We start from the raw sequence: 61552 nt of genomic DNA, 5'->3' as shown, positions 1-61552 counted from the left end.
CGGGGACACACACGGCGGGACGGGGACACACGCACCGGGAGCACGGCCACAGGTGCACGGAGCCGCAGGTGCACACGCGAGCGCACCCACGTAGGCACACGCGTGTGCACCCACTCACACGCACGCACACGCGTGTCCCCCCCCCCCCCCCCCCCCCGCACGCCCGGTCCCGCTCCGCCCCCAGCCCCGGGGGTACCGGTGCCCCCGGCCCCAGCCCGCCCCCCCCCCGGCCCGGAGCAACCGGTGCTGCCGGTGCCGCTCCCGGTGCCGCTCCCCGCCCGCAGGGGCTCGGTCCCGCGGAACGGCCCCGGAGCCCCCGGTCCGGTGCCGGTGCCGGTTCCGTCCCTTACCGGTGGCGGCGAGGAGGAGGAGGAGGAGGAAGACGAGAACGGGCGTCCCGGGCCGCATCCCGCGGGGGGCCATGCGGACACCTGCGGGCTCACGGCGCTGCTCGGCTCCCGGCCAGCACCATCCGGGCCGAACCGAGCGGAACGGGGCCGAACCGGACCGCGCCGGGCCGGGCCGGGCCGGGCCGGGCCGAACCGGGCTGCACCGGGCCGAACCGGGCGGCTCCGGGCCGTGCGCGGCGTTGGGGCCGGTGCTGCGCCGCTCGGAGCCGGGACGGGGCGGGGCGGGGCCGCCGGGGCGGGGCGGGGCCGGGGGGCGGGGCCTGAGGGGGCGGGGGCCCCGGGCGGGGCCGGGCGGGGCGGACCGGTCCGGCAGGTCGGGGCAGGGGCGGGGCCAAGGGCGCGGTCTTAAAGGGGCAACGGCGCCCGGCGGGGGCTGTGGGGCCCACCGGCAGAGCCCCCGCCCGCCCCGCCGGTACCGCCCCCCCGCCAGCCCATGGTCATCGGCGGGGTCCCCTTCGCCCCCCTCCGGTGTCCCCGTGGTGTCCCCGGCGGCTTCTCCCATCGCCACAGCCCTCCCGGACAACCCCCGTGCCCCCCCCAGCGTGTCCCAGTGACCCCCCAGGGTCTCGAGTGCCCCCCAGCCCATTCCCCCCATTCCCCCGGGTGGGACCCCCCAAAAGCCCCTGTTTCTACCCAAATCGCGGGGAGGCGGACGGGGGAGGGCAGGGGGCTGGCACCGACCCCCCCCCAAATGTGGGGTCCCCAAATCCCACCGGACCCACAAGCACGGGGGGGGCGGGGGGGGGCAGAACAGGCACTTTATTGGCACAGCAAGACTGGGAGGGGTGGGGAAGGGGCAAGGGGGCAAAATGGGGGGGGGCGGGGGGGCTCAGCCTGCAGGGACCGAGCACCCCGGGGCGCCCCCTCCCGGCTCTGCTGGGACGGGGGGGGCAGGAGCAGGGCCCCGGGACCCCCTCAGGCCCCCCCAGCTTCGGAGCTCTCCGGGGACGGGTCCTTGGTGGCAGCGCAGAGGTGGAAGAGCCCTGGGGGGGGGGAAAAGGGGGGGCGGTGGGGTGAGAGGTGGGCACGGGGGTGCCCGGAGCTGCCCCCACCCATGGGTGCCCGGGCCCAGCCGGAGCAGCAGCGGCCGTGCCCAGCCGGGCCCGGTACCTGCCGAGCCGGTGAGGACGACGGCGACCCAGGCGAGGAGGTAGGACCAGGAGAGGCGCCAGGCGCTGGGTGCTGGGCCCAGCAGGCTCCGAGCGCCGGCCGTGCACACCGCCAGCCCCAGCAGCGCCAGGAGACCTGCGGGACACGGGGGGGGGGGGGGAGTGTACGGGGTGAGAGCCCTGGGGAACTGCGGGGACGCAGCACGGTGCATGGCTGCAGGGACCGGGCACAGCTCATCACAGCAGTGACCTGGCACAGCTCATGGCAGCAGAGACCGGGCACAACTCATCACAGCAATGACAGCTCATGGCAGCAGAGACCGGGCACAACTCATCACAGCAGTGACCGCTCAGCCCCGATGCCCCCTCCCTGACCCCAGCCCCCGAGCCCACTGTGCCCCCCCCCGTCCCCCGTCCCCACGTACCCGCCAGCAGCAGGGTGACGCCGGCCGCACGGGCACGCACCCTCCGGGCAGCACCGGCGGCGGCAGCCGAGAGCCCCAGGGCGAAGCCGGCGGCGGCGGCCAGCACCGCGAGCAGCATCAGCACCCGCGTGGCGTCCCAGAAAGCTGTGGGGACACGCGCGTTGGGGACACCGGGCACGCGGGGACCCCGGCGCCCTGCCCGCAGAGCCGGTGCCTACCCGGGGGGCCGGGGGGGGGCCGGCAGTGCCCCCCCAGGCAGAGGTGCCACAGCCCGATGGCCGCGGTGCCGCCGGGCGCCCGGTGCTGCAGCCAGAAGTCGGTGGCGGTGGCGGTGACGAGCAGGGCCAGGCCGCTGGCAGCGCACAGCAGCCCCCCCCCGACCGGCATTGTCCCCTGTGCACAGCGGGGGGGGCTGGGGGGGGGCTGCTGTGCCCCCCCCCCCCAACCACCCCCACAGGCCTGGGGACCCTGCGCCGCCACCCGTGGGGAGGGGACACAGGGATGGATGGGGCACTGCTGGGGACGGGGGACACCCGGGGGTGGCGTCTCCAGGGAACGGTGGGGACAAGCGTGGGGACATCTCCAGGGACATGGGGGCACCCAGGGGTGGCAGCTCCAGGGGACGCTTTGAACAACCATGGGGACATCTCCTGGGGATGGGGGGGCACCCAGGGGTGGCACCTGCAGGGGACACCGGGGACAACCCCAGGGACATCTTTGGGGTGCCAGTGAAACCCAGGGGTGGCATCTTCAGGGGACACTGGGGACAGCTGTGGGGACATTTCCAGGGGCAGGGGGGTTCCCGGGGAGGGGGACACCTGGGGACACCAGGGGTACCCAAGGTGGCATCTCCAGGGGACACCGTGGGGGACCCAGGGGGTGTCACCTCCGGGAGGCAGGTGACGGGGTGGGGACAGGGGCTTGGTGGCCACTCACCCTCCTTCAGCACCCGCCAGCGGGGTGCCCCATGGCCGTCCCTCCGTCCGCCCCGCCGTCCGTCCGTCCCGGCCGATGGGTGATGGGGATGTGGCGGGGGGGGGGGGGGGGGGGTTAGGGCCCCCGGGTGCACGTGGCACTGCCATTGTCCAGGGACACAAAGGCTGGGAAGGCTCTGGGTGTCGCGGCCCCCCCCCCCCCCCGGGGGCTGACACTGCAAAATCCCGTCCCCGTGTGTCGACCGCCTGCGGGGACGCTGGGGACAGCGGGGCGGGGAGGGATGGGACACAAGAGGGATGGTGCCGGGGTCCCCCCCCCCGCCCACGTCCCCAGGGCAGGGTGGCAGCACCTTGGGGACAGCGGGTCCTGGCCCCGTGGGCAGGATCAGTCCCGGCCAAGGCCAGGCTTGTCCCCAGCGCCCCGGGGACACGGCTGCAGCTGGGGAGGGCAGGGGACAGCGGGGACAGCTGGGGGCACTGCGGGGGGGGGGGGCACCAGGGAACAGGGACACCGGGGAAGGTGCCACCGGGGGCACAGACACCAGGGGCACGGGGGACGCTGGGGACAGGCGCCACCATTCGGGGCAAGCACCACGCCCCAAATCTCCCCACATTCTGCCCAGCCCAGCAGCGCTCCCGTTTCCACCGCTTTTTGACCCAAAAAGCGCTGTGGCTGAGGGGGTGGCACCGGGTGACACCAGGGGAGGGGCAAGGAGGTGGTGGTCCCCTGGTGACACCTGGGGGGACGTGCCACACGCGTGTGCCCTGGCAGGGGGATACGCATGGCCCCACCTGCAAGTGGGGACACACGGGGGGGGGGGGGACACGTCCAGGACAAGCAGGCACAGGGACACACCCACGTGTGCACACCCCCCCCATGTGTGCACATATTTGCACACTCACACATGCATACGCACGTGCACACTCGGACGTGTGCACAGCCACAGATGCACGCCCACACGTGCACACCCACCCACACGCACACACATTTGCACGCTCACATTTGCACACCCACACTTGCACACCCACACTTGCACACCCACTCCCGCCCGCCCGTCACAGCCGCAGGGTGAGGGCCGGCAGCAGCAGCAGCAGCAGCAGCAGGAGGAGGCTGAAGGCACCGCGAGGGGGGGCGCTGGAGCAGGGCTGGCTGCAGGGGACACCTGCGGGGAGGGGGGGGACACGGGGGGGCACTCGGGGGCTGCCCCTGTCCCCACAGACTGAGGCCGGGGCGAAGGGCTCCCACGACCCCATGTCCCCACTGACCCAACGCCACGGGGAGGGGCACCCACCCCCCGACCCCACAGACCCGATACCAGGGTGGGGGGCTCCTTCCCCACCCCCAGCCCCACAGACCCAGTACCGGGGGGGGGGGGGGCTCCCACGTTCCCATCCCACAGACCCCCCCCAACCCCCCCCAAACCCACAGACCTTATACCAGGGTGGGGGGGCTCCCATGTTCCCATTCCACAGACCCCCCCCAACCCCCCCAATCCCAATACCAGGGTGGGGGCTCCCACATTCCCATCCCCATAGCCCCTCCCCAACCCCCCAGACCCAACCCCACGGTTGGGGGCTCCCACCTCCCACTCCCCCACCCCATCCCCTCCATCCCGATGCGGTGCTGGGCGGCTGCCCCCCGCCGTGCCCCCCCCCCGTGCTCGCACCGCCGAGCTCCAGCGTCACCTCCCCGCAGGCGCAGTCGTCGCTGCCCAGCAGCAGGCACCTGTAGGTGCCCCCGTCCCCAGCCTGCAGCCCCCCCAGCAGCAGCAGCGCTCCGCTGGGCCCCCCCAGCCCGGCCCGCTCACGGTACGGGGGGGTGCAGCTGGGGGGGCCCAGGCGGCCCCGGCTGCACACCAGGCTCCCCCCGAAGTGCCAGCGCACGGCCAGCAGCGAGCCCAGGTGGCCGCCCCCCCCCGGGCACCCCAGGGTGACGGCGGCCCCCAAGGTGCCGTTGGCCTGGGCATGGCCCTGGTGGGGGCTGCGGCACGCGCTGCACCCCCCCGCCGCCTCGGTGGGGCCGCCTGGGGACAAGGGGGGGCTGTCACCTGCACGGCCACCCCCTGGGGGGGGGGGGGGTGCACGTCGGTGGGGGACGGGGGTGCTGGCACTGTGCCATGGTGGGAGCGAGGGGGGGGACAACGCGGTGGGACACGGGGGGGTGGCACTGGGCCACGGTGCGGTTATGGGGGGGGGACACAGTGTGGGGAGACACGGGGCTGGCACTGCCCGCGGGGGGGTGACACGGGGCTGTCACTGTCCCACGGTGTGGCTGGCGGGGGGACAATGCAGCGGGATGGTGGGGACTGTCACCGTGCCACGGTGTGGGCGCGGGGGGGGGGGGGGGGAAACGCACAGTGTGGTGGGACACGGAGCTGGCACTGCCTGTGGGAGGGGGACACGGGGGTGTCACTGCCCGTGGGGGGGACACGGGGCTGGCACTGTCCCCAGCCCGCAGCGTGGCCATGGCAGGGACTCGCCGCTGTGGGACACTCGGGGACCATCGGCAGCACACGGAGGGGACAGGGATGGGGGGGCCGAGAAGGGGCAGGGAGGGGGACAAGGCTGGGACCCCCCCACAACCCCCCCGGGCTTCCCCGGACTCCCCCGCCCCGCCGCGTGTCCCCCGCAGCCACCCCCCCCCCCGGGTGCCACCACCCCCAGGTGTCCCCGGGTCCCCCGCGCCCCCCGGGTCTCGCCGCCCCCCCCGCGCCCCCCCCGGCGCCGGGACCCACCGGGGGGCAGCAGGGCCGGGCCCAGCCCGAGGGGCAGCAGCAGGACCCACATCTGCGGGCGGCTCCGGCGCGGCGGGGACGGGCGGGGGCGGCCCGGGACGGGGGTGGGGGACGGGGGGGGAGCGGCCTCTGGGCGGGACCCGGGGGGGGGGAAACGGGGCCGAGGGGACACGGGGAGAACCGGGGGGGAGGGGCAAATACAGGCGGGGGAGGACGGGGAGGGGGCACGCAGGGACCTAAATTAAGGATGTGCGCCCCCCCCCCCGCCCCGGGGACACCCAGCGCTTGTAGGGCTGGGGCCCGATCCTGGGGGGGGGCGAAGCGTCCTGCGGACAAATCCTGACCCCAGGGGGACAAATCCTGACCCGGGGGGATAAATCCTGCCCCGGGGGCACGCTGTGTATGCCCCCCCCCCCAGCCCCGGGGGCCGCATCCAGCCCGGCTACGTGGCGGGCGGCTCCCCCCCCCCCCCCCCCGTTATTTTTGCCATAGCAGCCCGCAAACAAACCCAGCGCCGCTGGATCCAGCCCCAGCACCGACGTCCGGCCTGGCTGCACGTAGGGCCAGGCCCCCCCGGCCCCCCCCCCGGCCCCGCTTGGGGCCACCCCAGCCCCGCGCTGTCCCCTCCCTTGTCCCCACAGCCCCCAGCGGGGCGTTCCCCAGCCTGGGGGGGCAGCGCTGCCCCCCCCCGCCCTGCTGCCACCCCACTGCCAGGGGGTGCTGGGGGGGGTGGCTCTGTCACCCTGCGTCCCACCGCTGTCCCCACTGGGGACACTGGTGGCCGGCTCATCCTTTCCCCCCCCCCCATGCACCGAACCTACCCGGGTTCAGCGGGGGGCTTCTCGTGGGTGGCTGAATGCCAAAATCCCTGCATTTTGCCCCAAAAAAGCACCCCCCAACCCAAAGGCGATACACCCCCCACCCAGCTTCCCAGCCCCATTTTTACACCAAAACAGGAAAAGGAGCCACGCACCCGCCCCCCCCCCCCCCCCTCAGCCCCCAAGGGAGGGTCCGGTGCCAGCGCTGCAGGGGGGGGCCGGACGCTGCCATCCACCGGGGGGGGGAAACCACACCTGGACGTGAGGCGACGCCGTGGCGCTTTTATTGGCGGGGGGGGGGGGGGGGGGCTAGGGGGGCCCCATGCCCCTCCCTCAGTCCTCCAGGTTGCGGAAAGCCGCCTGCATCTCCTCGTTGAGCTGCGCGAAGGCTGCCGTGATGTTGGCCTCGCCGTCCTTCACCGGGTCCTGGGGACAGGCGGGGGGGGGGGGGGGCACGGGGTGACACGATGGCAGCGTGACCCTCTCCCCCCCCCATCCGTCCGTGTGTCCCCCCCCTCCCCCACACCTTGAACTTCATGGCGCTCAGCTTGTAGAGGATGTCCCCCAGGTTCTCGCGGATGGTGGCCCAGGTGACGCGGCGCTCGCCCGTGCCGGTGGCCTCCACGGCGTGCCGCGCCAGGTCGTAGAAGGTGATCATGTTGTGCAGCATCCCCACCGTCTTGTAGAAGGGGCAAAACCTGGGGGGAGGGCAGGCACGGGGTCGGGGGGGGGCTCTGGGGGGGGCTGCGGGGCTGGGGGCCGCGGTACCTGTCGTAGGATGAGTAGCCGTTCTGCTGCAGGAAGTCGTCCTTGAGGAGCTTCGCCACCTCCAGCGTCACCTTGTCGGCCTCGGCGAGGGACGCCTGCGGGGGACGGGTCCTGGGTGGCCCCAAGGGCTCTGTCCCCGCTCGGCACCTCGCCGAGCTCTCCCCAGCTCCGTGTGTCCCCCTCCCCATCCCCGTAGCCCCCTGTCCCAGACTCTCTGTCCCTTCCCATCCCCTCTCCCAGCCCGTTTCCTCTTTCCATTCCTGCTCTTCCCCTATTCCCCATCCCTGCCCCACTCCATCATATCCTGTATCTGTCATCCCATACCTCCCATCCAATCCCATCTGCGTCCCATCCCATCCCCATCCCAATCTCTGTCCCCTCCCGGTCCCCGTCCTAATCCCCATCCCCACCCCATCCCCATCCCTGTCCCCTTCCCCATCCACCTTCCCACCCTCTCCCTGTCCCCATCTCCATCCCCGTCCCATTCCCATTCTTATCCCCATCCCCCCCCGACCCCCCCACCTTGCCCACGAGCTGCACGATCTCGGCCAGGTCCTCCTCCTCCTGCAGGATCTCCTTGGCACGGGTGCGCAGGGCGGGGAAGTCGGGGTGCAGCCGCTCGTAGTGGGGCTCCAGCGCCCGCAGGTACTTGCTGTAGCTGATCAGCCAGTTGACGGAGGGGAAGTGCTTGCGCTGCGCCAGCTTCTTGTCCAGCCCCCAGAACACCTGCGGGGAGTTTGGGGGGGCTGGAATCAGGGGGGGAGCCACGCCTGGGCCAGGAGACCCCCACCGCCACCCCGCTCACCTGCACGATGCCCAGGGTGGCCGAGGTGACGGGGTCCGAGAAGTCCCCTCCCGGCGGAGACACGCTGCAGGGGACAGTGGGCTCGGTGCTGTGGAGGGGGTCCCCGTGCCCCCACCATGTCCCCCCCCATCACAGCACCCTCGGACTCACGCGCCGACGATGCTGACGCTGCCCTCGCGCCCGGGGGAGCCCAGGCAGCGCGCCCGCCCCGCGCGCTCGTAGAAGGAAGCCAGGCGGGCGCCCAGGTACGCGGGGTACCCGCTGTCTGCAAGGAGCCGGCCTCAGCGGGGCGCCGCGGGCACCGCAGCCCCTCACCGGGGCCTCGGGGCTGCCCGGGACCAAGGGGACAACCGGGACCGGTGCTCACCCGCCGGCATCTCGGCCAGGCGCCCCGAGATCTCACGCAGCGCCTCAGGCCCAGCGCGAGGTGGAGTCGGCCATCATGCTGACGTGGCGGCCCATGTCACGGAAGTACTCGGACAGCGTGATGCCTGCGCCGGCAGGCATGCGGCTGGCACCGGCGGCACGGCCCCGGCGTGCCGGCACCCGCCCCCGCGGGCACCCGTGGCCACCCACAGCCCCGCCGTCCCCGGCCCACCGGTGTAGATGGAGGCCTCGCGGGCGGCCACCGGCATGTTGGAGGTGTTGGCCACCAGCGTGGTGCGCTTCATGATGCTCTCCGTCCTGCCGTCCACCTCCATGGTCAGCTGGGGACGGCGACGCCGTCACTGCGCAGCTTGGGGATGAGCCCCCGGCACGGCGCCCCCGCGCCCCGCAGCCTCACCTCGGGGAAGTCCCGCAGCACCTCGGACATCTCGTTGCCCCGCTCGCCGCAGCCCACATAGACGATGATGTCGCTGTTGGAGTACTTGGACAGGGACTGCGAGATGACCGTCTTGCCGCAGCCGAAGGCACCCGGGATGGCCGTGGTGCCACCCTGCACGCACCTGGGGACAGGGCGGTCCCCAATGCAGCCCCGCTGTGGCCCCATGGAGGCAGGATGGGCCCCGCCACCCCCTGTCCCCATCCCTGTCCCCGTCCCCAGTCGCTCACCAGCACCCCCGTGCTGTTCCCTTCCTCCCCAGCAGGACTGTCCCCATCCCTGTCCCTTTCCCCAATCCCATCCCCTGTACTCACCCCATTCCCTGACCCCGGCCCCATCCCCATTCCTGTCCCTCAGCCCCGTTCCCCGCGCCCATCCACGTCCCCTCTCCCTGTCCCCCGTTCCCACGCCCTATCCACATCCCCGTCACCTGCCCCCCGTTCCCACCCCACCCCATATTCCTGTCCCCACCCTTGTCACCCATCCCCACCCCACCCCTTTATGCCCATCCCTTCCATGTCGCCTCTCCCTGTCCCTGCCCCTCTCTTCATCCTTGTCCCCTCTCCCCATCCCTGACCCCTGTCCCCATCCCTGTCCCTCTCCCCAGCCCCGTCCCCGTCCCTACGGGAAGAGGGCGTCCAGCACGCGCTGCCCGGTCAGCAGTGGGTGGTTCGCCGTCAGCTTCTCAGCCACGGGCCGGGTCTGCCTGACGGGCCAGACCTGCATCATGGTCAGCTTCTCCGTGCTGCCCTCGAAGTCCAGCTCCAGCACCACGTCCTGTGGGGACAACGGGGGACAGCGGGGATGTGGGACCCCGCGGCTCCCCCCGCCCTGCGCCGCCAGCCCTTACGGAGACGCTGTAGTGGCCCAGGGGCGCGATGTGGGTGACGGTGCCGCGGCTGCGGGGGGGCACCATGATCTGGTGCTGGATGAGCGAGTTCTCGGTGACCGTGCCGTAGATGTCACCGCCGGTGACGTGGCTCCCGACCTGGCACGGGGCGGCCGTGAGGACGTGGGACTCCCCGCCACGAGGGGAGGGGTCTCCTCGTCCCCGGGGGGCTCACCCGGACGTTTTTGCTGGGGACGAAGTCCCAGGTGAGGTGGCGCGGCAGCGCGGGGACGTTGACGCCGCGCGGGATGTAGATGTTGCGGGTGAGCTGGGCGATGTCCTTCAGCGGGCGCTGGATCCCGTCGAAGATGGAGCCCAGGATGCCGGGGCCCAGCTCCACCGAGAGCGGCTGCCCCGTGCGCAGCACCGGGTCCCCCACCCGCACCCCCGCTGCGCCCGCGCTCAGGAAAAGCCACGCTGGGGGGGACGGGACAGGGACAGGAGGGGGGACCGGGGGGGGACAGGGGACCGGGGGTGGGGGACAGGGTGGGAAAGGGCAGGGAGGGAACAGAGCAGGACGGGGGGACAGGGAGGGGACAGGAGGCAGGGGAGCGGGGCAGGACAGGGGAGGGACAAAAGGGAGGGGACAGGGACAGAGGGGAGGGGGACAGGGGAGGAAGGGAAGGGCAGACCGAGGGGGTGGGAGGACGACCGGGCGACAAGGAAGGATGGAGGGGACAGAGAAGGTCAGGAGGGACAGGGAAGGACAGGGGGACGGCGGGGGAGACAGGACAGGAGGGCAGGAGGCTGGAGGGGACGGGGAAGGGACAAGACGGGGTGGGAGGACAGGAGGAAGGGGAGGAGAGGGAAGGACGGGGGACAGGGACAGGCAGTGCCACAAGGATACAGGTCTCCTCGTAGACCTGCAGGGTGGCCATGTCCCCCTCCAGCCGGATGATCTCCCCCACCAGCTCCGCGTGCCCCACGCGCACCAGCTCGTACATGGCCGCCCCCGCCATGCGGGTGGCCGTCACCACTGCGGGGACACCACGCCGTCACCGCCCCGTCCCCAGCACCAGCCCACCCCCCCTTACACCCCCCTTGGCCCCCCTCAGGACCCCAAAACGCGGCCGTACCGGGCCCCGAGACGCCGTGCACGGCGCCCAGCAGGCTCTCCCGCTCGGCCTCGGCCAGCCGCGGCACCGCGCTCCCCTCCATGGTGGCACCCGCTGGCCCCGGTGGCCCCCGCTTTATATGGGGACAGGCACCGCGGGGAGCCGGCGGGGCCCGGGGGAACCGGCTGGGCCCGGTGTCCCCGCGGGCGCGGGCTGTGTACAGTCAACAGCTGCCCCCCCCGCCTTGTCACCTTCCCCCCCCCGCCGCTGCTGCACCCAAGGGTGCCCCGAGCCGGCACGCGCCGGCACGCGCCAGCGCCCGTGGGGACGGTGGCAGGGACAGCGCGGCCGAGCCGGTGCCACCAGCGGTGCCCGTCCCCTCCTGGCAGCTCACGCTACAGCCCCCGTGTCTCCCCCGAGGTGCCTCCCCCCCCCCCCAACCCCAGCGTCCCCTCCGGTGCCAGCCCTGTCTGCCTGCGTCCCCCCCCACGAGGTCCCCGTGGGGGGAAGGAACATGCCGGGGGGCGGGGGGGGAAACAAAAGGGGACCCAGGGGTCCGGGTGCCATCGGGTGCTGTGGGGACATTGCGATGTCCCCTGGGCCCCCAGCCGAGGCGGCACGAGTGACGGCACCGCCCCGAGTGCACGCACACGTGTGCAGCCGCTGCCACACGGGGCTGGTGCGCGCCTGGCCCCGGCTGTGAGCGCCGCCGGTGCCGGGTGCAAGAAGGCGGCGGCCGAGGCCGGTCACGGGCAGGTGGCCAAGGGCAGCCCCGGTCCCGTCCCTGTCCCCGTCCCCATCCCCGCCCCACACGGTGCCGACTCTCAGCCGTGACCCAAAAGCCCCCAAATTTATTTACCAAAATTCACAGAGCGAGCGAGGGGAAATAATAACAGGAGGAGAAATAATACCGGGGGGGGGGGGATACGGGGGGCGGTGGGTGCTAAGAGACGAGGACGCCGGCGGAGCCGCCCTTGGCCCCCTCTGCGCCCTCCTTGGGGGGCTGCCGGGGGTCGTCCTCGCCCAGCAGGCGGATGTTGTGCTTCTCGCGGAACTCGTTCAGCTCCCGGCCCTTGCTCTGCAGCTGCTGGCTCAGCGTCTCCAGGATTTTGCTGATCTGGGGGAAGAGCCGGGGGGGGGGGGGGTCAGGGGCCGTGGCACGGTGTGGGGGGGTGTCGGGGTCCCGGTGGGGGGGGTGTCGGGGTCCCGGGGAGGCCCCCGGGGTCCTTCACCTGCTCGCGGTTGCTCTCCAGCGCGGGCAGCACCTCCTTGACGGTCCTCTCGACCAGCACGCCGCCCACCATGCGGTAGCAGCGCCGCGTGGGGTCCACCTCGCGCAGCGTCTCGATCACCAGCCTGGGCACAGCGCCGCGCTGCGGGGGGGGGGCGGGGGACGGGACCCCCCCTGCACCCCCCGGGGCTCCTCCCCAAACCCCCACGTCCCCGAGGTCCCCCCCCTTGTCCCCTTCACCCACCCCACGTCTCCTTCACATCCCCTGGGTCCCCCCGGTGCTCCCCTTGCCCCGCGTCCCCTTCACCCCCCCTCACTCCCTGTGCCCCCCTCCCACATCCCTTTCACATCCCCGGGGTCCCCCCGGTGTCCCCCCCCCCGTGTCGCCTTCACACCCTCAGGACCCCCCCTGGTACCTCCGGTGTCCCCCTCCCCCGCCCCCCAGGTCCCCTTCACCCCCCTCCCCCCCTGCCCCCGGCGTCCCCCCCGTTTCCCCCGGTGCCCCCCCCCCCGCGTCCCCTTCACATCCCTGACCCCCCGGGGCCCCCGGTGTCCCCCTCCCACCCCCGGCGCCCCCCGCGCTCCCCGCAGCGCCCCCCCCGGACCCCCCCCGTGTCCCCCTCACACCCCCAGGACCCCCCCCTCACACCCCCGGTGCCCCCCCGTGCCCCCACCCGTGCTCGTTGAGCTCCAGCTCCAGCTCGGCGGCCTTGGAGGCCAGCCCGCGCTGCTCCTGCCGCAGCCGGTTGAACCGGGCCACCACCTGCGGGGGGGGGGGGGGGGCGGTCAGGGGGGGCCGGGACCCCTCCGGGACCCCCCCCGGCGCCCCCCCGCCCCCCAGGGCCCCGGCCCGGCCCCGCCCCCCGGACCTGCTCCGCCGTCAGCCCCTTCCCGCCGGGCGCCGCCGCCGCCCCGGGCCGCCCCCTCGCGCCGTCCGCCATCGTCCCCCTCCCCCGCCGCCCCCCGAGCCCCGCCCCTTCCGCCGCCGGCCGGAAGCGGGGCTCGGGGGGCTCGGGGGCCCGGCCCGGCCCGGCGCCATCTTGGCTAAGGGCAGCGGCGCTGCGCGCTGAGGCGGCGCCGGCGCCATCTTGGGTGCGGGCAGCGCGGGGGGGACTTTGCCCGCGGCCTCCGGGTCGGTGCCGGCAGCGGGGCATGTACGGGGCGGGGGGGCCCTAGGGTGGGTTTGGGGCGGCACGGGGGCGGTCTGGGGGTACCGGGGGGTCCTGGGGGCAATCGGGAGGGTCTTGGGGGGAGTTGGGGGAGTCCTGGCGGGTCCTGGGGGCAATCGGGGAGGGCTCCTGGGGGCAGCTGGGGGATCCTGCAGGCAAATCGGGGGGGTCCTGGGGGCAGCTATGGGGGTCCCGGGGGCAGCTGGGGGGTCCTGGGTGTAATTGGGGGAGTGTAGGGGGCAATTGAGGGGGTCCTGGGGGCAAATCGGGGGGGTCCTGGGGTCAGTTGGGTCCTGGGGGCAGCTATGGGGGTCCTGGGGGCAGTTGGGGGGTCCTGGGGGCAGCTGGGGGGGGTCGGGGTGTGAGGAGCATCTGCGGGCACTTGGGGGCAGTTGGGGGGGGCCCAGGGCAGCTGGGGGGAGCTGGGGGGAGCTGGAGGCCAACTGGGGCTGCCCAAGAGGATTTGGGGCCGTCGGGAGCCTCTGGGGAGGACTGGGGGGGTCTCTCGGGGCCTGGGGGCAGTTTTGGGGGGGGGGGAGCTGGAGCCAGGCCCGCACAGGGGGCCGGTGCCGCCCTCTCAGCCCCGGGTGGGTGCCCTGGGGGCCACAACCCCCGGTGGGGTCCCAGCGCCCCCCTCCCGGCCCCCCCCAGGCTGAGAGCGGTGCCCCGGCTCCTCCTGCCCCGCAGCCTCTGCAGACCCCCGCAGCTCCCCGGCCCCCCGCGCAGGTACCCCGGCTACGGGGGGGAGGGGGGGGGCGACCGAGGGGTCCCCGGGGTCCGTCGCGGTCCCTGACCCGGCCGTGCCGCAGCCGCCGGGCCATGGCGGGGCCCCCGGGGCCGAAGCCGCTGGTGGCCGTGGGCCAGGTCACCTCCACGCCCGACAAGGAGCTCAACTTCGCCGCCTGCGCCGCGCTGGTGCGGGAGGCGGCTCGGCGCGGCGCCTGCCTCGTCTTCCTCCCCGAGGGCTTCGACTACATCGGCCGCGACCCCGTGCAGACGCTCAGCCTGGCCGAGGGCCTGGACGGGGACCTGATGGGGCGCTACGCGCGGCTGGCCAGGTAGGGCCCCCCCCCCTCCCCGCCGCCGGGCGACGCCGGCGCGGCCCCGGTGGCCGTGGGGGTGACGCCGGGGCTGTCCCCGCAGGGACTGCGGCGTGTGGCTGTCCCTGGGCGGCTTCCACGAGCGTGGGCGGGACTGGGCGGCCACGCGGCGCATTTACAACTGCCACGCGCTGCTGGACCCCGCAGGTGAGAGACCCCGGCCCGGCCCCACGGAGCGGGCACCCCAGGGTGCACGTCGCCCCCCCCCCCACCACGCTTTGTGCCTTCTTGTCCCCAGGGCGCGTGGTGGCCGCCTACAGGAAGACCCACCTGTGTGACGTGGAGCTGGAGGGGCGCGTCACCATGAAGGAGAGCGGCTTCACCAACCACGGCACTGAGATCGTGCCCCCGGTCAGCACGCCGGCCGGGAAGGTACGGGGCGGCCGGGGGCTCCCCCTCCCGCTGCTGTCCCTTAACCACCTCCTCACCTCGGTCCCGTGCCCTCGCTCACGTCCCCTCCCCGTCCCCCCAGCTCGGGCTCTCCATCTGCTACGACCTGCGCTTCCCCGAGATCTCGCTGGCGCTGCGGCGAGCCGGGGCCGAGATCCTCACCTACCCCTCGGCCTTCACCGTCACCACGGGCTCTGCGCACTGGGAGGTGAGCTCTGCCCCCGGGGGTAGCTCGAAAAGCCCCTCGCGGGGGGGATTTCAGCCTCGGGGGCAGGCGGCACGGCCGTGGCGCCATCCTGCGTCCCCCCGCAGGTGCTGCTGCGGGCGCGGGCCATCGAGAGCCAGTGCTACGTGGTGGCGGCGGCGCAGACGGGCAGGAACCACGAGGGCCGCGCCTCCTACGGCCACACGCTGGTGGTCGACCCCTGGGGCACCGTGGTGGCGCAGTGCGGCGAGGGGCCGGGGCTCTGCTACGCCGAGATCGACCTCGAGTACCTGCAGCGCGTCCGCCACGAGATCCCGGTGCAGGAGCACCGGCGGCCTGACCTCTACGGCACCGTGGGGCTGCCCGCGACGCCCTGAGCCCCCCTCCCCCGGCACCAACGACCCCGCCGGCCCCACCCCGAAACCGGAGCCAGGCTGGATCCGCTCCGTTTCGGGCCGTTTCTCCCCCAAAAGGCAGCAGCTGGGGCAGGAACACGCACTCAGGGCTCACCCTGTGCCTCGCGGCCCCCCCGTGCCGCAGCCAGGGGGGTGCTCCCCGCTTTTTGGAGCCCCCCCCCCAAGCCCCCGCAGCACAGGGGGCGGTCGGGGGGGGGAAGGAAGGAGCCAGGCGCTGCGGTAGATGTTTATTTCAAGAAAACCGAAAGCTACACAGGGCATATGACTGTTATATCGAGGTTTAAAAAATACAGAAGTCACAGAAATTACACCAAGGTGTGCCAGAATCGGCCGTAAGCAGTGGGGGGGGGGGCACGCTGGTGGCGGGGGGGGCGAGCCACAGGCAGCACGAGCCCTCTGCGCTGCTGGGGCAGGGGGAGAGCAGCCTACAGCCGAGCGGGGCTGGGGAGAAAAACCACAAAATTAGGGTGGAGCTGGAAAAATCTCCCCCGGGCCCCCCCCGGCAGCAGGCAGAGGAAGCAGGCGGCGGTGCCGGTCACGCCTGGACGCGGCCAAAGGCCGGCACGCTGCCGGCCGCGCGCCAACACGTGCGGGCAGAGACTGCGCTGCCTGCTGCCAGCAACAGATGGGGCCGGCCCCCCCGCGGCCCGGTTTGGCCCAGTTTGGCCCAGTTGCCGGCAGGAGAGGGGAGGGACGAGGCGGAGGGGATGGGCAGGGGTTCCAGCGCGTCCCTCGGCGCGGGTCCTCCCCCTGGCCCCAGCAGGAGGGGGCACGAAGGCACATGGTCCTGGGGCAGCCTGGGCGAGGGGCGGTTTGACTCCTGAGAAACCCGCGGGGGAGGCGGGGGGGCGGTGTTTTGGGGAGAAATGGGCCGGATTCTGCCCGCCTGGCACCAGCCAGCCCCGCGCAGAGCCCGCTGCCAGGCCCACGGGGACGGTGGCGCAGGGGCAGGGCGAAGCCCCCCGCCCCCCCGTTCCGAGCCCCCGCGCTCGCAGCTCGCCCGCTCCGACACTGAGGCGCCCCAGGCAGGATTTTCGCCTTTTTTTTTCTTTTAATGGATACAAAATAAAAGAGAAAAAGGAAACGAAGCAAGAGAGAAGGTGACAGGACAGGAAAGGGGTGAGAACACGTAAGCCTCCGGCGCTCCCCGCGGCTCCCGGCTCCGGCCCGGCTCCTCGCACCGCGCCGGGCCCCATGGCCGCACCCAGCCAGGCGGGAGTCCAGCCGGGGAGTAAATGATCTTTTCCTTTTCTTTTAGAAAAACAAAAAATAGAGAAGAAAAGCTCGGATCCCACCAGCTGCCGGGCGTCAGGGGGCCGTCTGCAGCATCAAGTTCCTCAGGAGTTTCTGGCGCCCGACCTCGTAGTCCTCCTCGTCCACATTGACCAGCAGTTTGATGGCTTCGTGGCCCACGGCTTGCTTGAGCGAGTCCGTGATGAAGACGCCCTTGAGGGCCTCCAGCAACGAGCCGTTGATGTAGTCGCGCCAGAACGCGTCGAGGTAGGTGAGCTCTGAGAACTTTATGTCACAGATGATGGAGCCCAGGTCCCGGGACTTGAGGATGGTGTTGGCCTGGTTGAAGCGCTCGAACTGGCGCTCCAGGGGGTCCTGCTTGTTGGAGAAGACGTTGCCCTGAAGCGCCGTCTCGTGCTGGCAGTACTCGGCTCGGACTCGCAGGCGGATGTCTGTGGGCAGCGGGGACACTCAGCGCGCCGGCCCCGTGCTCCCGGGGCAGGGGGAGAGGCACTGCCCCCTCCCCGTGTCCCCCCCCAGCCCCGGCGTGGGGCTGGGAGCCCACACACGCCCCTCTTACCACAGGTCTGCTTCTCCTTCGGGTCCGGCGTCACCGACTTCCTCCGCTTGCGCTGGCTGCTGAGCGGGGCCCTGCCGCGGCCGGGCCTCTTGGTGCAGATCTGCGGCCCCGCCGAGGAGCAGCAGACCACGGGGTGGTGGGGAGGCACTGCTCGGAGAGGGGGCGGCTCAGGGCTGCGGCCGGGACCCCCGCCCGGCCACGCAGGAGCCGCTCGGCACCCGCCGGCACCCCCCGGGCCCCGATGAAGCTCTCGTAACAAACCCAAAGCTTTAACGCAACCCCAGGGCAGCCCCACAGGTGGGGGCAAGCACCGGGGGCGGTTTCCCCTGGGACGACACCGCTCGTGTCCTGCACAAAGCCCTCGTTCCTATGGGGTGGGGGCTCCTGCCTGGCGGGATGTAACCCCTCTGCTGCACTGGCGGACAGCCTGGCAGCAGCCACGGGCTGTCTGTTAATTAATTGTTAGTAATTTGTGTGGTAGCTTCTGCCGGGCAGAGCGCGCTCCCCGTTAACGGGGAAATCAGGGAACCTGCAACCAGAGCAGGGGCTGCTGTGACCCGCTGTGGGTCAGGCAGCAGAGTGAGGGGGACCAGACACAGGCAGGGCGGCAGCGCTGGTCCGGATGAGTCCCTGCTGACCGGACCCCGTGGGGGCCCCAAATCCCACCCGTGTGCGGCGCTCACCTGATTTGTGGGGGTGGCCGAGGCCGTGCTCCGCGTCGCTGTGAGCCCGGGGCGTCACGTAGCGGATGGATGTCTCCTCCAGGTACTTGTCCACCAGGTCCGGACACACTGCGGGAGAGGGGAGGTGCCTCTTGTTGGGGGGGGGCGCTGCAGGCCCCCCCCGAGGCGGCAGGCACCAACACAAACCGCTGCCCAGCGCCCACGGCGTCTTCCCCCGGCGCGCAGATCAGGCTTGGGAAGGACGCAGCGCTTGGGAGGGATGCGGTGCTACGCTTACAGGTGTTTTGTTTAAAAAATAAAGCCCAAACTCGCCTAAAGATAGCGCCTTCAGCCACCGAGGGCGCCCAGCCCCCCAGCCCCAGCGGCGCCGCTCGCCGTCACCCAGCACCGGCGCTCCCCAGCGGCGCCACGCACCGGGAACGGCCACGGCTCGGCCGGTCCTCTCGGAAAAACTCCATTTTAGAGCCAAGCACTCAAAAAAAAACCACACAGCGCTGCGTGGGAAAGGCCACTTGCACGTTACCATAGCTACTCGCAGCACCCGGCTCGGCGCAGCCCGCTCCCAACGCCGGTGCACGCGCGGCCCCAGGGACAAGCCCGTGGCAGGGCGGGCAGCGCCGCGGTCCCCGGCAGCACGGCCACGGGGAGCGGCCCTGGACTCGCTTCAGGCCCCCGCACGGGTCCCCAAAGTCCCGAGGGCTCCGGGCCGAGCCCCCTGTGGGGGACCCAACGTCCCGACACGACTCGAGACGAGCTCACCGTCACCGAGCCGCGGCAGCCGGTGTCAGGTCTCGGTACCTGCGCAGCCCTAGGGCGAGCGGTGAAACCGGCGCTGGCGGGACGCGTGCGCAGCCAGGGCCTCGAGGAGCTTTTTCGAGGCGTTTCCATCACAGCGGGGCCGGCTCGGGGCTGCCCATCCCCGCCGCGACAGAGCCGTGGGGGGACACGCGTCCGGTTTTTGGGTGGTCCTCGGGAGCCGGTCCCGATCCCCACGAGGGCGTTTGGTGACTCCGTGATCCCTCCCGTTCCGCAGGGCTCCCTGCGCACCGCCCAGCGCCACTCCCCGCCTTCCCCCCACGCTAACCCCAGGCTGATTTTGCTCCTTTTTGGAGCTGTGCAGGAGGACGAGGCGCAGAGATGTGCCCCGTGGGGCGCTGCAGGGGGGTGGCAGAGCCCCATCCAGGAGGGGGCTTCCTTTAACCCATCCGTCCTCTTTCTAACGCAAAGCGCCGCGTGCCCTAAGCCACACGCGAGCTGCCTCTCTCCCCAACGCTCTCGGAAACGCTATTTTGGTGTTTAATTAATCCATTCCCATCCAAACGGGGCTGGACAAGCGACAGGAGCAGAGCCCCGCGAGCACGGAGCGTCGCCTCCCACGGCGGTGGCAGCGTGCCCAACGCTGACCTCCAGCTCCCCGCTGCGTGCGACCGAGAGCAGCGAAGCCCTCCCTGCGCTCCGGTTTTTTGCTCAAAACAAGCAGAAAGCTCCCCAGGAGGCACACAACAAGCGCTGTGGCACGAGAGTTCGTGCCCCGAGCCCTGCACGAACTCGGGGAGGCCGCGCCTGACCCCTGCCGTGTCCCAGCACGGCCCCGGCTCCGCGCCACCCACGCACGGCTCCGTTTGGGTGGAAACCTCCCCAAACCCACACGGCTGGAGCGCGGGTCGTTTCTGAGGCTCCTTGGTTGGGGTTTAACCCCCTTACCGGGGTTGCTCAGCACCAGCACGATGGGCCCTGAACGCATCCGCGAGCCCCCGCTGCCTCTCGCCCCAAAACCGGGAGCTCTGTGCCTGCCTCTACTCGCACTCCCCGCTTCCCCGGGCGCTGGCATCGCGGTTGCCCACGGCGTGAGCAGAAACCAGGGAGACTCAGCAGCCCAGAACTGCCAAGAAAGCCCAATTACCCTCGTTTAAAAAGAAAAATGCAAATTCTGGAGGCAGAATCCTGCTGAAGCGGCTGCCTTACACGCCCCCTGCGACCAGCGAGCGCTCCTCGGCTCCTCCGGCTCCGGTCAACCCGGGCGAGGTTCCTCGAATCGAGGTTTTGGCCCAAAAAAAGGCCCAGGGCCGAGCCGGCGGGGGAAAGAGGTCGGCTCATCCGCCTGGAAGCTTAACAACGACCCGAAACGCACCAAATTCACCCAGATTTGATCAGACGAGGAGTCACTGCTCGGGTCCCCGAGCCAGGCCCGGAACAAGCGGCGCCGAGCGGGGGGAAAACGGGGAGCAGGAAGGGGAGCGCCGCGGGGACGCCGCTCCGGGGAGGCACGTTTGGGGCCGCGGCCCCCGGCGGGGGTTCGGGGGGCACTTACCGGCCCGTCGCCGCTTGAGGGTGACGTAGGGCAGCAGGTCGTGGCGCGTGATGATGCGCAGCAGCTGCAGCACCTGCCGGAAGTTGGTCTCGTCGCAGCGGCCCTGCCGCTCCAGCGCCAGCAAGAAGTCCCGGCCGCTGCGGATCATCCCCCTCTCGTAGTCGTCGATGACGTCCACGAAGAGGAAGGAGAGCACGCGCACGTCGCGGTGGGTCAGGTGGGTGCCCACGATGTCGAACATGCGGTGCAGGCTGTAGAGCCCGTGCTCCCGGTCGCCCCGCTCCTCCGGCCAGGCCTGCGCGCGGCTGCGCTTGAAGGCCGCCATCTTCGCCCGCCGCCGGCACGCCGTGCCCAGCGCTCGGCCCTGGAAGACAAAGGGGGGGGGCAGGGGCTTGAGTCCAGCCCCCGTTGCTCCCTGCAGAAATCCCACCCTTGGCTCCTCTGTCCCACTTCTGCTCGGCGCCCACCGAGCGCCTCCGCCCCGGCCAGCATCACCGTGCCGCCAGCCAACCGGGGGCAACCGACCTGCGCACCCCCCAGCTCAGCCCCCGCTCCCCAACGTGTCCCCTCCCCGGCTCAGCAGCGACGCTGAGCGTTAGAAACCAAACCCGGGCACCGGCGGCCGCCCCGAGCCCTGCGGGCAGCGGCCAGTCCCCGCCACGCTACGGCACGAGCCCGACGCCCGCGGCGGTAACGCCGGTGACTTGCAGGGAACCCCAGGATGCGGCCCCGGGGGGGACACCCCGCGCCCATCAGCAGCCCTGAGGTGCTCCCCGACGGGCGCCGGCCTCAGGGAGCCGCCGGGCACGGCCGCCGGTACCGCACCGGGGCATCGAGCGAGGAGTGACAGCCGCCGGCAGGCCTCGGGCTGCTCTGCTGAGGTGGGCTCTCCCGGGGGACCCTCGAGCAGCGAGACACCGGGGCCGCGACGCTGCCATTTGCCGGCGCTTCCAGCCCCTCGTTGATCCGCCTTTGGGCCAAAAGCGGAGTTTTCACACGAGAAGCCAGCACCCGAACGTCTCGGTGCTTCCGAAGCCGAGGCTGCAGCGGCACAGCTCCCGGCGGGCCGAGACGAAGCACGGAGCCAGGCGGCGCCGAGGGGAAGGCCAGCGGCACGCGACAGGGGAGAGACACGAGGCGGCCGGGAGGGGAGCACGCGCCCCAGCGCTGCATTTTGTGCGTGCCTGGCACCGATCTCCAGCTCGGACACAGCGCCCGGCCCTCCAGCCTGCCCGGCACCCGGGACCAGCGCAGGCACGGGCGCTTCAAGTGACCCGCAGCGCACCCGAGGGGGGTTAAACTCAGGAAAAGGGTGAAAAAAAGTGGGATTCGCTGCAATTCTCGCCGTCCTCCCTGTGCAAATCCACCCTGTTCGGTGCCGGGGCTGCACCCACGGCCACGGCTCCCCGCTCCGAGCGGCCCCACCCGCACGCCAGCTCACGGAACCCCACCGAGTGTGGCTCCAGCTCCCAAAACAGCAACGGCGTAAACACGGGAGCCTCCCCGCCCGCCCCGGTGCCGCCGTGACTCACGGCCGGGCTCATCCCGAGGCCCCGGGAGGCCCCTCGGTGCTCCGCGGGAGCTGCCCGGGCCCTGCTCGGGGTGCAGCAGGGTGCTGGTGGGGTTCGGAGGGGTCTGAGGGGTTTGATTCCTGCAGTGAAATCCGAATGGCTGCAACAAGGCGCGTGCGGTGACGCCGCTCCGAGCGCTGCGGCGGGGACAGGGAGGGCGCCGCGCTGGGCAACGTCCCCCGGCGGAGCCGCGGCGTCAGGGAGGCAGCTCCCGGAGCAGCCGGCCCGGGGCTGTTTCCCCGGAGGAAAAGCGGGGGGAGAAAAGCAGAGCGAAGCCCCCCCGGCGCTCCCGGAACCGCTCCTCCCGCCGCGGGAGGAGAGCCACAGAGCGGCACCGCAACGTCCAACTCGCGCGCGGCTCCGGGCCACGGCCCCGCACACCCCCTGAGGGGGGGGCAGATCCCTCGGGTCCTCGAATCGTCCATGGGGAGGCCGTCACCAGGAGGAGAACCACGAGCCGCCCCATGCTGCCCTTCCCGGCACCTCCCTCGAGGCAGGACGCTGACAGCGAGCGCTTGCAGACCTCGCCCTGATCTCCAGCGGGGGCCGGGCACGAGCGGCCCCGCCGAGCTCCCAAAGCTCCCCCCGAGAGCCCCCGGCCCGGCTGCGCGGGCACAGGCTGCCCCCGGCGCCCCCCCGGCTGTTTCCAGACCAAGTTTTGGGCACCCGAAGCTGCGGCAGCAGCCGCCCGTCAGCCCCGCAGCGGGGGGATCGGCAGCCCAGGGCTCCAGCGACGCCCGGTCCCGAGGGGATTCCGCCCAACCCCGCGAGCGGCCTCAACAAAATGGGAAAACTTCACCCGAGGCGACCGCAGCGGGGCCGGGGGACAGCGGGCAGCGCCACCGCGTCCCCTCGCCCTCGCCCCGCCGGGGGTTGTTCTGTTGGTAGCCGTGGCTTTTTTTTTTTTTTTTTTGAAATAAAGATTTCGCACGCACTCGTTGGTGTTTTGGTATTTCGCTGCTGGCCCCGGGTGTCGCAAGGCAGCCTATAAATACCCTACACACACTCACGCACCACCGGCGGCGAGCGGGGAGAGGCGAGCGCGGGCGGCTCGGGGCGGCCGCCAGCTCTCCGCGAAAGCCAAGCACGGAGCCAAGCGCGCCCTCGCCGCCGGGCTCCTCGCCTCGCCCCGGGGCCTGGCAGCGGCACGGGGCACCCGCGGCCCTGACCTCTGTCCCCGGGGAGCCGCGCTCCTCTCACCCGCCCCGGGCCAAAGGCAGGGAACCCACCCAGAGCCCGGCACCGCGGTCACCGGTCCGGGCGCTCCGGTCCCGCCTCGCCGCCCAGCTCCTGAGCGCTCGTCCCCGGGACCTGGTTTTGGGGCAGGTTTTGGATCCCCTGCGCTGAGGAGGGCTCGGGGTCGGGCTGGGCGGGCACCGAGCTGTTTGAAACCCGGGGCAGGAATCAGGCAGACTGTCTTCCGATTACCTGGCACCGCCCGGGAATCACGCCGCATGTTTTCTTCCAGGGGAGAAAAGCAGCTCTGCGCCGCCCGGGCTGAGCCAGAAGGGACTGAGCAGGACAAGGCTCGTTTTGGGGGGGGGGGCGGGGGGGAAGCCACTGGGTCCCGAGGGGCAGCTCCCAGAGCTGCACCACCCACACCCGCAGAAAGCTGTCGGATTTGTCTTCAAGCAGGGGATTCCTGCGGCCACGACTGGGCCGAGGCCCCCGCTGCGCTCGCGGCTGGCTCCCCTCCCGGTCCCATCCCCGAGGAGCAGCAGAGCGGGGCGCGTCGCTGCGCACGGGCACAAGAAAAACCCCAAATCCTCAGGAAATGTAAAAATCCCCCCGAGGAGCGGCCGCAGACCACGGAGGTGCCGCGAGCGCAGGGTCTGGTGGCCCCGGGACTGCTGCCCCTCGCCCTGCGCTAGCTCGGCCCCGGCAGGCGGCCCCGGCAGGCGGCACCGGCAGGCGGCACGTCGCACGGGCGGGAGGAGACGCACCAAGCGCTCAGGGATCATTAAAATAATTTGGGGTGAACAGGAAAAACGAGCTTCTGGGGCCGCCGAGGCGCTCGGCAGTCAGTCAGCTCGAGCCTTGCTCGTCTCCGCGGGGCGCCCCACTTCACCGCGAGGTTTGGGCCCCAACGCCAGGGGAAGAGCCCCCGCATCGCGCCCACGCCACGCGCCCCGGGCCCGGCCGCGAGCTGAAGTTCTGCTCCCAGGGGTTCGTCCCCCAGGGCGGCGTCCCGGCGCACCGTGCCACGAGAGCGGGCGCCACGGGGCCACCGAGCGCCTCCGCTGCCGCCTCGCTCAGCGTTACCTCGGCGGGCGAAGCGCTCGCAGGCGACTCCCGGGATGGGACGGGACGGGCTGGGTGCTCCCGCTGCACCTCCCGGCCCCGAGGGGCTCCCATCACCGGGCAGGCCGAGAGGGGAAGCCGCCTGGCCAGGAGCACTCCACCGGCCCGGCAGCTCCCGGGGCAGGGGCCGTGTCCCACCAGCCCTGACCGATCCCGGCTGGGAGCACCGCGAGGGGCCCGGGGTCAGCAAACGCCCCCAGGTCCCGGGAGGGTGAAGGACGGGCACGGCCCCGGCCTGCTCGTGGGCCCAGTAAGCCCAGGCGGCAGGGACAAGGCAGTTGGTTAGGAGGGCGCGGGTATCCTCGCCCCGCTGGGCAGAGGGCAAACCAAGCGCGGAAGAACCGCGAGGAACCCGCGGCTGTCCCCTCGGAGGGCTTTTGGCCTTTACCCCGTAGCGCTCTGCCCCCGCCTGCAGCTCGGGAGGGATCCCGAGAGCCCCCAGGGCCACGGGGGCCGAGCGGACGCGTCCCAGCCCCGGGGAAACATCCCCAGGGTCGCCAGCAGAAGACGGGCCGAGCTGCCACCACCGGGACCACCTCAGGGGAGGCCCGGCCGTCCCGCGCACCCCGACCCCTTCCGAGGGCAGTTCCCGCAGCGGCAGCGCCGCGTGCCGTCACGCACGAGGCACGCAGACGGGGCAGCGCCGCGGAGGAGGGGACGCTGGGCCGCGCCGCCCGCACTCGGGGCTCACGTCAGCGGGCGAAGCGCTCGCAGCCCCACGGGAGGCGGCCAGGTGTAAAAATAGTGCCACCGACTGCTGGGGACGGCCGAGCGCGGTCGGGAGCGCTGAGCCGGGGGAGGGATCGCTGCTCCCACACGCTCAGCGCCTCGCTCACGCCCCCCGGTTCTAACCCCTGCCCCCCGGCGGCGACGGCAGGAATCCTGCGGGAGCCTCGGCTCCCACCGCAGCGCCCGTCGGGACAGGAGGGGCCGTCGGGACACGGGGCCGCAGCCCCCGCAGAAGGACGGTGCTGAGGCGGAGCAGCACCACCACCACCCGGCGGGACCGCGGCCGGGACCGTGCCTGGAACGGGAGGGAGGGAAACCCTGGGGGAGCACCGAGGGCGGCGCGCGCAGGGGCGAAGTCTGGGGCAAGCGACGGGGCGCCAAGGCTGCGCACGCACCGCGACCGACGTGTCCCGTGCCAGGGCCCAGCACTGGCTGCAGGCAGAACCGAAACCAGAACCGCGTGGAAAGAACCAGAAAATTCACTTTTTTTTTTTTTTTTCCCTTCCCCCCCCCCCTTCAGGGGAGGCAGCCCCACGGCGCGCTGGAGCCGCTCGGCCGCCAGCAGGCAGCGCCGTGACAGCGCTCGAGCCCTGGAAACCGAGGCACGGGCAGGGGACGCGCCACCGGCAGCATCACCGCCACCGACAGCGGCGCCTCGAGGCGCCCGGCCCCTTTTTGCCACCAGTCCCGACCCGCAGCCAGCCCCCCCCCAAGCTCGGGGCCACCCGCGAGCGCTGCACCTCGGCCACAGCTCCCGAACTTTGGGGCCGGCCACGACGCGGCTCCCGCGGCACGAACCCGACCCCCGGCCCCCTCTGCCCCGGCACGGAAGGCGGGCGCCGTGCCCTCCACGAGCGAGGAACGGGCGAGTGACGGGCACGTCAGGAAACAACCAGACGGAGGGACACCAACCTGCACGAGGAGCTCTGCGGGTCTCGCTTGTATCCGCTCTGGCGCGGCGATTTGAGCACAGCAGCCAAGCAAGAACTGTTACGAAGTCTTCTATCCCCTTTTCTCCTTGGCTTTTTAAATAAACCACCCGACACCACCACCTAGGCTCCCACAGAGAGTTTCGCGGACGGCTCTTGTGCCAGGGGAGCCAAACTTCCAGCGTCAGGTCTCGGAGTTCGCTACTCGAGCTGGTAGACTTGCCAGAAGCCACCCAAGAGTCCTTTTGTTGGCGTTTCCTTCCAACAACTCTGACGCCCAAACCTTCTTTTTCCTACTACTTCACCCTGAAATAACTTATGGACACGGGGGAGGAGGAAAGTCCAGGCCCAGCCTCGCGCTCCCCAGGCCGCTCCGTTCACAGACCCCGTTCCGTGCAGAGCGAGCCCCGCTCCCTTCTCACCAGCAGCTCCTCACGCCGCCCGCACCGGCCGAGGGGCAGCCTGCTCGCAGCACCTTAAACCTCCGTTTGCTTGCTAACAACTCCTCCAGAAACTGAACCAGGTTACGTTACCAAAAAAAAAAAAAACAAGCCAAGAGAAGGGATCGCGGGGCGGGCAGCTCTTGCAGAACTCAGCCCATCCCTTCTCCTTCGCTCGCGGCCCCAGCTCCGTGCCTGGCCTCGCTCCCCCGGCTCCTCAGCACTGGCGTATCCCCAGCAGGGCCCCCGGGTGCAGGGGGGTTGCTCAGCTCCCTGCCCAGCGCCCGGCCGCGCCGCCCTACGTTTATTTCAGCCGCCAGCACCAACGGGAGCCCTACGCCCGCACCGACCGCCCCGAGGCCTCGGCCCTGCCCGCAGCTCGGCGCAAAGCCCCCGGACCTCGGCTCCCCCTACCCGAGGGGCTCCCCGCAGCCGGGGGGGGCGCCGCCGCCCCGCTCCTCCCCGGGCCCTGCCCCCGCTGCGGCCTCGCTCGGGAACCGGCGGCGGCTCCCCGCGGGCCGCCCCCGAGGCCTGGGGGGGGGGCGGGGGGGGGGGGGGGGGCGCCGAGGCCGCGGAGCTCCGAGGGGGCGGCGCGGCCCCGCGGGCAGAGCGCAGCGGCCCCCCCGGGCCCCCCCCGCGGCCGCCACGCCCGGGGCCTCGCGGGCCGGGCCGGGCCGGGGCCTGTCAGGCGCCGCCGCCGCCGCCGCCGGGCCGGGCCCTCACCGCAGGCACCGCCGCGGCCCGCCCTAGGCCGCCGCCGCCATGCCCGCCGGCTCGGCCCCGCTCCGCTCCCCCGGGCCGCCGCTGGCGCTGCCCGCGCCCAGGCGCCGCCGCCGCCTCCCGTCAGGGCCGGGGCAGGCCCGGCGCCGCCATGTCGGCTCCGTCCGCTCCGCTCCCCGCTCGCGGGCGGCTCTCGCGGCGCGACGCAACGTCCGGCCCCCCCCCGGGCCCCGCCCGCATCCGGGCCACGCGCACCTCGCCGCCTTCACGCCCGCGGGGGAAGCCGCGCAGAGCGGAGCCCTCTTGGATACGGGCGGGAGGGCGGCGCCTTCCGGGCCGGGGGGCGCCGGCTTCAGCGCCCTTCCGGAGCGTTGCGGCGCCGCCGCCATGTTGGGTGCGGGCGGGCTGGCGGGGCGGCGGGCCGGCCCCGCGGCGGGGAGCGCGCCGCCGCCATCTTGGGAGCGGGCGGGCCGCGGCTTCGCGCCCATTGCGGGCCGCGAGGGGGCGCCGCCATCTTGGCTGCGGGCAGGGCGCCGGGAGGGCGGCGGGGGGCGGGGGGGGGACGAGGTTTGGGGGGACCTTGGGGTGACGGGGGGGGGGGCGGGGGTTACGTGAGGGGGGGGGAGACCCCTGGATGGGGGGGGCTGAGGAAAGGCGGCCCTGGGGGTAAAGGGGGAGGGGGGCTGAGGGTTGAGAGAGCGCCGGGGGTGGGGCTGAGGGCGGGGGGGGGCATTTTGGGGGGGGCATTGTGGGGAGGGGGGGCCTGGAGGAGCCGCCCCCCCCCCCCCTCCATTGAGAGGGGCTCGAGGCCAGGCCTCGCTCTTTCCCCGTCCCAGGGGAGGCTGCCAGCACCCATGGGTGCGGGGGGGCCCCGCCTGCCCTGCCCTTTGCACCCCCCGCCCCCCCCCCCCCTTTTTGCCTGGGGTCCGCAGGGCCGGGGGGGTGTCACCGTGCCCCCCCCCCCGCCCCGCTCCCCGCCCCAGCGCCAGGAGCACCCCGGGGCGCTGCGGGGGCGGCCGCTGGCCCGGTGCCCCGCCACGCGCCCCGTGCTGCCCCGGGGGCTCTAATTAGCGCTAATTGCACCCGCTAATCCCCCCCCCGTGATGGGGTGCTATCAGCCAGGGTGGCCCGAGGGTCCCCAGGGGGTGGCCGTGTCCCGGGGGTGGGGTGTCCCGTTCCCGGGGGGCTGGGGGGGGCAGGACGGACGGACGGGGGGCGGGACAGACGGTCAGACAGACCGGGGGGGGTCGGGGGCACTTTTTTTTTGGGGGGGGGGGGTGCACCAAGGCCAGCGGCAGGGTGGTGCCAGGCAGGGCCGGGCCTGGGCCGGGCGGGGAGCGGGTGACTCAGCGGGGCTGCCCCGGGCCCCCCCCCGAGGCCCTGCCCCCCCCCCCCGACCCCCCCCCCGGGCCGTCCCGCCCCCGCCGTGCCTATCCCGGGCGGCGCCGCGCCCCGCCACTGCCCCGCTCCACGCCGCCCGGTGAGTACCGGCCCGGTCCCGGACCCCCGACCCGAGGGACACCCCCAAAATCTGCCCCCCCCCACCCCCCCCCGGGTCCTGCACCCCCGATCTACGGGGGAGCCGATCCTGCACCCCTCATTTTGGGGGGGAGCCCCCAGGTAGGGTGGTGTTGCCCCCAATCCTGACCCCCCCCTTTCTTAGAGGACCCCCCCCTTTCTTAGAGGGACCCCCCCCTTTCTCAGAGGGACCCCCCCATTCCGCCCTTCCCATCGGGAGGACCCGATCCTGCCCCCCCCCATTCGAGGGGGGCCCAATCCTGCACCCCCCTTTAGAAGGGGCTTCCCTCTCCCCACGCTCTACCGTGGGCTCTCCCCCCCCAGTATCCCATAAAGTTGGGGGGACACTGGGGGGTGTCCCCCCCCCTCCCCGAGAGGCCACAGCCCCCCCGCAGCACTTATGCCCCTGGGGGGGTTCAGCCTGGGCTGGGGCGTGCCTGGCGGGGGTCCTGCGGTGCAGAGGGTGCCCCCCCCCATTTTTCCCCAAGGGCTGGGCTGGTTCCTGTTCCGGTGGCGGGCAGCTCCTGGCCCACGCCGCAACCCACGGGGGGGTCCCCAAAACCAAGCCTGGACTCTCCCACACCACCCCCCGCAGCACCAGGGGGTCCCCTGCGGCTGAGCTGGGAGTGGGGGGGGGGTCACGGCGGTGGTTGGGGCACCCCAGCACCCCGCTTGCTTCCCCCCAGATCTCTGATCTCTGCCTCCCTTCCCAAAACCAGGGGGGGGCTGCATGGGGTGTGTCCGCCCCCCCCGAGTTGTGGGGAATCCAAGGGGGGGGTGCTGAGCCCCACCCAGGGAGGAGGCACCAAAACGCCCCCGTGACTCAGCCAGCCCATGACGCCGGGGTTCCCTAGGGTGCCCCATAGCACTGGGGGGGGGGGGGGGGAGTGGACGAGGGGGGGACACCCGCAGCATGCCCCCCCCCTCTCCCCCCACACCCGGCCCCACCCCGCGGCCGCTGCCCAGAGCTGAGTCACCCGGGCGGAAAGCTCCGGGTGTGTGCTGAGCGCCGCTGTGCCCCCCCCAGAGTCCCCCCCAGAGCCCCCCCGGAGCCCCCCCGCAGCCATGCCGTCCCAGATGGAGCACGCCATGGAGACGCTGATGTTCACCTTCCACAAGTACGCGGGGGACAAGAACCACCTGAGCAAGGAGGACCTGCGGGTGCTGATGGAGAAGGAGTTCCCCGGCTTCTTGGAGGTGAGCGGGGGAATAATCTGGGGGGGGGGGGGGGGGGAATAAATCTGGGGGTGTCCAGCCCTGGAAGCGGGGTGACGGGGCCGTGACCCGGCTCTGCCGTCCGCAGAACCAGCGCGACCCGATGGCGCTGGACAAGATCATGAAGGACCTGGACCAGTGCCGCGACGGCAAGGTGGGCTTCCAGAGCTTCTTCTCGCTGGTGGCCGGGCTCACCATCGCCTGCAACGACTACTTCGTGGTGCACATGAAGCAGAAGGGCAGGAAGTGAGCCCCCCCGGCGCGGCCCCGGCCCCGCGCTCCCGCCGGACCCCAATAAAGCTGTTTTGTACTACACCGGGGCTGTCTCCTTCCTTCGTGTCCCCGTCCCTCCGGGGTCCCTGTCTCCTTCGTGCCCCCATCTCATCACCCCTTCCCCTTCGTGCCCCTGTCTCACGTACAGGGCTGTATGAAAGTCTATATGGGGCGGTATGGGGGTGTAGCGGGGTCTGTAGGGCCCATAGAAAACCAGAGGGGTGGGGTGGAGGCTACAGGGGCTGTACAGGGCTTTATAGAGGATCTACAGAGGTTGCACAGGGGTATAGTGGGGGGTCTACAGGGCCCGTGCAGGGCTGTGTAGGCGTATAGGTGATCTGCAAGTGCTGTGGAGCTTTGTACGGAGCTGTACAAGTCACCTGTAGGGGCCGTACAGGGCCGTTAGGAGCTGTGCAGGGACGGGTAAGGCTGTACAGGCGTCCGTAAGGCTGTGTAGGGTGGCTGCGGTGCTACCGAGAGCAGCACAAGGATATACAGGGGCTGTATGGAGTCATACAGGGGCTGTATAGGATCATATAGGGGCTGTAAGGGGGCCCAGAGGAGCTGTACGGGGCTGTATGGGGTCCATAGGGCCTCTCCGGGGCTGCACAGGGAGCCCAGGAGCTCGGGGGGGGCTCTGCAGGGCTCTGTAGGGGACCACAGGGGCTGTGTAGGGCCGGTGGCGCCGTGCGGGGCCCCTTGGGGGCAGCACAGAGCCGTGCAGGGCCGTGTGGGGCCCCCCCCGGGAGGTGCGGGGCCGCACCGGCCGCCGGGGGGGCCCGTGGGGCTGTGCGGGGGCGGGCGGGCCCCCGGGACCCCCCAGGGACCCCCCGGGACCCCCCCCAGGGCCCCGCAGGCGCCCCCAGGGCGGGGCAGGGGCGCGCGGGCACAACGGAAGCGGCAGAGGCCCCGCCCCCTCCGGGAGGCCCCGCCCCTCCCGATGACGTAGCGCGGTGGGCGTGGCCCCGCGGCCCAGCGGTCGCCGCGTCCGGAGGTCGCGCAGCGCCGCGGGCGCAGCGGGTGGGGGCGGGGCGGGGGGCGCTGAAGGTCACGTGTCAGGGGGCAGCGGGCGCCGCGCTGACCTTTGACCTCTGACCCGCCGGGGGCTCCGCGGAGCGGGGCTGACGTCACCGCCGCGCCCGAGTGACGTCAGCACCGGGTCTCCCTGACCGGCCGTGACGTCACCGCCGGCGCCATGTGGCGGAGCCGCGGCGTCGTGGCGCGGGCACTGGGGGCACGGGGACGGCCCCGGGGCACGGGCACAGTGAGTGGGACGCGGGGACACGGGGACAGGGGGACGGGGACACGGGGACGGGGGGACACGGGGTGGGGAACACGGGGACGTGGGGCAGTGACACAGGGCCACAGGCTGGGGCCGTGGTGTTGGGACATGGGCTGGGGACATGGGATGAGGACATGGGGACGTGTGGGGACGTGGGGACCTGGGGTGGGGACGTGGGGTGGGGACGTGGGGACGTGGGGTGGGGACGCGGGGTGGGGACGTGGGGACGTGGGGTGGGGACGCGGGGACATGTAGGGACATGTGGGGACATGGGGTGGTGACACGGGTACGTGACACGGGGACATGGGATGGGGAACACAGGTCCATGGGGTGGGGACATGGGGACATTGGGTGGGGACATGCGGGGACGTGGGGTGGGGAAGATGGGTGGTGACACAGGGACATGGCACAGGGACATGGGGGCATGGGGTGGGGACGAGGGGCAGCAACCGGGGCACACGGGGTGGTGACATGGGGACGGAGGGGACGCCCCGCTGGGGACTCACCCCGAAGTCCCCTTGCTCCTCGGAGCCGGAGCGTCCCCAGGGCCGGACCCGCTGTCAGCACCGCTCCCCCCGTGTGTGTCCCCGTGTCCCCCCAGGCGCGGTGCTCGGGGCCGGCGGCCCTGCAGGACCTGGCGGTGCCCAACGGGAGCTGGAGCGCGGCGATGCGCGAGCACTACGAGCGCCTCCTGCGCCGCACCGCTGACGGCTCCTGGCGCCGCGTCCCCTCCTACCGCAACGCCCTCGATCACTTCCCAGGTGACAGCCGCGGGGTGACGGGGCGGGGGGGTGTCCTCGAGTCCCCGTCGTCACCGTCCCCGTGTCCCCAGCTGCGGCCGGGCAGGGGATGGGGACGCGGCTGTTCCTGCGCAGCACGGACGCCGAGGGCGCCGGCTTCGAGTACGTCACCTTCCTGCACAGCGCCGGCAACCGCGCGCTCTGCCTCTGCCAGCCGGGGCCGTACCTCGAGGGCCACCCCGGGTAGGTGCCGCCGCTGCCGCCGCCGCGTGCCCCGTCCCGTCCCGTCCCGTCCCCCCCTGACCGCGCTCCCCCGTCCCCGCAGCTTCATGCACGGCGGCGCCATCGCCACCATCATCGACACCACGCTGGGGACCTGCGCGCTGGCGGCCGCCGGGCGCGTGATGACGGCCAAGCTCAGCATCGACTTCCTGGCGTGAGTGGCACCCCGGGGACACCGTGTCGGGGTGGTGTGGGGGGGGGTGTCCCGGTTTCCGCCCCCCCCCCCGCCGGGCCGTGACCCCGCGCGCTGTCCCCGCAGCCCCGTGCCGCTGGGCTCCGTGGTGCTGGTGGACGGCGGCGTGGACAGGCGCGACGGCCGCAAGATCTTCCTCTCCTGCCAGGTGCGCGGCGCCGCAGGGGACACGCTGCACGCCGAGGCCACCGGTGAGGACGGGGGGCACTGGGGGGACGGGGACACCGACACCCCCGTCCCCGTCCCCTCCCCACAGAGCTCCCCCCACCCCGGGTCCCCGTCTCAGGGTGATGCCGGGTGGCAGGCAGGAGAGGGCGCCAGTGCCCTGCTGCCACCCGCTGCCACCACCACGCACCGTAGGGGTGGGGGGCAGGGCTCCCGGTGCCCCCCCCCGCCCTGCCGACCCCCCCCCCCCTCTCTCCCGCAGCGCTCTTCATCCAGCTGGATGCCGCCAAGTCCCCCCCGGCCACCTGCCTCACCCCGTGACGCCGTGGCCCCGCTGGCGGGGGGGGGCCCAGGGTGGCCCCACGTCCCCTGTGTGTCCCCCCCCCGCCGGTGGCAGCCCCCAGATCAGAGCGCTGGCAGCCAACGACGTCCTCGTCTCGCGGTGCTTTTGTGGGATTCGGAGGCGTCTCCCAAGGGGTGGCACTGCGGGGCCCGTCCCCAGCCCTGTCCCCAGTCCCTGTCCCCAGCCCCACATTGTGTCCCCTATGGCCTTCCCCCGTCCCTGTCCCCAGCCCTGTCCCTGTGCCCCCATCCCAGTCCTGGCCCCCAGCCCCATATTGTGTCCCCTGCCCCCTGCCCTCGTCCCTGTCCCCGTCTGCCCCCCTCCCGTCCCTGTGCCCCCCGTGTCCCCCCTGTCTGGGGGCTGCGGGAGGGGCAGGGGCAGGGCCCCGGGGGAGGGGGCGCGGTGGGCGTGGCCTGAGGATGTGGGCGGGGCCGTGACTGCTGCGGGGGCGGGGGCAGTGGCACGGGGCGGGGCCGGGAGGGGGTGGGCGTGGAAAGGACGGGGGTGGGCGTGGTCATGAGGGGGTGGGCGGGGCCGGGCGCCCCCCGTGTCCCGCGCTGCGCCCCGGCCGCGGCGCCCCCCGTGGACCCCCGGACACGGACACGCGTGGCCGCCCCCCGCCCCGCCCGGCCCCGCCCCCCTCGCGGCGCCCCGCGGCCCCCCCACGGGCGAGCCCCGCGCCCCCCTCGCACGGCGGGGTCCCGGCGGGGGTCCCACGGACGCCCCCCACGCGTGGGCGCTCCGGAGCCGCGCGGGTCCCACGGGCGCCCCCCGCAGCCGGGCGGGGCGGGGGGGTCCCGGCGCTCCCCCCCCGGGGCCGGGGGTCCCGGCTCCTCCCGCGGCCGCGTGCACCGTGGGGGGGGAGGGGGGGCGTGGGTCGCGCGTGGCCGCGGCCCCCCCGTGGCGCGTCGGGGTCGGAGCGGTCGCGGGGGGGGGGGTTGGGGCCACCTGCGGCCGCTCCCCCCTCCCGTGCCTCAGTTTCCCCCCCGCGGCGCCGTGGAAAGTCGGAAATTTCCAGTGCGTGGGGCCGGGGGGGGCAGGATGCCGGGGGGGGGCAGGATGCCGGGGGGGGCCCGGCGCCCTTATAACGCCTGGCCCGCGCCGCCCGCGCCGCCGCCGCCGCCATGCGAGGTAGGGCCCGCGCGGGGGGCTGCGGGCGGGGGGTGCGGGTGGGCCGGGGGCTGCGGGTGTGCAAGCGGCAGGCAGTGCGTGTGCAAGGGTGTTGAAGCAGGTGTGCACGTGTGGAAGGGTGGGCGGTGTGTGCACATACGTGTGTGTGCACATACGTGTGTGTGCAGGTGGGAGCGTGGCGGAGCGGGTGCTGTGGTGTGCAAGCACAGGGGGTGCGCGTGCAAGCGTGTGCAAGAGGTGGGTGCTTGTGGGAGCAGAGGTGTATGCGTGCAAGTGTGGAGGAGCCTGCAGGAGTGAGAGGGTGTGGGTGTGTGTGTGTGCAATGCACGGGGTGTGCATGCATGTGTGTGGGTGTGGAGGATCGTGCAGGGTGTGCATGTGCGTGTGCAAGCAGGTGAAAGGCTGGTGAGTGTGCAAGGAGGTTGGAGCGCGGGGTGTGCAGAGGTGTGGGGTGTGCATGTGCGTGTGCAAGAGGGTGGGCTTGTGAATGTGTGTGCAGATGGATGTGGGCATGTGTGTGCAAGCGTGTTGGGGCAGGTCTGTGCATGTGCAAGCGTGTAGGAGCATGAGAGGGAACGTGTGTGCACGCAGTCCTACAGAGCAGGCGTGTGGGGGCAAAGCTGGGGGGTGGGCACGTGTGTGCACAGCTGTGAGCATGCAGGGTGTGCACGTGTGTGTGTATGCACACGTGGGCACAGCAAGGTGCTTGTGCAAGCAGGTGGGAGCATGTTGGGGGGGGGTGTGCACACACTGAGTGTGCCACACGGGAGCATGGATGTGTGCAGAGGCAGTGTGCAGGCGGGCGTGTGGCTGCAGCCGTGCATGTGTGTGTGAGCACACGTGTGTGTGCAGATGCATGGCAGCGTGCACAGGAGTGTGCACATGTGTGTGCAAGAAGGAGAGCACCGTGAGCCACCAGTGCCCCGTGTGCACGAGTGTGCTGCGGTGTTGCACGGGCTGTGCAGCTCACACGAGCGTGTCGGCACACGTTACACCGATAGCGTGTTCCGGGGCACGCTTGGCTATGCACACACACCAGGCTGTGCGCACGCGTGTGGTGGTGTGTTGCCACTTGTGCATGCGTGTTGCTGCGTGTGCACACGCATTGCAGTGTGTCTCTGCCAGCACACACGTATGAAGCGTGTGCACGCGTGTCAGGGGGTGCACGCGTGTCGCCGTGTGTCCCAGCCGTGCGGCAGCCGCCGGCAGCCCCTTCCCCTCCCTGCGGTGGCAGCGCCGGGCGCCCCAGCACCCCCAGCACCCATGGGTGCCCCCCGCACCTGCGGGGCCGGGCACACGCGCGTTAGATGTGGTCGGTGCCAGCAGGTGCGTGGGGCCGGCGCAGGTGACGGGGACGGGGACGGGGACACGCAGGTGGCTCCGGGCAGCAGCCGCAGCCTCGCACGGGCGCAGAGCCACCGCCACCGCCACCCCCCGGTCCCCGCCGCCGTCCCCGGCCACCCCCCGGTCCCAGCTCCGTTGGCTCCAGGGACACCAAGGGTGCAGCTCCCCCGACTCCGTGTCCCCAAGGGGGGCCCCACGTCCCCATGGGGGCCCCGCAGCCCCACCGGCGGCCCCATGCCGGGGTTTTCTCCGCCGCCGCCGGTGCCACCCCCGCGTCTGGCCCGGGGCGGAGGGGACCTGGCCGCCGCCACCGCTGAGTCAGCGCCCAGCGGGTGGCAGGACCCCCGCCGGCGGCGAGGGCACGGGGGTCCCGTGGGTGCCGTGGGGGAAGCCCGGGGGGTCCCGGGGCTCCGGGTCCTCGCCCGAGCCACTTCCCGCTGCGTCACGGCGTGTTGGCCCGTGCCGTGACGCGCCGGCCTGTGCCGTGGCGTGTTGGCCCGTGGCACGGCATGTTTTGCCGTGACGTGTTGGGCTGCGCTGTGGTGTTGGGGGGTGGGAGCCCGGCCCCAATGTACCCCCCCCTTCACAGGGTCACTGGGTGCCCACAGGGACCAGAGCGTCCCCATGGGGCTGGTTGGTGCCAGCGGGTGCCGGTGGGGCTCACTGGGAGCTTGTGGGGCTCACTGGGTGCTGCTGGGGCTCACTGGGAGCTGCTGGGGCTTACTGGGAGCTGCTGGGACTCACTGGGTGCTGCTGGGGCTCACTGGGAGCTGCTGGGGCTCACTGGGTGCTGGTGGGGCTCACTGGGAGCCATCAGGTCCCCATGGGACTAACGGGTGCCTGTAGGGCTGCTGGGTGCTGGTTGGTGCCTGGGGGGCTGACGGCCACCAGCGGGTGCCCATGGGGCCACCGGGTCCCCCATGGGGCCCGTGGGTGCCCCTGGGTCCCCACAGGGCTCGGCAGGTGCCGGTGGGTGCCGGCGGCACCGGCGGATGCCAGCAGGTCCCCGTGGGGCTGGTGGGTCCTGTAGGGTCCCCGCGGCGCTGGCGGTGCCGGTGGATCCCCGGGGTGCCGGGGGGCACCCAGGGGTGCCGGGAGCAGCGGGTGCCGTGGGAGCAGCGGGTGCAGGCAGGTGCCGGGGGGTGGGCGGCCGGGCGAGACCTCGTCGACCTCTCGCCGGCGGTTCCCGGCAGGAGCGGCACCGAAACGGCGCTTCCTGGCAGCCGCCGGCACCGTTGAGTAATGCGGGCGCCGGGCCCGGCTGAGTCAAAGCCCCGAATTCCCAGGGCCCCTCCGGCCGCCGCCGCCGCGGGGGTCCCGGTGCCCAGCCCCGGATGCGAGGGCGGCCCCCCCCCGGCCCCAAAACTGGGTCGGGTGGAAAAAGCCGACGAAGCGGCTTCGGCCCCGGGAGGAAGAGGTGTGCGTGTGCGTGCGTGCACCGGCACCCAGGAGCGTGCACGAGCCTTGGCGGGCGTGTTCTGGTGTGTGCAAGCGTGCACAAGCGTGTGTGTGCGTGTAGCAGCGTGTGCAAGTGCGTGTGACAAGCGCAAGCATTTGTGTGTGTGTATGCAGGCACAGGCATGTGCAAGCTTGCACAAGTGCACGAGCGTGCACCGACTTGCAGGAGTGTGCACAAGCATTGGCAGGTTTGCCCAGCACTCTGCAAGTGTGCACAAGTGTGTGCATGTGTGTACCAGCGTATGTAAGTGTGCGTGACACGCACAAGCATTTGTGTGTGTGTGTGTGCAAGCACGGGTGTGTGCAAGCTTGCACAAGTGCACGAGCGTGCGCCAGCTTGCAGGAGCGTGCCCAGGTGTGCCTGGCTCTGTGAGCGTGCACATGCGTGTGCAAGCAGTGAGGAGCAGGCACGCGGGTGACAAGCTGGTGGCCCTGGGGGACCGGAGCCGTCCCCATCGCCCTCGCTGGGCTTTGGGGCTCCGGGTGCTGCTAACGAGGCCTCGCTAACGAGCTGCGATCCCGGTGCCTGCGCTGGGGGCTGGCAGGGGCTGGGGCACCCCCTGGGGCTGGGGTCGCATCCCCCCCCTCCCCCCCGCAGTGTCCCCTTGGCTCTGGTGTCACCAGGGCTGAGCCATTTGCCCCCCCAACACCCCCAGCCCCAGTGTCCCCCATCTGTGGTCCCTGGGGCAGCCTCTGTCCCCGGTGTCCCCACCCCTGGTGGCTCCGGTGTCCCCCACCCCGGTGTCCCCCATCCCTGGGGGTCCCCATTCTTGGGTGTCCCCATTGCCCACCCCAGCGTCCCCATCCCCAGCGTCCCCATCCCCGTGTGCCCCCGACCCCGGCACCCCCCTCCCGTCCCCCCTCTCCGTGGGGCGCCCCACGGGCGCAGCGGGGCCGTGGCGGGCGGCGGGCGCCTTCCTGCGAGGTGGGGCCGCGTCCCAGTTGTGGCTTCGCCGGCGCTCGCTGCCGCTGCGGTTTTGGCAGCCGCCGGCCCCGGGCACCCCCGGACCCCCGCGCCCTGCAGGGCCCACCCTGGTGGGGACACGGGGGGCACCGGGGAGCCCGTGGGGAGGGGGGGTAGGGGCATGGTGTGGGGGGGGCAGAGCCCCTCGGGGACATCTGAGGCCATGGGGGGGCTGTGAGAGCCAGGGGGGCCGCAGGAGCCCTTGGGTGCCACGTGAGGCCCTGGGGTGACACGTGAGGCCGCGAGGGACACGTACGCCTATAGGGACACGTACGCATATAGGGACTGTGGGAGCCCATAGGGACCGCGGGAGCCTATAGGGACCATGAGAGCCTGTAGGGACTGTGGGAGCCCATAGGGACCGTGCGCGTTCCTCTGGGCAGCGAGTGAACCCGTAAGTGACACGTGAGCCCTATGGGGCCACGGGAACCCGCAGGGCGAGGCGAGGCCGTGGGAGACGTGAGCCCGCAGGGAGCGCGTACGGCCACCGCGGCCACGTGAGCCCGCGCGGTGACACACGCGGACCCACGAGGGACACGTGAGCCCGGTGGGGACACGTGAGGCCCTTGGGGACACCGGAGCCTACGTGGGACCTGCGAGCTCACGCGGGGCAGCTGAGCCCACAGGGGCTGTGGGATCCTATAAGGGCCCCGTGAGCCCATAGTGACTGCGGGATTCCATAGTGGCCATGGGATCCCATAGGGGCCGTGTGATCCTATAAGGGCCCTGTGAGCTCATAGGTGCTGTGGGATCCCACAGGGGCCGTTGGGTGCCAAAGGGACCCCGTGAGTCCATAGGGGTCCTGTAAGCCCATCAGGGCCATGGGATCCCATCGGGGCCCTGTGAACCCAGAGGCACCCCGTGTGCCTGCTGGGGGCACGTGGTTCCCCGTGGGACACGGGAGCCCCAGGGGGTGCACCCGGGCACCCAGGTGGCACGAGTGGGCCCATAGGTGGCAGATGGTCTGGTGGGTGAGCCCATGGGGACCCCGTGAGCCCAGGGGGGCCGTGGGCGCCCACGCGCTGCCTCCCGCCCGCAGCCCACATCGAGGTGATCCCCTGCAAGATCTGCGGGGACAAATCCTCGGGGATCCACTACGGCGTCATCACCTGCGAGGGCTGCAAGGTGAGCGGGCTGCGGGCGCGCGGGGGGCACCGGGGGTGCTGGTGGTGGCGTGGCGGTGACCCCCGGCGTGGCGGTGACCCCCTGGAGTGGTGGTGACCCCCGGTGTTTTTGGTGACCCCCCCCCGTGGCGGTGCCCCCCGGCGCAGGGCTTTTTCCGGCGCAGCCAGCAGGGCAGCCTGAGCTACGCCTGCAGCCGCCAGCAGAACTGCCCCATCGACCGCGCCAGCCGCAACCGCTGCCAGCACTGCCGCCTGCAGAAGTGCCTGCGCCTCGGCATGTCCCGCGACGGTGGGTGACCTCCCCCCACGTGCCACACCCCCCCACCCAGCGGGGGGCACCCCAGCCTATTGCTGGGTGCACCCCCCCGTATCGCTGGGTGCACTCGTGTATAGCTGGGCGCCCCCCATCATAGGGTCCCCCCCGTTGTTGGATGCCCCCCTGTTGCTGGGTGCCCCCTCCAGCACCACTCCCCCCCCCCCCGACTCCCCTGGGGACCCTGGGGCCCATTTGCCACCCCAGGGAAGGAGGCGGGGGGCCTGGAGGCAGCGGGGCTCCAGGGGAGGCCACGTGCATGGGGCTGGAAAGCCGCAGTGCCGGGGCTATGTGAGGCTGGGGGTCGTGGGGGGGCATGTGCCCACGCACCCACATGTGTCCCCACGTGTCCCCGCGTGTCCCCGCAGCCGTCAAGTTCGGCCGCATGTCCAAGAAGCAGCGGGACCGGCTGCACGCCGAGGTGCAGCAGCAGCTGGAGCAGCGGCAGCGGGAGCGGGCGGCCCAGGGGGGCGCTGCCTTCGCCCTGGGGCTGCCGGGGTGCTGCGGCCACCCCCTGCCCCCCACCGGCACCCCGGGGTGCCCCGGGCCCTGCGAGGGAAGGGCCAGCTGCAGCCCCGGCACGGAGGCGGAGGGCGAGCGGCGGGAGGGCACCACACGGGACCGGGACCGGGACCGGGACGGGGACGGGGACGGGGTCAGGGACGGGGACGGGGACGGGGACGGCCCCGACCTGTGCCCGCGCCCCGACGTCGGCAGCGGCCTGGAGTCTCCCACGTGCTCCGGGATGGAGATCGGTGAGTCGCCGGGCTGGGGCTGGCACCCATGGGTGCCACAAAGTGGTGAGACATGTCCCTGTTGCCCATGGGTGCTTGGTGGTGGTGGGACCTGGCCCCATCACCCACGGGTGCCACAAACTGCTGGGAGCCGGCACCCACGGGTGCTCGGTGGCGGGGCAGCTGGCCCCGTGGGGGGGCTGCCCCCCGCCGTCCCCCCCCGCCACCGGCCCGGTGCCCGCAGAGCTGCTGGCCCAGGACGTGCTGCGGTCGCACCGCGAGACCTCGCAGCCGCGCACCGAAGAGCTGCAGCAGCGCCGCTGGGACACCTTCAGCCGCGAGGAGGTCTGCGCCTACCAGAGGAAGGTGAGACCCCCCCCCGGGGGCGCTGGGGGGGGGGGCGCGGGGGGCGCTGGGGGGCCGTGGGGTGACGGAGGGGGGCCGCAGCCCATGCAGGAGATGTGGGAGCGCTGCGCCGGCCGCCTCACCGAGGCCATCCAGCACGTGGTGGAGTTCGCCAAGCGCCTGCGCGGCTTCATGGAGCTGTGCCAGAACGACCAGATCGTCCTCCTCAAGGCTGGTACGGCCCCCCCAGACCCCCCACCCCCAGGCCCCCCAGAGCCCCCAGCACCCGGGGGTGACTCGGTCCCTGCAGGCTGCCGCGGTGCTGCTGGGGCGGGGTGGCCCCGAGGGATTGGGGTGGTCCCGGCAGGGGGGGGTGGTGGTGGGTGCTACGGGGTGCTCTGGTCCCAGCAGGGTGGTGGGGAGAGCCCCCAGGGGCCATGGGGACCCTGCTGGGGAGGTGGCAGTCCCCAAGGGTCCCATCTGGCAGGTGGCAGTCCCCAGGGTCCCACTGGGGAGGTGGCAGTCCCACAGGTCCCCCTGGGGAGGTGACAGTCCCATGGGTCCTATCTGGGAGGTGGCAGTCCCCGAGGGTCCCCCTGGGGAGGTGGCAGTCCCCAAGGGCTGCTGCCACAGGGGCATCCCCCCGCCCCCCCCCCGAGCCGCACCGTGGGGCCCTGGCTCGGGACCCCCCGGTGCCACCGTCCCCGTCCCTGTCCCCGTCCCCAGTCCCCCCCGCGCTGGCAGGCGCCATGGAGGTGGTGCTGGTGCGCATGTGCCGGGCCTTCAACCCCGACAACCGGACCGTCCTCTTCGAGGGCAAGTACGCGGGCACGGAGCTCTTCAGGTCCCTGGGTAGGGACGGGGACACGGGGGGGACACGGAGGGGACGCGGGGGGGGACCGTGCCCCCGGGGGGGGCGCTGACGAGGGCTCCCCCCAGGCTGCCACGAGCTCGTCGGCTCCATCTTCGACTTCGCGCAGAGCCTGTGCGCGCTGCGCCTCTCGGAGAGCGAGGTGGCCTTCCTCTGCGCCATCGTCCTCATCAACTGCCAGTGAGGGACCTGCGCCCCCCAAACCCCCCCTGGCCTTTGCCCAAATCCCCGCCCTTTTGTCCCAAAGCAGGTGCTGGGTTGGGGGGTGGGCGCCCCGGCCCCACGCGGTCCCTGTGGGGTCCCCACCCTGCGGCTCCCTGGGCCTGGCCGGGCACCGCTGCCGCTCCCAGCCCCTGTCCCTCTCCTGTCCCTGTCCCTGTCCCGTTGTCCCCATCACTGCGCTCATCCCACCCTGTCACGGTCCCAGCGCTGTCCCCATCCTTGTCACCAGCCCCGTCCCCGTCCCAAACCTGTCCCTGTCCCCACCCTGCCCATCCTGTCCCTGTCCCCATCCTTGTCACCAGCCCCGTCCCCATCCCAAACCTGTCCCTGTCCCCACCCTGCCCATCCTGTCCCTGTCCCCATCCTTGTCACCAGCCCCGTCCCCATCCCAAACCAGTCCCTGTCCCCATCCTTGTCCATCTCCAGCCCTGTCCCCACCCCGTCCCTCTGCTCACCACATCCTGTCCCCACCCCTGTCCCCATCCTCATCCTGTCCCCGTCCCCATCCCATCCCCGTCCCATGCCGTCCCCCCCCGTCCCCCCCATCCCCGCCTGCCACCCACGTGCCGGTGCCGTGTCCGCAGACCGCCCGTGGCTGCAGGAGCAGGCGAAGGTGGCGCGGCTGCGGGGGCGCCTGGAGGTGGCCTTCCGCCTGCTGCTGCGCCGCACCCACCGCGAGGGGCTGCTGGCCAGGGTGCGGGCGGGGGCACGGGGGGGCACCGGGGGGGGCACGGGCGTGGGGGTGTCGTGGGATGGGGGGGGGGGGGGTGACACGGGCATGGGGGGGCTGGGGGGTGCTACAGGGGGGTGCTGTGGGGCATGGGGAGGGGAACGTGGTTGTGGGGGGGCGTCCTGGGACATGGGGCCTTGTGGGGGGGGTCAGAGGGGTGCCACGGGACGTGGGACATTCGTGGGGGGGGGGCAATAGGGGTGCCACAGAGGTGCCGTGGGGGGCGTCCTGGGACATGGAGTGTCATGGGGGGGTCAGAGGGGTGCCGTGGGTGGGTGCCGTGGGACACGGGGGGGTTGCGGGGGGTGCCCCGGCCATAGCGAGGGCCGCGGAACGTGGAGGGGGCCACGGGGGTTGCACGTTGCTAGGCCACCGGGGCACGTGGGGGTGACGTGTGCCGTGTCACGGTCACCCCACGGGTGTCCCCCCCCCCCCCCCGTGACACGCGTGCCCCCCCCCCCCAGCTGCCGCCCGCGGGCCGCCTGCGGGCGCTGTGCTCGCAGCACGTGGAGCAGCTCCAGGCCTTCCGCCGCCTGCACCCGGGGGCGCTGCCCGCCGCCTTCCCCCCGCTCTACCGGGAGCTCTTCGCCGCCGACGCCGAGGCCCCCGGCCCCCGCTGAGCCCCCCCCGGGCCCCCCCCGGGCCCCCCCTCCCCCGGGGGCTGCGCGGGGGGGCAATAAAGGATTTGGGGGGTGAAATGGCGCCGCCGTGGGGTTTGTCGCGCGTGGGGGGCCGGGGGGCTCGGGGGGCACCGGGAGGACCGCAGGGGGCGGACCGGGAGGGCGCGGGGGGGGGGCGCGCGGAGGCCGCGGGGCCGCGACACGCGTGGGGCCCCCACGCCCCGCCCCCAGCCGTCGGGGCGGGCCCGGCGCCCCCCCGCTGCTCGCCCATTGGCTGCGGCGGGGCCCCCGCGCGCCTCCCATTGGCTGCTTCATTCCAAGGCAGGTGCGCGGCCCCGCCTCCTTTCCTCGCCCCCCTCCCGTCCGATTGGCGGGGCGGGGGCGGAGCGGCGCGCTGATTGGTGGGCGGCCGGCCGGGGGGCGGGGCTGGCGGCGGCGGGGAGCGGGAGGCGGCGGCGGTCGGGAGCGGAGCGGGAGCGGCCCCCCCCCACCTCCCCCCCCCTTCCCCGGTCCGGTGCCGGTGCCGGTGCCGGTGCCGGTGCCGGCGGGGCCATGGCGGCACGCGGCGGGCTGAGCGCCCTGCAGAAGGCGGCCGTGCTGCTGGGCCTGCCCGCGGGTGCTGCCGTGCTGTACGTCGTGTACCGGCGGTACCGCGAGGGCCGAGGTGCGTGCGGCGGGACCGGGCAGCGGGGACCCCCCCCCCCCTTAGGGACCCCCCTTGGGAATCCTCCCGCCCGTGGGGACCCCCCCGCCCCCCGCCTTTTGGGTCCCCTCCTTTTGGGGACCCCCCTTCCATTTGGGCCCCACCCCCCTCCCCTTGGGGACCCCCCCTTTAGGGCACCCCCCCCTTTTGGGGACCCCCCCCTCACCTTTGAGGACCCCCTCTCCCTTGGGGACCCTTCCCTTTGGGCTCCCCCTCCCCCTCTAGGGCTCCCCCTCCCCCTTTGGGGACCCCCCTCCTCTTTGGGGACCCCTCCCTTAGGGACCCCCCTCCCCTTTGGGGACCCCCCCGTTGCCCCCCCCGGCCCCTCCACTACATCCCCCTCTGCTCCCCCCTCCCCCTTGGGGACCCCTCTCCTCTTGGGGACCCCTCCCGTAGGGACCCCCTTCCCCCTTTGGGCACCTCCCTCCCCTTGAGGACCCCCCCTTTCGGGCACCCCGCCCTTTAGGGGACCCCTCTCACCTTCGGAGACCCCTTCCTTAGAGACCCCCCCCTCCCCTTGGAGACCCCCCCTTGGGGCCCCCCCTCTTCCCCCTTGGAGACCCCCCCCCATGGGGACCCCCCCCCTTCCCCCTGGGGGACTCCCCCCTTTGCCCCCCCTCACGGTGCCGCCGTGCCCAGAGGAGCGGGCGACCTTCGTGGGCGACGAGGAGCTGGAGGCCGAGGTGCGGGTGCCGCGGGCGGCCGTCAAGGCCCTCATCGGGCGGAAGGGAGCCACCATCAGGAAGGCGAGCACCCCCCGGCGGGGGCGGGGGGGGGGGGGCCGGGCGGCCTCCCCGGGGAGCCCCGGGGCTGACGCCCCCCCGGTGCCCACAGCTGCGGCAGGAGACGGGGGCGCGCATCGACGTGGAGGAGGAGGACGAGGCGGGCGAGGAGCGGCTGCTGCTCATCGCGGGCTCCCCGGGGCAGGTGTGCCGCGCCCAGGCCGCCGTGCGCCGCGTCGTGGCCGACAGCGCCCCGGTGCTGGAGCAGCTCCGCGTGCCCCACACGGCCGTCGGCAGGATCATCGGTACCGCCCGCACCCCGGGAGCACCGCGGGGCCGGGAACGGGGCTGGGGGCTCCGCTGCTTCCCACGGGGCTGGGGGTGGCCGTGCCTCCGTGCCCAGGGGGCGGCCGGGACCGGGGGCTACGGGACCAGAGCATAAGGGGACCGGGGGCTATGGGACCGGGGGCTATGGGACCAGAGGATAAGGGGAACGGGGGCTATGGGACCAGGGGCTATGGGACCGGGGGCCGTGGGATCGGAGGCCACAGGACCCCGGGGACTACGGGACCAGAGGCTACAGGACCGGAGCCTCCGTGGGGAGCGGGAGCCGCGGCCCTGGGGCTGGAAGCGGTGGCAAACCCCAGCCCCGGGGGCTCTGCGTCCCGCAGGCCGCGGCGGCGAGACGGTGCGGAGCATCTGCCAGAGCTCGGGGGCCAAGGTGCTGTGCGAGCGCAAGGCCGAGGCCGGCCTGGCCCCGACGCGGCTCATCCGCCTCTCGGGGACGCGGCAGGAGGTGGCGGCCGCCAAGGTGAGCGGCGCCGGTGGGGCTGGCGCGGCCCCGGGGCTGGCACGGGCGCGGCGCCCACCGGCCCCGTCCCCGCAGAAGCTGATCATGGAGAAGCTGCTGGAGGACGACGCCTTTCAGAAGGAGCTGGCCCGGGCGGCGGCGGCGCGGGGCCACCGCAAGCAGCCCCTGGGCAGCCGGAGGGAGCCGGAGCTGCCTGGCGGGACCCCCGAGCACGGGGCTGGGGACGGGGGCGTGCTCGGGGGCGTCGCTGCGCTGCTGGGTGAGGGTCCCTCCGAGGAGCCCGGGGAGGAGAGCGAGGCCCCGGAGGAGCTGGCGGCGGGGGCGGACGTCGTGGTGCCGAAATTCGAAGGTACGAGGCGGGGTGCCTCGGCCCCGGGGGGTAACGGGGGGTCCGCGCTGCGGGAGCGGGTTGGCGGGGGGCCCAGGGGGAGCTGAGAAGTGCTGGGGCCCGTCTGAGTGTCCCGGGGGGGCTCCGTGCCCCCCGGCCCGGCTCAGGGTGCCCAGCGGGAGCTGCACGAGTTCCCCGGGGGCTCCGGGACGCGTCCCCGGGCCGGACCCAGGGCTCAGCTCCTGCCCTCGCTCGTCCCGGGCCTCCCCCCGGCTCCCCCCGGGGCTCCCGGCTCCTGTCCCGCAGTTCCCAGCCCCGAGTTCAGCTTCCCCGCGGCCGACCCCCTCGAGGTTTACGTCTCGGCCGCCGAGAACCCCGACCACTTCTGGGTGCAGCTGGTCGGCGAGCGCAGCCTGCAGCTGGACAAGCTGACGGCCGAGATGTCGCACTACTACGAGGGCAGCGGCCGCGCGGTGAGACCCCGGGGGGGCACCGGCCCCCCGCATCCCCCCCCCCGCCCCGTGCGCCCCGGCCCCCCGGGACGTGTCGCTCCCCGTCCCCGCAGGCGGAGCTGGCGGCCGTGCAGGCGGGGGACATCGTGGCCGCTCCCTACGGGGACGGCAGCGACTGGTACCGGGCGCGGGTGCTGGGCGCGCTGCCCGGCGGCAGCTGGGACCTGTACTACGTGGACTTCGGGGACAACGGCGAGGCGCCGCCAGCCGCGCTGCGAGCCCTGCGGTGAGCGCAGCCCCGGGGGGGGGGGCGCGCGGAGCTGGGGCGGCCGCGGGGCTGCGGCTCAACGGCCCCCCCGGAGCCCGCGGGGGGCTCGTGGCCGCCCTGGGGAGGGGGCCGAGGGGGCTCTGCGGGGCGCCAGGGGGGCCGCAGCAGCCCCAGGAAGCGGGGCAGCCCCCGGGGGAGGCTGCGTGGGATCAGCCCGGCTTTCCCCCCCCCCCCCAGGAGCGATTTCCTGAGCCTCCCCTTCCAGGCCATCGAGTGCAGCCTGGCCGGCGTCGTGCCCGCGGGTGAGTGGGGAAGGGGCGCGGGGGGGGGCAGGCCGAAGGGTCCGGGTCCGGCCCCATAACCAGACCCCGCTCCGTGGGGCCCCCCCCGGCCCTTCCCGCAGGCGCTGAGTGGGCCGAGGCGGCGCTGGACGCCTTCGAGCGCCTGACGCACTGCGCGCGCTGGAAGCCGCTGCTGGCCACGGTCTGCAGCTACGGCCGGCGGGGGCCCCGCACGTGGCCGCGCGTCTCCCTGTGCGACGAGGTCAGCCCCGACCCCAAACTCCTCGTCCCGGCCTCCCGATGCCCCCCCCCCGTGCCCCAGCCCCGTTCTCGGCCCCGTGCAGGACCTCGACGTCGGCGCGGAGCTGGTGCGGCTGGGCCACGCTGCGCCGCGGCCGCGGGAGGAAGAGGAGGAGGGGGAGGAAGAGGAGGCAGCAGGGGATGAAGCGCTGCGGTGGGGGACGGAGACCCCGGTGAGAGGAGCCACGGCGGGGCGGGAGGGGGCGGCTGCTGGGGGGCGTCCCGGTGTGCTCACCCCTACGTCAGGTCGGGGCCTCATTTTTGGGGAGCCCCTGTCGTGTTTTTGGGGAGCCCCACCGTTTCTGGGGGAGCCCCGTCATTTTTGGGGGTTGGCCCCCTCTGCCTGGGGAGGACCCACTCGGGGTCCTGTGCCCAGGTCCGGGCCCCCAGCCCAGGAAGGGTGCAGGACAAGCCCGGGGGGGCCACAAAGGTGCTCGGGGGCTGCGGCACCCCCCCTGCCAGGAGAGGCTGCGGGAGCTGGGGGCTGAGCCCTGGGGGTGCCCAGGACCGGGCCGGATGAGGCCCTGGGCACCCTGACCCTACGGCAGGGGGTTGGGACGGGGGGGGCTGTGCGGTCCCTCCCCCCCCCCGAGCCGTGCTGTGAGCGGGGCAGCTCCGTCCCCTCCCGGTGCGGGGCCGGGCCCGGTAACGCGGCTCTTCCCCGCGTTACAGGAGGACGGCGCCTGCGTGTCCCTCGAGAGCCTCTCGGAGCCCCGGGGCAGCCCCAGCGAGGCGCCCCCCACCCTGGCGCCCCCCCCTGGCCCCCCCACCCCGTCCTGCCTCAGCCCCCCAGGTAAGCAGCACCTGGGCAGGGCCGGCCCCGATCCCCGGGGAGGAGGAGGAGGAGGAGGAGGGCAGAGCCCCGCCAGGCACGGGGGGGCTAAAACTGGGGCTGGGGGCCGCGGGACAGGGGGGTCCCTCACCCTAAACCCGGGGAGCCTCGGGGAGGGCTGAGCACCCCGGGGGTGTCCCCAGGGGGCTGGGGGCTGGCTGTGGTGTCACCCTGTGGGGTCGTCCCCGGCGAGCAGGAACAGGGGGGGTGGCTCCTGGGGTCAGGGCCTGTGAGGGGTGGAAGGGGCCTGGGTGTGCCCCAGCTGCATTTTGGGGTGGGGGGGTCCCCGGGGTGAGGGGTCCTGGGGCGGGGGGTCCCCTTCTCAACCCCCCTTTTCTCTGCAGAAGGCAGCCCCGTGTCTGGCAGCGGCGCCGTCCCGGTGCCAGAGGGGAGCTCCCCGTGACGGCCCCGGGGGCAGGAGGCGGCCGGGCGCCCTCGGGTGGGTTCCCCCCGCTCCCCCCGCTCCCCGTCCCTGCCCGGGCTGGGCTGAGGGGGGGGGGGCGTGCTCTCACCCCCCCCAATTTCTCTTCACTCCCAGGGGTCGGGGTGCCAGCGCCGGAGGAAGCCGCGGTCCAGGGAGAAATTGGGGCGGCTGGGAACGGTGCGGGCACCCCCGAGGCGCCTCCGCGGGGCGGCGGGGGCTCTCGGCCGTGCTGTCCCTGCTGTCCCGGGCCCGGGGGGGCGGTCACGGCCGCCGGCACCACCTCGGGCCCGTCGTTGGCCCCGCTCGGTTGCGTTTTGTTGTTGTCGCCCCAGCCCCGTTCTGTGGCGCGGGGAAAAAACGGTTCTGGGTTCCTGAGTCAATAAAGTTCGGTTCTGGGCAACGTGCGGGGCCGGGGCCGAGCCGGGGCGGGAGGGGGGCACGGGGCCGTTTTACCGAATTACCGCAGGGCCCCAACCGGTGCTACCGGGGGACGGCAGCGCCGGGCTCTGCCCCGTGCCGTGGGTGGCACCGAGGCCTCACAGAACCTCCCGGTGGCACCGGCACCGCCACACGCGGTCGGGGCGTGAAGGCACGCGGCCCGCTCCCGTCCCGTGCCCGAGCCCCGGTGCGGGGGCAGCCGGTACCGGGCAGCGCACGGGGTGAGGGCGCTGGGGCAGCCCCGGGGTGTGCGGGGCCGGGCCCTCAGGATCAGCCCGGTCCCGGTCGCGGTGGCCCCGGGCTGTAACGGTGCCTCCGGCCAGGGGCTTCCCCCGCCGGGACCTGGGGCCTCCGGGATGAACCGGGACGGGGCAGCGACGCCGGTGCGGGGATGCGGCTCCCCGGGGGAAGGTCCCCGGGGGAAGGCCGCAGCCGGGGGTGGGGGACGAGGGGGCGAGGTCCCGGTAGGCGGCACCGGGCGCAGGCGCGCGGCGGGCAGCCCCCGGTGGGGTCCTCGCGCCCCGCCGAGCAGCCCGGCTGGGGGGGGGGGGGGGGGGTCATTCTGCGCAGGCGCGGCGCTCCCAGCGCTCAGGCGCGCGGCGGGGCGGCCCCAGCGCGGTCCCAGGGCGCAGGCGCGCGGCGGGGCAGCCCCGCGGAGGGGGCCTCGGGGTCCTCGCGGCGCCGGCTGGGGGCGGCCATGTTGGGTCCGGCGGCGGCGGGGGGCTGCGGGCTGGCGGCGGGGCGGGCCCTGAGCCGGGCCCTGAGCCTCAGCCACGGCCGGGTGAGGGCCGGGGGGGCCGCGGGGCTCCGGGGGGCTGGGAGCGGCCCGGCCTGACCCGTTCCGCCCGGTTCTCCCCCCCCGCAGGGCACGGTGGTGGTGGAGCGCTGGTGGCCGGTGCCGCTGAGCCGGGAGGGGCGGGCGCCGCGCCTGCACCCCCGGCGGCACCGCGTGTACCGGCTGCTGGAGGACGGCAAGCACCTGCCCAAGGCCGACCTGGAGCTCATCCTCACGCAGGCCGTGCAGGGTACGGCGGGCGGCGGGGACGGGGGGGGCGGAGGTGGGCCCCGGCCGCTACCGGGGGCCGGAACCCCCCCGGTGGGGCCCGGCCGCGGACCCGGGACCGGTCCGAGGCTCGGCCCCGGGCCGCAGCGGGGTTGGGGTGTCCCCCCTGGGCTGCCCCCTCCCCCCCCCGGCGCCCCCTCACGCCGCCCCGGCCTCCCGCTGCCCCCCCCCAGGGCTGGGGACCCGCGGCGACACCGTGTTCGTGAAGAAATCGGTGGGGCGCAACAAGCTCCTGCCCCAGGGGCTCGCCGTGTACGCCTCGCCCGAGAACAAGAAGCTGTTCGAGGAGGAGAGGCAGGTGAGAGGCAGCCCCCCCGTTAAAGCCCCCCGTTACCGAACCCCTGTGCGGGGCGGGGGGGCGCCGGAGGGGCTGCGGGGACGGGAGCAGGGCCGCGGGGGCACGGCCCTGCGGGGTCGTGGTCCCGGCCCCGGTCCCGGCCCCCTCCTGAGCCCCCCCCGGCCCCGTCTCTCGCAGCAGCGCCAGGCGGAGAAGCTGGAGGCGATGCAGACGCAGAGCGGCGAGAAGGTGAGCGGGGGGCACGGGGGGGCACGGGGGGGCCCGAGGGACCCTCGAGGCCCGGAGCACAGAGCCCCGGCCCCGGCCGGTTCCTCCCGTGCCCTGCCTGGGACCCCGGTGGCCCCAGCGGGCGGCTGCCTGCGTGTCCCGGTGCAGCCCTGCGGGGGGGGAGCGGGGCTGAGCCTCGGGGCTGCGGCTCGGAGGACTTGGGGCCCATCCCTGCCGTCCTGCAGCGCCCTTAATTAACTTAATTAACGCTGCCGGGGCAGCGCTGGCTGCGGGGGGCGATTCCCCAGGTCCTTCTGTTGTGGGGCCAGCCCCTAAAGAACCCGCGGGCGCTGCCCCGTTCCTCCCGGGACGGCTCCCCCGGGCGCCAGGCGCCGCCCCCCCGCCGCCCCCTGACATGTCGGCCCCCCCCCGTGACCCCCCCAGACCCTGCAGTTCCTGCGGAGCTGCCGCCTGGAGGTGGGCATGAAGAACAACGTCAGGTGGGAGCTCAGCGCCGAGATCGTGGCGCGGCAATTCCTCCGGAACGTGAGTGCCCCCCCTCCCCCCCGCCCCGGGGGTGTCCCAAATCCGCCCCCCCCGGTGCAAACGGAGCCGCGGGGGGAGGCCGTGGAGGCTCCGAGCCCTGCGAGGCCGGCACCCGGGGGGGTTAGAGCGGGGGTGCGGGGATGGACGGGGCCCTGCCGGGCTCGGCTGCATGCCGGATGTTAATGGGATCGGGGGGGGGGGGGGGGGGCACGGCCCCCGGTGCTGCCCCCCCTCACCCCCTGCCCCCCCCCCAGCTGCGGGTGGCCGTGCCGCCCCACGCGCTGCAGCTGCCGCCGGAGCCCATCACCAGGTGGGGCGAGTACTGGTGCGACGTGACGGTGAGTGGGGGGGGTCCCGATGGGCCCCCGCGCCCCCCAAACCCCCAAACCCCCCAAAAGCCTTCCCTGCCCCCCCAAAACCCATCCCTGCCCCCGGTGCTGGTGGTCTGGCGCTGCCCGGGTGCACCCCAAAAAACCCGTGGCAGCGCCCGTCCTGCGGCAGGGGCAGGGTGTGAGGGGGGGGGGGGAACGCCCCGATTTTTTTTGCAGAGGGGGAAATGCCCTGATTTTTTGGGGGGGTCGGGGGGGGGTCACCCATCCCTGTGACCTGAAGGGACAAAAGCCCCTCCCCGTGTGCCCCCACCCCCCGTGTGCTCTCCCCGTGCCTCCAGGAGCCCGCACCGCCGCGGGGGGGTCCTCAGGGCCGGACCCCGGGCGCTGGGGGGGCTCCCCCATCCTGACCCCCCCTGTCCCCGTGCCGCAGGTGAACGGGCTGGACACGGTGCGCGTGCCCATGGCGGTGACGGAGTTCATGCGGCCCCGGACGCGGCGTCGCCGGCACTGGCAGGCCCGGCAGGAGGCCCTGCTGGCTGCCAAAAAGGAGGAGCTGCTCTGAGCCCCCCCGCGGGGACGGGGTCCCCCCCCCGGAGCCTTCCCTCGGGACCCCTCCCTCGGTGTCTGCCCCCCCCTGCAGTGAATAAAGGGCTCAGCGCCGACCCCAGCATGGTGCAGCCGTGGGGATTGGGGGGGGGTTGGGGGTGCTGGGGGGTTCTGGCTCCCAAGCAGCCTCCGTGGGGCACTAATTCCCCTGGGGGGGGCTTCCCCCCCCCCTCCCGGCCGCGGGTGGTGACGCAGGGCAGCGCAGGCGGTGACGGGGCAGCGGCACCGGGATTTATTGCCCGTGGCCCCCCCGGTGCCCCCGTCAGCGCGGCCCCACGGCCTCCAGCTCCTCGCGGACCCTCGCAGGCAGCTCCGGGTCGGTGAAGTACCCTGGGGGGGCGAGGCGGGGGGTGGGGGGGCTGCTGCCTCCCCCGGGGGGGGTCACCCCCTCCTGGCCCCCCCCGCCTGTGGGCAGCCCTCGTGCCCCTCACCTGCGGCGAACTCGAGGACGTCGTGGGGCCGGCGCAGCATCACCGCCCTGGGGGGGGAACGGGGGTGAGGGGGGGACACAAAATGGGGGGGGGGGGGGGAAACAGAGCGGGGAAACAGGGGGGGGTCCCGGCGCCCCCACCTGAGGAAGCCGCGCAGCAGCACCCCCACGGCCGGCTGTGCCCGCAGGTAGCGCTCGCTGGACAGGCGCAGGGACGGCTGGGGGGGGGGGAGGTGTTACGGGGGGGGGGGGGGGGGGGGAGTGTCACCCGTGGGGGCTGCCCCCACCCCCCCGTGTCACCCGGCAGCCCCCCCGTGTCACCCCACTGCTGGCACCCCCGTTGTGCCCCCCCCCCCCGTGTCACACCCAGCCCGCGCCCCCCCCCACGTCCCCCCGTGCCCCCCCAGCCCGTCCCTCCCCTTCCCCCCCGAAGGCCCCCCCGTGTCCCCCGCCCCCCCCATGTCGCACGCAGCCCATGTCCCCCCGTTTCCCCCATGCCACCCCCAAATGGCCCCCCCGGTCCCCCCGTGCCCCCCCCACCTCCCCCCGCGTCCCGCCCGCTCCGCGCCCCTCCGCCCGCTGCGGCGCCGCCATCTTGGGGCGCTCGGCGCCGCGCGTCGCCATGGCAACGGGGGGGGTAAGGGGGGGGTGTCCGTGCGCGTGCACGCGTGGGTGTGTGCGCGCGCAGCTTCCTGCGTGCACGGCGCGTGCTCGTCCCCGCGGGCCGCGCCCGTGGCTGCCCACGCGTGTCCGCGGGTCCCGCAGCTGTGCCCCGGCCGCCTCCACGCGCGTCCCCGCACACCCGCGCCCGTGCCGCCGCGTGCCCGCGCCCACGCGCGTCCCCGTGTCCCCGCGCCCACGCGCGTCCCCGCGCCCCCGCCCCGCCCGCGCCCCCGCCCCAGCCCCGCCCCCCCCCGCTCAGCACCGGGGACAGCTCCGGGGCCGCGCGCCCCTCGCACGCGGCGCACACCCGGGCACGCGCAGTGCACGCGCACACGGGCGCGCGCCCCCACCCCGTGCACGCTCCCGCCCCGCGCTCCCCCCTCACCGCCCCCCTCCGTCGGCCCAGCCCCGGCGCTGCCCGTCCCGGTGCCGGCCGCAGGTCCCGGTGCCGGTGGCGGTGCCGGTCCCGGTGCCCGGTGCCGTCTCTGACATCAGCGCCGGGCGGGGCGGGGCGGGGCGGCCCCGACCGGGGAAGAAAAGCGGCGAGCGGGGCTCGGGCCCGTCCGCAGCCGGTACCGGGGCCGGTGCCGGGGCGCAGCGGGAGCGCGGCCGCCATGGGCCGGGCCGGGCGCTGAGCCCCCCCCCCCGCCGCCACCGGCACCGGGGCCGCGGCGCTCCCCCCCCCGCCAACCTCCCCCCCCCTCCCCTCCCACCCGCACCGGGGGGCTCCGGGGCGGCGACCGGGCGGGGCGGGCCCGGGCTGTGCCGGCAGCCGCCGGGGCCGCGGCGGGAGCCCCTTCGGGAGAGCGGCCGGGATCTACCGGGAGCGCCGGGAGCGCCGCCCCCCGGGCAGAGCTGCCCCCGCCCCGCCGCGCCCCGTCCCCGGAGCCGGAGCCGAGCCCCGGGGCCGCCTCGTCCTTTGTGTGCGGCGCGGCCGGGCCGGCACCGGGCACCGGGCACCGGCAGCCGGGCACCGGGCACCGGGAGCCGCTCCGGCGGCGGAGCCGAGCGGCGGCAGCGGGGCCGGGAGCGGCAGCGGGGGCCGCCCCGGGATCCGCCCGGCAGCGGGAGCAGCAGCATCGAGCCCCGGCAGCGGCCCCGAGCCCCGGCGGCGGCCCCGGGAGCGGCGGCGGCGGCGGCGGCAGCGGGGCCCGCGGCCCCCCCCGGCGGCCCCATGAAGGAGCCGGACGCGATCAAACTCTTCGTGGGGCAGATCCCGCGGCACCTGGAGGAGAAGGACCTGAAGCCCATCTTCGAGCAGTTCGGCAAGATCTACGAGCTCACCGTCATCAAGGACAAGTACACCGGCATGCACAAAGGTACGGCACCGCCACCGGCACCGGCACCGGGAGCGGCCGCGGGCCCCGGGCACGGCCCCTGCGCAGCCGCCGGCATCAGGCGGAGCCCCCCCGGGCGTCGGGAACGGCCCCGCGGCCCTGGGGGCAGCCCCGGGGGGCAGGAACGGCCCGGGCACGGCCCCGCAGCCAGCCCCGGGCACCGGGAGCCCCCCCCCGTGTCCGGCCCCGCAGCCCGGGCACGGCCCCGCAGCCAGCCCCGTAACCCGGGTACCCCCCCGCGGCCACCCCCAGGCACCGCACGCTGCGTGGGGGGCACGTCGGGGGGCGCGCTCGCGGGGGGGCAGCGGGGCGAGGAGGCGGGGGCGGCGGGGGGGGGCTCGGGGTGCTGCGGGGGTGTCGGCTGCGGGGCCGGGGGGTGGGCGGGTGGGGTGAGGGGAGGGGGGCCGGGGGCGTGCGACGGGCGTGAGGGGTGTGCAACGGGTGTGGGGCGTGTGGGGGGTGTGCAACGGTTGCCTACGGGGTGCGATGGGTGTGGGGGGCGTGCAACGGGCGTGCAAGGGGCGTGCAAGGGGCGTGCAGTGGTTGTATATGGCGTGCAAGGGGTGTGGGGGGGGGTGCAACGGTTGAAAACCGGGCGTGTGATGGGTGCGTAGGGCGTGCAATGGTTGTGTATGGCGTGCAATGGGTGTGGGGGGGTGCAATGGGTGTGAATGGGTGTGTGGGGGGGTGCAACGGGCATGCAATGAGTGTGTGGGGCGTGCAATGGCCGTGTGTAGGGTGTGCAATGGGTGTTTATGGGGTGTGATGGGTGCGTGGGTGTGCAATGAGTGTGTAAGGTGTGCAGTGGTTGTGTACGGGGTGTGATGGGTGCGTGGGTGTGCAAGGAGTGTGTAAGGTGCGCGGTGGTTGTGTACGGGGTGTGATGGGTGCTGGGGGTGCCCGGTGCTCGCCGTGCCGTGGGCCCTGCGGTGTCCCCCGGGCCCCGGGGCTGGGCCGGGCAGGGCCTGAGGCCAGGGTGACGGGCACCGGGCGGGGGGGGGGGGAGGGGGGGCACGGGGGCACCCCCATGGGGTCCCGACCCCGGACCACGGCCCGGGGGGGGGCAGGATGGGGCCGTGCCCCCCAGCGCCCGCTGTGCCCCCAGGATGCGCCTTCCTGACCTACTGCGCCCGCGAGTCGGCCCTGAAGGCGCAGAGCGCCCTGCACGAGCAGAAAACGCTCCCGGGGGTGAGTCGGGGGGGGGCGCCCCCCCCATTCCTGCATCACCCGGGGGGGGCACGGCCCCCACCCCACCCCGTGCGTGCACCGGGGCGGTGCCTGGGGACCCCCCAGTACCTTCACCCCCCAATACCTTCACCCCAAACCTTGGTCCCAGCAGGGGGAGGTGTCCCCGTGCCCCCCCCCCAGCATCTGCCCCCGGGGGGGGCCGGGGGGGGCATCCCCTCGAGAGGGGCCCGGCGCTAACGAGGGCCTGGCGCTAACGAAGCGCTGCCAGGCGGGCTAACAAAGCCACCGGGGGGGGCGGGGGGCTGGCTTTATTTGTAGCTTCGAGCATTTCGGGTGCCCCCCCCCATTAATTTTGGCCTGGCACCCTCCCAACAGCAAAGAAGCCAGGGGGCGTTTGGGGGTCCCCGGCACGAGGGGGGGGGGGCACAGCCTGGTGCCCCCCCTCGCTGTCCCCAGGGAGCTTTGGCTTCGCTGGGGATAATCCGGGGGATTGGGGGCTGTAAATCCCCGCGGGGGGGGGGATTATTTTGTCGGGGGGGGTGGGAGTTAGGGGGGGGGCGCCGCCCCAGCAACTGCCCCCAGCGGGGATGCTCCGGGGGGGGGGTCAGGACACAGGGGGGGGGGCCCCGAGCTGTGCCATGGGGGTGGGGGGGGTGGGGGCTTTTATTTGAGGGGTGGGGGGGTGATGAGGGCCCGAGCCCAGTGCCCCCCCCCTCCCCTGATCCATCCAGGGCTGATCCCGGGATTAGCGGGGGATTAGTGCCCCCCCCAGCCCCCGGGGGGGGCATTTCCAGCACCATCTGGGGCGGGGGGGGGGCACAACCTTCGCTTTCTGCTTGGAAAAAACAGAGGGGGGGAGCGAGGGGTGAGCTGGGGCTGAGCCCCCCCCCCCCAACCCCCCCGATATGGGGGGCAGCGCCCCTCCCCCATCCCGAGGGGGTTCTGCGCCCCCCCGCCCCCCCCAAACCGCCCCCCCCCCCCCGCCCCGTCATTGTTTATGGCGGCGCTGCTGATGTCAGCGCGTTGCCGGGCAACGGGACGGGGAAATTGGGGATGAGGAGGCGGTTGCCATGGAGCACGGCCGGCCGTTGCCATGGTTACCGCGCATCTGTGCCCTCCCCCCCATCCCCCCCCCGCTCCCCGGGGGTTACCGGGGGGGGGGGGGGGGGGCAGTTACTGGGGGGGGGGGGGGGGCGTTGGCGCATCCCCGGGGTCCCCCCGTGGTTGCCCGGTAACGGGATGCGGTGACGATGCGTTGCCATGGCGACGGGAGCATCCTGGGGGGGCTGGAGGGGTCGGGGTCCTGGGGGGGGGCGGGGGGGGGGTCCGTGCCCCCATCCCGCACTGTCGCCCCCAGATGAACCGGCCCATCCAGGTGAAGCCGGCCGACAGTGAGAGCCGAGGAGGTACGGCCCCCCCCGGCCCCCCCGGGACCCCCCTGGGACCCCCCGGACCCCCCCCGGCCCCCATCCCTGGGGGTCTCATCCCGTCCCATCCCTTGCCCCCATCCCTGGGGGTCCCGTCCCATCCCGTGCCCCCATCCCCATCCCAGGGGGTCCCATCCATCCCCCCCCCAGGTCCCCATCCCCGGGGGTCTCATCCTGTCCCCCCCACGGGTCCTCATCCCTGGGGGTCTGGTCCCGTCCCATCCTGCCCCCATCCCAGGGGTCCCATCCCGTCCCATCCTGCCCCCATCCCAGGGGTCCCATCCCGTCCCGCCCTGTCCCATCCCCGGGGGGGGGGTCGTGTCGTGTCGCCCCCCCCCACGGAGCCGCGCTGTGCCCGCAGAGGACCGCAAGCTGTTCGTGGGGATGCTCAGCAAGCAGCAGGCGGACGAGGACGTGCGCAAGATGTTCGAGCCCTTCGGCACCATCGACGAGTGCACGGTGCTGCGCGGCCCCGACGGCACCAGCAAAGGTCCGGGGGGGGGTCTGTGGGGTGGGGGGGCCGGGGGGGGGGGCACAGACCCCGCTGACCCCGCCGCCCCCAGGCTGCGCCTTCGTCAAGTTCCAGAGCCACGCCGAGGCCCAGGCCGCCATCGCCGCCCTCCACGGGAGCCGCACGCTGCCGGTGAGACCCCGCCGGCCCCCCCGCGCCGTCACCTCCATCGGCACCGTCCTCACCGGCACCGTCGTCCCCGACCCCCAGCATCCCCATCGTGCCCCCCGCCTCCACCAGCCCCACGCCACCCCATCCCCATCCCTGTGCCCCACCATCCCATCCAGTCCCCACCCCATCCCATCCCCTTCCCCATCATTATTCCCATCCCCATCCCTAACCAAACCCCATCCCCATCCCATCCCATCCCCTTCCCCGTCATTATTCCCATCCCATCCCCCCCCCATCCCATCCCCATCCCCATCCCATCCCCTTCCCCGTCATTATTCCCATCCCATCCCCCCCCCATCCCATCCCCATCCCCATCCCATCCCCTTCCCCGTCATTATTCCCATCCCATCCCCATCCCATCCCCATCCCCATCCCATCCCATCCCCATCCCTAACCAAACCCCATCCCCATCCCATCCCACCCCCACCACCATCCCCACCCCACCCAATCCCAATCCCATCATTATTCCCGTCCCATCCCCATCCCCATCCCGCTCCCATCCCATCCCATCCCCATCCCACCCCCATCCCGTTCCCACCCCTGTCCCCCCCCTTCCCACCCCGTCCCCCCCTCGCCCCCCGCCCCGTCCGTGCCCCGGTGACGCGGGGCCGTGCCCCCCCAGGGCGCCTCGTCCAGCCTGGTGGTGAAGTTCGCGGACACGGAGAAGGAGCGGGGCCTGCGGCGCATGCAGCAGGTCGCCAGCCAGCTGGGCATGTTCAGCCCCATCGCCCTCCAGTTCGGGGCCTACAGCGCCTACACGCAGGCGGTAGGGGGGGGACGCGGGGGGGGTCACGGGGGGGGCCATGTTGGGTGAGGGGTGTCCCCAGGGATTGCGGGGGGTGGGGTTGGGGTGGGGGGCACGGGGAGACGGACCCCTGATGGACCCCGAGGTCCAGGGTGGGGATGTGGGGGGGGTCATGGGGATGTGGGGGGGTTGTGGGGATGTGGAGGGGGTCATTGGGGGGGGGGGGGGTCATGGGGTTGGGGTGTCATGGGGACGTGGTGGGGACAGGAGGTGGTGGAGCTCGAAATCCAAGGTGGGCTTCTTGCGGGGTGGGCACGGGGAGATGATCAGCCTCAGCACCCGGGGGGGGGACACGGGGGAGATGGGGGCCCCATGGGGACACTGGGGTGACACAGGGGGAGATGGGGGTCCCATGGTACATGTGGGGACACCGGGGTGACACAGGGGGGATGAGGGACCTCATGGCCCAGGATGGGGACCCCGGGGTGCTGGGCCCCGGGGTGACAGCCGCCGGGGGGGGGCTCGCTGCCCCGGGGGGGTGCCGTGGGTCCGGTGCCCGGTGCCAGGCGCTGTCCCCGCAGCTGATGCAGCAGCAGGCGGCCCTGGTGGCCGCCCACTCGGCCTACCTCAGCCCCATGGCCACCATGGCCGTCCAGATGCAGCACATGGGCACCGTCACCCCCAACGGGCTCATCGCCACCCCCCTGCCCCCCTCCTCAGGTCGGTGGCGCTGGGGGACGGGGACACGGGGCGGGGGGTGCCAGGGGGGGACACCAAGGGCTGGGGACACGGGGGTGGCATTGGGGGTGGGGGGGCACTGGGAAGTGGGTCGGGGGCAGCAGGAACAGAGATGGAGACGCGAAGGACGGTGACGGGGTGGTTGGGGGGGCACCAGAGAAGGTGGCACCAGGGATGGGGACACGGGGTGGGCACGGGGGGACGGGGACCTTGGGGACGGCTCCATGCAGGGGGGGGGGGATGTGGAGGTGGCACCGGAGGATGCAGCCACCGACCTCACGGGCACCACGGCCAGGGAGGGGGACGCGGAGGGATGGGGCCGCCGGCGGTGGCCATGCCCCCAGCGCGTGGTGACACGGGGCAGGGGCAGGGTGCGAGGTGCCCCCCCGGGCCGGGGGGGTGACGGGGGTGTCCCCGCAGGAACCAGCACACCGCCGGCCATGGCCGCCACCCCGGTGCCCGCCATCGCGGCCCCGCTGAGCGTCAACGGGTACAGCCCGGTGCCGGCACAGCCCGCGGGGCCGCCTGCCCCCGAGGCCGTCTACGCCGGGGGTGTCCCCCCGTTCCCAGGTGCCCGCTGCCCCCCACCCGCCCCCCCTGCTGCCCCCCGCCGCCCCTAACAGCCCCCGCTTTGCCCCCAGCCCAGAGCCCCGCCGCCCCCGGGGACCCCCTGCAGCAAGCCTACGCCGGCATGCAGCACTACACAGGTCGGGGGGGCTGGGGGGGGATACCGGGGGGGTGCTGGGGGGGGTGCTGGGTAAACTGGGTGGGCATTGCATGGCGTTAGGTGGGTACTGGGGGACACTGGGAGGGTACTGGGAGGCACTGGAGGGCTGTTGGGGAGCACTGGGGGGCATTGCATGGCACTGGGGGGCACCAGGGGGGGCATTTAAGAGCCGTGGGTGCAGTGGGAGTGCACTGGGGGGGGGGTTGGGGGGGGGAGTGCATGGATTGGGGGGGGCACTGTGAGGACACTGGGGGGGGGGGGGGGCACCTGGATGGTTCTGTGTGGGGGAGGGGGAACCACCACATGGCACTGGGGGGCACTGGGCCGGGGGGGGGGGGGGGGATGTGCTGACCCCCTGTCGCCCACGCAGCCGCCTACCCCGCAGCCTACGGGCTGGTGAGCCCGGCCTTCGCCCCCCCAGGGCCCCTGCTGGCCCCCCCGCCCCCCCCGCAGCAGCAGCAGCGCGAAGGTGAGAGCACCCCGGGACCACCCCCCCGGAACCCCCCCAAAGGGCGCTGGGCTCGGGGTGCCCAGTGCGGGGGGGGGGGGGGGGCAGGGGTTGGGGTCACCCCAAGGGTGGGGGAGGTTTTGGGGGGGCACGGCGGGGGGGGGGGGGGGGGGCGCAGGGTTCCGGGTGCCCGCTGTGATGCCGCTCCCTCCGCAGGCCCCGAGGGCTGTAACATCTTCATCTACCACCTGCCCCAGGAGTTCGCCGACACCGAGATCCTGCAGATGTTCCTGCCCTTCGGCAACGTCATCTCCGCCAAGGTCTTCGTCGACCGCGCCACCAACCAGAGCAAGTGCTTCGGTAGGGACAGGGGACACGGGGACACGGGGACACGGGGACACCACGACCGGGGGGCTCCCCGTGGCCAGGGAACTGGGGCTGTCACAGGCGGGGACACCTTGGCCCGGTCGCAGGGCCGGGGGGGGCACAGCCTGCCCGGGGCACGGGGCCATCCCGGCTGGAGCACTCCCAGCCAGCGCAGCCGGGGCACGGGGACAGCACGGCGGGGGCGCGGGACGTCCCCTGGGGGAGCCACCGTGGGGCAGGGGCAGCCGCGGCCGCCCCTGTCCCCAGCGCCCCCCCCACCCCCCCCCCAGGCTTCGTGAGCTTTGACAACCCGGCCAGCGCGCAGGCGGCCATCCAGGCCATGAACGGCTTCCAGATCGGGATGAAGCGCCTCAAGGTGCAGCTCAAGCGGCCGAAGGACGCCAACCGGCCCTACTGAGCCCGGTGAGCCGCCCCCCGGCACCCCCAGAACCCCCCCGAAAACCCCACAACTCGTTGGGGGTCGGGGGGGTCCCCACCTGCTCCACCCCCCCCCCCCAGCACTGCTTAATGCCCCCCCCACCCATCTCCCCTCTCGCCAGGTCCGGAGGTGCCGGAGGAGCACCCTTGGGTGCCCCCCCCCCCCCCCCCCCAGTTGCAGAGCTGCCCCCCCCGCCCCGGTACACCCCAGTGGTGCCTGTGGGGGGCTCAGTCCTGCTGGCGGGCGGGGGGGGGGGGGGGGGGGGCACACACAGACACCCCCCCCCCCCCACATGCTCAGGAAGGATGGACACCCCCTCCTCCCCTCCTCCCCCACCCCGGACCAATCTGGACACCCCCCAGAACCCCCCCCCCAGCACCCGTGTCCCATTGGCCCGGGGGGGGGGGGGGGGGGGGGGAATGGGATGGGAGTTCCGCCCCCCCGCCCCCCCCCCCCCCCCCCCGGCACCCACAGGGGGAGCCCCCTGCTTGGAGCTTTTTTCTCACCAAACAGGACCAAAACCAGCTCCAGGCAGGGGGGGGCCACCATGGGGTTGGGGGGGCGGGGGGACACAGGGGGCTGGGCCTGGCATGCCCCACCTCCCCCCCCCCGACCCCAGGGTGAGTGGGACCCCCCCCCCCAACACACACACACATACACTGCCACCCCCCACCCCCCGACCCCGCTCTGGCCCATCCCCAACCTGCCTCAATCCCCCACGATGGGCACTGGGGGTCTGCGCCCCCTGCCCCCCACCTCCCCCCCCCCCCCCCCCCGCCAATGGCCACGGCCGAGGAGCAGCCGAGCCTGGGATGCGCCAAAACTGCACCAAAAGTCGGGGTGTGGCAACACTGGGATGTGCCGGAACAAACTGGGATGTGCCGGAACAAACTGGGATGTGCCGGAACAAACTGGGATGTGCCGGAACAAACTGGGATGCGCTGAAACTGCACCGAAAGTCAGGATGCAGCAAGACCAGGATGCAGCAACGTCGGATGCGCAGGAATCGGGATGTGCTGGAACAAACTGGGATGCGCTGAGACTGGGATGAGCCAAAACTGGGATGTGCTGGAACAAACTGGGATGTGCCGGAATTGGGATGTG

The 61552-nt window shown here is 73.6% G+C and overlaps 13 protein-coding genes across 58 annotated transcripts in view; 7 read left to right on the top strand and 6 right to left on the bottom strand.

Annotated features, from left to right (window-relative positions):
* NECTIN4 (nectin cell adhesion molecule 4) overlaps nt 1–423 on the bottom strand; it is a 9560-nt gene extending 9137 nt beyond the window's left edge. Inside the window, 1 exon segment of the mRNA XM_050716850.1 lies at nt 351–423. Within this exon segment, the coding sequence (XP_050572807.1) occupies nt 351–423 (73 nt within the window).
* Nucleotides 424–1325: 902 nt separating this feature from the next.
* On the bottom strand, nt 1326–2331 carry LIM2 (lens intrinsic membrane protein 2). Its single transcript, XM_050716845.1, has 4 exons — nt 2163–2331; nt 1945–2088; nt 1521–1655; nt 1326–1393 (listed from the first exon to the last, which is right to left on the bottom strand). Exons 1-4 carry the CDS (start codon nt 2329–2331, stop codon nt 1326–1328), a joined length of 516 nt encoding a protein of 171 aa, XP_050572802.1.
* Nucleotides 2332–6765: 4434 nt separating this feature from the next.
* Nucleotides 6766–10875, bottom strand: LOC118260457 (V-type proton ATPase catalytic subunit A-like). Its single transcript, XM_035570740.1, is given in 15 exon segments — nt 6766–6858; nt 6959–7130; nt 7201–7295; nt 7723–7926; nt 8006–8069; nt 8156–8270; nt 8373–8418; nt 8420–8496; nt 8604–8712; nt 8790–8952; nt 9454–9605; nt 9679–9816; nt 9893–10107; nt 10565–10693; nt 10794–10875. Coding segments are annotated over 15 exon segments (1854 nt in total).
* Nucleotides 10876–11601: 726 nt separating this feature from the next.
* Nucleotides 11602–12970, bottom strand: PFDN2 (prefoldin subunit 2). Its single transcript, XM_035570783.2, has 4 exons — nt 12873–12970; nt 12678–12766; nt 12005–12128; nt 11602–11889 (listed from the first exon to the last, which is right to left on the bottom strand). Exons 1-4 carry the CDS (start codon nt 12942–12944, stop codon nt 11716–11718), a joined length of 459 nt encoding a protein of 152 aa, XP_035426676.1. The 5' UTR covers nt 12945–12970; the 3' UTR covers nt 11602–11715.
* Nucleotides 12971–13052: 82 nt separating this feature from the next.
* NIT1 (nitrilase 1) lies at nt 13053–15591 on the top strand. Of its 5 annotated transcripts, none has more exons than XM_035570782.2 (7): nt 13053–13135; nt 13824–13898; nt 13982–14230; nt 14316–14419; nt 14511–14644; nt 14745–14870; nt 14975–15591. In XM_035570782.2, exons 3-7 carry the CDS (start codon nt 13992–13994, stop codon nt 15242–15244), a joined length of 873 nt encoding a protein of 290 aa, XP_035426675.1. In that variant the 5' UTR covers nt 13053–13135; nt 13824–13898; nt 13982–13991; the 3' UTR covers nt 15245–15591. The 5 variants fall into 5 exon arrangements, with proteins under 5 accessions (XP_035426675.1, XP_050572814.1, XP_050572813.1 ...); XM_050716856.1 differs by having other exon boundaries at nt 13099–13135; nt 13860–13898; XM_050716858.1 differs by having other exon boundaries at nt 13104–13157; nt 13860–13898.
* Nucleotides 15592–16314: 723 nt separating this feature from the next.
* DEDD (death effector domain containing) lies at nt 16315–26810 on the bottom strand. 2 transcript variants are annotated; one of them, XM_035570781.2, is made up of 5 exons: nt 26784–26810; nt 20091–20454; nt 17780–17887; nt 17097–17243; nt 16315–16968 (listed from the first exon to the last, which is right to left on the bottom strand). In XM_035570781.2, exons 2-5 carry the CDS (start codon nt 20413–20415, stop codon nt 16592–16594), a joined length of 957 nt encoding a protein of 318 aa, XP_035426674.1. In that variant the 5' UTR covers nt 20416–20454; nt 26784–26810; the 3' UTR covers nt 16315–16591. The 2 variants fall into 2 exon arrangements, with proteins under 2 accessions (XP_035426674.1, XP_035426672.1); XM_035570779.2 differs by lacking the exon at nt 26784–26810 and adding an exon at nt 25604–26452.
* A 2515-nt stretch (nt 26811–29325) lies between these two features.
* S100A10 (S100 calcium binding protein A10) lies at nt 29326–29828 on the top strand. The gene is made up of 2 exons (XM_035570784.2): nt 29326–29495; nt 29602–29828. Exons 1-2 carry the CDS (start codon nt 29364–29366, stop codon nt 29761–29763), a joined length of 294 nt encoding a protein of 97 aa, XP_035426677.1. The 5' UTR covers nt 29326–29363; the 3' UTR covers nt 29764–29828.
* A 916-nt stretch (nt 29829–30744) lies between these two features.
* THEM4 (thioesterase superfamily member 4) lies at nt 30745–32875 on the top strand. The gene is made up of 6 exons (XM_035570785.2): nt 30745–31050; nt 31670–31829; nt 31901–32051; nt 32134–32244; nt 32350–32474; nt 32711–32875. Exons 1-6 carry the CDS (start codon nt 30982–30984, stop codon nt 32767–32769), a joined length of 675 nt encoding a protein of 224 aa, XP_035426678.1. The 5' UTR covers nt 30745–30981; the 3' UTR covers nt 32770–32875.
* A 1040-nt stretch (nt 32876–33915) lies between these two features.
* RORC (RAR related orphan receptor C) lies at nt 33916–42647 on the top strand. The gene is made up of 10 exons (XM_050716844.1): nt 33916–33922; nt 38728–38813; nt 38960–39101; nt 39494–39718; nt 40104–40225; nt 40307–40439; nt 40949–41056; nt 41144–41249; nt 41877–41991; nt 42492–42647. Exons 1-10 carry the CDS (start codon nt 33916–33918, stop codon nt 42645–42647), a joined length of 1200 nt encoding a protein of 399 aa, XP_050572801.1.
* A 552-nt stretch (nt 42648–43199) lies between these two features.
* TDRKH (tudor and KH domain containing) lies at nt 43200–47747 on the top strand. Its single transcript, XM_035570803.1, has 12 exons — nt 43200–43311; nt 43990–44096; nt 44185–44377; nt 44744–44883; nt 44959–45232; nt 45518–45684; nt 45777–45949; nt 46169–46233; nt 46335–46474; nt 46557–46685; nt 47185–47305; nt 47689–47747. The coding sequence occupies exons 1-12, from the start codon at nt 43200–43202 to the stop codon at nt 47745–47747; spliced, it is 1680 nt and encodes a 559-aa protein (XP_035426696.1).
* Nucleotides 47748–48832: 1085 nt separating this feature from the next.
* MRPL9 (mitochondrial ribosomal protein L9) lies at nt 48833–51314 on the top strand. Of its 4 annotated transcripts, none has more exons than XM_035570774.2 (7): nt 48834–48987; nt 49072–49231; nt 49443–49567; nt 49748–49795; nt 50219–50320; nt 50575–50658; nt 51083–51314. In XM_035570774.2, the coding sequence occupies exons 1-7, from the start codon at nt 48904–48906 to the stop codon at nt 51212–51214; spliced, it is 735 nt and encodes a 244-aa protein (XP_035426667.1). In that variant the 5' UTR covers nt 48834–48903; the 3' UTR covers nt 51215–51314. The 4 variants fall into 4 exon arrangements, with proteins under 4 accessions (XP_035426669.1, XP_035426668.1, XP_035426667.1 ...); XM_035570773.2 differs by having other exon boundaries at nt 48835–48987; nt 49745–49795; XM_035570776.2 differs by lacking the exon at nt 50219–50320 and having other exon boundaries at nt 48833–48987.
* Nucleotides 51315–51489: 175 nt separating this feature from the next.
* Nucleotides 51490–52306, bottom strand: RIIAD1 (regulatory subunit of type II PKA R-subunit domain containing 1). Its single transcript, XM_035570804.2, has 4 exons — nt 52229–52306; nt 51830–51906; nt 51690–51736; nt 51490–51588 (listed from the first exon to the last, which is right to left on the bottom strand). The coding sequence occupies exons 1-4, from the start codon at nt 52280–52282 to the stop codon at nt 51521–51523; spliced, it is 246 nt and encodes an 81-aa protein (XP_035426697.2). The 5' UTR covers nt 52283–52306; the 3' UTR covers nt 51490–51520.
* A 1219-nt stretch (nt 52307–53525) lies between these two features.
* CELF3 (CUGBP Elav-like family member 3) lies at nt 53526–60427 on the top strand. Of its 38 annotated transcripts, none has more exons than XM_035570697.1 (12): nt 53526–53670; nt 54794–54876; nt 56234–56282; nt 56665–56793; nt 56867–56946; nt 57608–57748; nt 58312–58450; nt 58889–59038; nt 59110–59175; nt 59566–59664; nt 59860–59943; nt 60300–60427. In XM_035570697.1, the coding sequence occupies exons 1-12, from the start codon at nt 53526–53528 to the stop codon at nt 60425–60427; spliced, it is 1293 nt and encodes a 430-aa protein (XP_035426590.1). The 38 variants fall into 38 exon arrangements, with proteins under 38 accessions (XP_035426590.1, XP_035426586.1, XP_035426573.1 ...); XM_035570693.1 differs by having other exon boundaries at nt 59110–59178; XM_035570680.1 differs by having other exon boundaries at nt 59110–59178; nt 59860–60003.
* The last annotated feature ends 1125 nt before the right edge of the window (nt 60428–61552 follow it).

Source organism: Cygnus atratus, unplaced genomic scaffold, assembly GCF_013377495.2.
Source record: "Cygnus atratus isolate AKBS03 ecotype Queensland, Australia unplaced genomic scaffold, CAtr_DNAZoo_HiC_assembly HiC_scaffold_46, whole genome shotgun sequence".
NCBI lineage: Eukaryota > Metazoa > Chordata > Aves > Anseriformes > Anatidae > Cygnus > Cygnus atratus.
The sequence above is the reverse complement of the archived record's forward strand: the minus strand, read 5'-3'. Positions and strand labels throughout refer to the sequence as shown.

Coding starts and splice junctions, on each gene's coding strand:
- LIM2 (XM_050716845.1), bottom strand. CDS start 2,331: ATGCCGGTCGGGGGGGGGCTGCTGTGCGCTGCCAGCGGCCTGGCCCTG. Junction 1,656..1,944: donor CGTCACCCTGCTGCTGGCGG/GTACGTGGGGAC, acceptor CGTGTCCCGCAG/GTCTCCTGGCGCTGCTGGGG. Junction 1,394..1,520: donor CGTCCTCACCGGCTCGGCAG/GTACCGGGCCCG, acceptor CCCCCCCCCCAG/GGCTCTTCCACCTCTGCGCT.
- PFDN2 (XM_035570783.2), bottom strand. CDS start 12,944: ATGGCGGACGGCGCGAGGGGGCGGCCCGGGGCGGCGGCGGCGCCCGGC. Junction 12,767..12,872: donor AGGGGCTGACGGCGGAGCAG/GTCCGGGGGGCG, acceptor CCCCCCCCGCAG/GTGGTGGCCCGGTTCAACCG. Junction 11,890..12,004: donor TGGAGAGCAACCGCGAGCAG/GTGAAGGACCCC, acceptor CTCTTCCCCCAG/ATCAGCAAAATCCTGGAGAC.
- NIT1 (XM_050716855.1), top strand. Junction 13,899..13,981: donor CTCCCCGGCCCCCCGCGCAG/GTACCCCGGCTA, acceptor GCCGTGCCGCAG/CCGCCGGGCCATGGCGGGGC. Junction 14,871..14,974: donor CGGGCTCTGCGCACTGGGAG/GTGAGCTCTGCC, acceptor GTCCCCCCGCAG/GTGCTGCTGCGGGCGCGGGC.
- DEDD (XM_035570781.2), bottom strand. CDS start 20,415: ATGGCGGCCTTCAAGCGCAGCCGCGCGCAGGCCTGGCCGGAGGAGCGG. Junction 17,888..20,090: donor CCTCAAGCGGCGACGGGCCG/GTAAGTGCCCCC, acceptor CCTCTCCCGCAG/TGTGTCCGGACCTGGTGGAC. Junction 16,969..17,096: donor GAAGGAGAAGCAGACCTGTG/GTAAGAGGGGCG, acceptor CGCTGCCCACAG/ACATCCGCCTGCGAGTCCGA.
- S100A10 (XM_035570784.2), top strand. CDS start 29,364: ATGCCGTCCCAGATGGAGCACGCCATGGAGACGCTGATGTTCACCTTC. Junction 29,496..29,601: donor AGTTCCCCGGCTTCTTGGAG/GTGAGCGGGGGA, acceptor TGCCGTCCGCAG/AACCAGCGCGACCCGATGGC.
- THEM4 (XM_035570785.2), top strand. CDS start 30,982: ATGTGGCGGAGCCGCGGCGTCGTGGCGCGGGCACTGGGGGCACGGGGA. Junction 31,830..31,900: donor CGCCCTCGATCACTTCCCAG/GTGACAGCCGCG, acceptor CCGTGTCCCCAG/CTGCGGCCGGGCAGGGGATG. Junction 32,245..32,349: donor CTCAGCATCGACTTCCTGGC/GTGAGTGGCACC, acceptor CTGTCCCCGCAG/CCCCGTGCCGCTGGGCTCCG.
- RORC (XM_050716844.1), top strand. Junction 39,102..39,493: donor CCTCGGCATGTCCCGCGACG/GTGGGTGACCTC, acceptor GTGTCCCCGCAG/CCGTCAAGTTCGGCCGCATG. Junction 40,440..40,948: donor GATCGTCCTCCTCAAGGCTG/GTACGGCCCCCC, acceptor CCGCGCTGGCAG/GCGCCATGGAGGTGGTGCTG.
- TDRKH (XM_035570803.1), top strand. CDS start 43,200: ATGGCGGCACGCGGCGGGCTGAGCGCCCTGCAGAAGGCGGCCGTGCTG. Junction 44,884..44,958: donor AGGAGGTGGCGGCCGCCAAG/GTGAGCGGCGCC, acceptor CCGTCCCCGCAG/AAGCTGATCATGGAGAAGCT. Junction 46,686..47,184: donor GGTGGGGGACGGAGACCCCG/GTGAGAGGAGCC, acceptor CCCGCGTTACAG/GAGGACGGCGCCTGCGTGTC.
- MRPL9 (XM_035570773.2), top strand. CDS start 48,904: ATGTTGGGTCCGGCGGCGGCGGGGGGCTGCGGGCTGGCGGCGGGGCGG. Junction 48,988..49,071: donor TGAGCCTCAGCCACGGCCGG/GTGAGGGCCGGG, acceptor CCCCCCCCGCAG/GGCACGGTGGTGGTGGAGCG. Junction 50,321..50,574: donor CGCGGCAATTCCTCCGGAAC/GTGAGTGCCCCC, acceptor CCCCCCCCCCAG/CTGCGGGTGGCCGTGCCGCC.
- RIIAD1 (XM_035570804.2), bottom strand. CDS start 52,282: ATGGCGGCGCCGCAGCGGGCGGAGGGGCGCGGAGCGGGCGGGACGCGG. Junction 51,907..52,228: donor CGGGCGGGACGCGGGGGGAG/GTGGGGGGGGCA, acceptor CCCCCCCCCCAG/CCGTCCCTGCGCCTGTCCAG. Junction 51,737..51,829: donor CTGCTGCGCGGCTTCCTCAG/GTGGGGGCGCCG, acceptor TTCCCCCCCCAG/GGCGGTGATGCTGCGCCGGC.
- CELF3 (XM_035570681.1), top strand. CDS start 53,526: ATGAAGGAGCCGGACGCGATCAAACTCTTCGTGGGGCAGATCCCGCGG. Junction 56,298..56,664: donor AGGAGGTACGGCCCCCCCCG/GCCCCCCCGGGA, acceptor CTGTGCCCGCAG/AGGACCGCAAGCTGTTCGTG. Junction 58,451..58,888: donor CCCCCTGCCCCCCTCCTCAG/GTCGGTGGCGCT, acceptor GTGTCCCCGCAG/GAACCAGCACACCGCCGGCC.